The following is a 72,089-nucleotide window of genomic DNA, read 5'->3' as shown; positions in this document are numbered from 1 at the left end:
TTCCAGAATTTAAGGGGGAACTTGAAAATTATGTGAGTTGGAGGGAAGCAGCAGAAAACGCTATGAGTCAGTATATTCGAAAAAGTAAGCGATATTTCGCAGAACTATCAATATTAAGAAACAAGATAACAGGAAAAGCAAACGATGCTCTAACCCTCCACGGAACAGTCCTAAATTTTGATGCTATTTTAGCCAGGTTAGATTTTGTTTTTAGCGATAGAAGACCGCTACACGTTATCGAACAAGAACTAAGTATTCTTACACAAGGAAAACAAAGTGTAATGGAATATTATAACCAAGTTTACAGGAAACTAACATTACTGACTAACAAAACTATAATGACATATGGTCGTAATAAGCCAATCACTTCAGAAATTAATGATAGACATAGACAGAGTGCATTAAGAGTTTTCATAACTGGCCTTAACGGCCCAATATCATCGACTCTTTATTCCATGAATCCAACTGACTTGCCTAATGCAATGGCGTTTGTACAAGAGATGGAAAGTAACAACATGAGAGCAAAATTCGCTCACAATTTCATTGGAATGAGTTATAGAAAATATAACTCAAATTATACTACTAGCCCAGAACAAAATAATAATTATTTTAATCAAAAGACCACTAATTACAATAATTCAAACTATTAGAGATACAATCAAAGATCACCACAACAAGTTAAAAATAATCAATGGAATCAGAGTCAGAATAATAATAATCAGTGGGGACAAATAATAATTGGAAGTTTAATAGCCTGCTCCTGAACCCATGGAGATAGATGAATCAATCCAGTATCAAATTCGTCCTAATAATAATTTTAACAGGGGTAATAATAACAAACAAAATTATAATAATTATTATCCAAGAAATAATTATAATCAAAACTAAGCGCAAAAAACAAATATAAGCGCCACTCAAAACAAACTAATTGAATCACATCCACAGTTAAAGCGGGAACCAACTGGTTCAATTAATCAGCCTGCTCAAAATATTATGAGAGTAAATAACATAGAAGAGGATCATTTTTTAGATCAGAATCCGGAGTAGGATTACCTTACTTAATGAGAACTGACAAAAAAATCGAAAAGGAATTAAAAGTTTTATTTGACACAGGACCAACATCTTGTTACATAAAAAGGGGAATTTATCAAAATAAAAAAGAGCTCCCAATTTACAAAAGAGTTTCAACCATTAATGGGTTTACAATAATAAAATATTATCATTTATTAACGATATTTAACACAAGACAAGTATTTTATGAAATAGAAGGGTAAGAGTCCGACTTACTTATAGGTTTTAATCTTTTAAAAAAAATAGGCGCGGTAATTGATATTCAAAAACGGACCATCAATTATAACGGGAAAAAAGAAAAATTACTTTACGATGAGGATAATGCTTTAAACCAATTATCGCTAACAAATGGAAAAATTATCCTTCCATTAAAAGAATATATTATAAAAAAATACTTTGAAGAGCATAGTGAAAATAAAACAGATTCACAAATGGTGGAAAAAAGTTTATTTAGCTTGGGATCACAGAATCCTGAGCAAGCCGACGTAGAATTATCCGTCAACAAAAAATAGAATAGCTTGGGATCTAGAAATCCTGAACACGCCGACGTAGAAAAATCCGTCAACAAAAAATTATATAGTTTTGGAAAAAAAATTCCTGAACACACCGACGAAGAATTTCCCGTCAACAAAAAGTAAAAACGTTTGGGAACACAAAACCCTCAACGTGCCGACGTCGAACTATCCGTCAATAAAAAAGTAACAACTTTGGGATCAAAGGATTCCGAAAGAAATAAAATAAATAATATTAAAATGTTAAATTCAAATCAAGTAGAAAATTTGGAGAAAAGAATAATTGACATAATTGAAGAGGAACACTCTAAAATAAACCTACAAATTCCTTTTAGAACTGATATTCGGGGCGAAATTAATACAAATAACGACAGGGCCATTTATAGTAAACAATATCCCTATGCTTTATCAGTTTCAGATTTCGTTACCAATGAAATCAATAGAATGATAAATGAAAATATTATAAGGCCGAGTAGAAGTCCTTACAATTCACCAGTACTGGTGGTACCCAAAAAGGGTCAAAATGAAGACGGTAGCCCTAAACACAGACTTGTAATAGACTACAAAAAATTAAATGAGAACACAATACCGGATAGATACCCGATGCAAGACCCATCTGTTATATTAGCCAACTTAGGAAAGGCAAAATATTTTTCCACAATTGATTTGAAATCAGGATTCCATCAAATTCTTTTGAAAGACTCAGATATTGAAAAAACATCTTTTTCTATTAACAACGGAAAATTTGAATTTTTACGCATGCGTTTTGGGTTAACCAATGCGCCCAGAATTTTCCAGAGAGCAATGGATGATATTCTCAGAGAACAAGTAGGAAAAACATGCCACGTCTACATGGACGATATTATAATTTTTTCAAACACAATCGAGCAACATTTCTCGGATTTAACTCAAATAATAGGCATTTTACAAAGAGCAAATATGAAACTTTCTCTCGAAAAATCGAAATTTTTTTAATTAGAAACCTCCTTTCTTGGTTACATTGATTCTTTTAATGTAATCAAAACAGATCCTGAAAAAATTTCCACAATCTCAAGGTATCCGTTACCACAAAATATTAGAGAACTTCGAAGTTTTTTAGGCTTAACTGGCTATTACCGTAAATTTGTCCGTAATTATGCAAAAATTGCAAAACCACTTTCAAAATATTTAGGAGGGGAAAATGGAAATGTTTCTAAAAGAATATCTACAAAAGTTTTAATAAAATACAAGCTTTATACAAGCTTTTAACGAACTAAAAGAGAATCTAATAGCACAAGTTGAACTAGTTCAACCAGATTATAGTAAAAAATTCACTTTGACAACAGACGCATCAGACGTAGCTATTGGGGCGGTATTATCACAAGATAACAAATCAATTACTTTAATTTCTAAGACACTTAATAAAACCGAGCAACTTTATGCCACAAACAAAAAGGAACTGCTAGCAGTTCGGTATTATCACAGGATAACAAACCAATTACTTTCATTTCTAAGACACTTAATAAAACCGAGCAACTTTATGCCACAAACAAAAAGGAACTGCTAGCAGTAGTATGAGCCTTAAAAAATTTGAGAAATTATTCGTATGGAGTAGTTGGTATAGAAATCCAAACGGACCATCAATCTTTGTCTTTCACGATTTCGGACAAAAATCCCAACGTAGAAATGAAAAGATAGTATTCTTTCATAGAAAGCCCCAAAAACAATATATATAAACCCGGTACAAGAAATGTTGTAGCCGATGCATTATCTCGAATACAAATAAATAACATTACAAACAGTGATGTAGAACAAACAGAACAGTCAGACTCAGATCAAAACACACAGCATTCTGCTGACAGTAGTTTTGAAAATGTAATACAAGAGACCCGTAAGCCGTTAAATCAGTTTAAGCAACAACTGTTATTAACAACGGGGAGGTTTACAATACATGAGTCACTGGAAGTTTTTGGCAGGACACGACACATAATTGAATACGATACACCAGAAAATTTAATAACTATATTAAAAGAGTATATTCCACCAAACATTACGGTAGGAATTCATTGTACATTAGAGGACTTATATCACATTCAATTACCCTTAAAAAATAATTTCACTAACCCATTTCTTTTTACGAGAATCTTTCTTCAAGACATAGAAAACGATGAAGATAAAGCCATAATTATAGAAGAAACACACAGTCGAGCTCATAGGGGTCTAGATGAAAATTATAAACAAATCAGTAGGTTATATTATTGGCCAAACTTATTTAAAAAATTGAAAGAATATATAAAAAATTGTGTGATTTGTAATGAAAATAAATATAACAGGCACCCAATAAAAATTCCAATCGGGGAAGCCCCTATTTCAACTAAAGAAGGAGAAAATTTACATATGGGTATATACTACGCGCAAAACTTAACATTTATTACTTGTATAGACGCGTATTCAAAATACCTTGTTGTAAAAGAAATTCAAAATAAGTTAAACATTGAAATTAAGGTAATGGAACTACTTCAACAATTTCCCCAAGCAAAAGTAATTATGACCGATAACGAACCTAGTTTTACCTCGGCCCAATTTAAATCATTTGCACAAAGGTGTGGAATTACTTTGCATTACGCAGACCCAAGACACAGTACTTCTAACGGAAAAGTAGAAAGAGCACACTCGACATTAACAGAAATAGCTCGCTGCATAAAAGAGGAGTTTAATTTAACTAATTTTTCCGAAATAGTTATTAGAGCCGCTCAAAAATATAATCAGAGCATTCATTCCACTACAAACGAAAAACCATTTGATATCCTATATAATAAAATTGATCATGATAATATTCCCATTATCGTGAAGAATACACAAACTAGAATGTTAGAAACACATAATGAGAACAGAAAAGAAAAAGATTATCATGTAGGACAAGTTGTTTATGAAAAGAAACATGGGGAACGAAACAAACTTAAATCCAGATATAAAAAACAAGTTGTAAAGGAAAATTTGCCTAACAAAATAAAAATCATCAATAGAAATAGGATTATTCATAAAGATAATATTAAATTCTAATATAAACAAAAATATTTTATTTTCAGAAAAATGTTTTTTTCAGTACTTATACTCAACCTATTACTTTTAACAAGTTCTGAAATAATTGACTATACAAGTCACGAATATTTATTATTTAAGGACAATAAAGACGTATTGACGTACGATTCATACGCTGATTTATTTCACATAACTAATTTAAGTTTTTATGAAGAAATAATTAACACGGAAACCAGATCTTTCACCAAAACATCAAAAACAGACATAGAATGGAAATTTCAATGGACTTGGAACTCATTAAATTAACTTTATCAGAAATAATGCCAAAAAGACAAAAAAGAGGAATTAATGAAATAGGAACTTTATGGAAATGGATAGCAGGTACTCCTGATCATGATGATTTCATAACGGTTCAGAACAAAATAGACAGCCTAATTGAAAACAACAACAAGCAATTCACAATAAATTCAAAATTATTTAATGAAGTAAAATATCTTACTGAAAGTTTAAAAAATGTAGTTTTCAACGAGGAAACAATTTTACGAAAACATCGTTTGCGGTTACTCACATTTGACGTACAAAATTTATTAGATACTTATCTTAGCAAAAGCAAAAATTTTTAATACAAAAATTTTAAACGAGAATGAAATTAAAGAAACTTACAATCATGAAAAACAATCTGTAGTATTATCTGACCTAATGGACATATCAACTTTTAAAATTTTATTAAATAATGATTTACTTGTAGTTTACATAAAATATCCCAAGATTAACGGTAAATGTGACCTTTACAAAACAAGAGCTATAGCAAAATCCGATGGAAAATTATTAATAAATAATGAAGTTGCCAATTGCAAAAACAAATATTACCTAATGACCAATTTTAAGAAAGAAATGTTTAACAACTATTGTAAATAAAGTTTTGAAACTAATTGTTTTATTAAATTATTAAACGGCGAAAAAGCCAATTGCTCTAAAATAAGAGAAATTAATAATAAAATAGATATCTTACAGGATGGTGCCATTTTAATAACAGGAACAAATATAGTAGACAACACTCAATTAAAAGGTTCATATTTAATTTTGTTCAATGACTCAATTATCATTAATAACAGCACCTACATTAACAGCGAAAACAAAATATTAAACTATATAGCTAAGCATAAATTCATAAACTATGACATTTCAAATAATTCGGAGCTAACTCTTGACAATATAAACATTATCAATCCATTTGTAAAAATTAATAATACCAAAATATCAGTTTCCTTTATATTATTAATTTTTATCATTATATTTTTAATATTATAACTTTACATAATATATAGAAATTTTGTAACCAAAAAACAACGGCCAGAACTAGAAATCAGTACAAACCAAGAAAAAGTTTTAAAAAGAGAAAATACAAACCAAGATGAAATTTTAATTGAAGAAAACACAAACCACGAAGAAACTTTTAAAGAAAAAAATATAAACCAAGACCAATGTTTTTTTTCAAAACTAAGAGAACGCTTAAAAGAAATTCATAATGAATCGGGGCGATCCATTTTAGAAGGGGGAGAGTTAACCAACCCGTGAAACCGGGCCGCTTATGGAATTAATAAACAATTTTTTCAAAATTCAATTTAAACAATCTTCGCCTATGCCTTTGCATTTGCCTTTGTCTTTGCCCATGCCTTTGGCTTTGGGGTCCGCTCTTGATTTCCCTTCCAAATAAACAAACAAATCCTAAAGTAAACATAAGTTTCCACTCGAAGCCCAATCAATTGCGTTATAAGTTCAAACTATTGCGATCCAAGCCCAAACAAATTGCATCGGTCAGCATATTTGAATTTCACAATAGGATGCCATGATTTCATCCTAAGCTTATATTCTAAACAAAAGGAAAAGTTCGAGAAGCTCAAAGAAAAGAAAATAAAAAGGTTTAACACCAAGTTACAAAAAATAAAAATATATTTTTTTAACAATATTACTAGTGATAAATTTAATTTGCACAGGAATCGTGAAAAAAAGAAAGAGGCAAATTCAAATGTGACCAGATTATAGGTCTGTTCAAAATACTGAATTCAGTGTTGTGTTATGTTATTTTTGTTAATAGAATAAGGCTATTCAATAGAAGGGATGTACGCATAGGAATAAAAGGCCAGATAGTTTTTGTTATGTAGGAGAGCACATCCCAATAGAGGTAGATTCGATTGAAGAGGATAAGGAAGGCATTTTTATAATTGGTAGGAGATATTTAGACATAGCTTTAGACGTAGCTTTTTTAATGCCCCTGTATCCTCATTATCTCTAGGTACTTTTTTTAGCAAGTGGGAATATGGCACTCGATTTAGCAAGATTTAGTGTTAAGGAGATGGTTAGGAAAGCCTTAGCGATGCCATATATCGGCGAATTAGTGTTAGTACCTTTTTTGCATTTTTCGTTGAGCCTCCCTTTGTACATTTTATTTTGAATTTTTTTGGAGGTGATTACTCCGTAGACGTATTTTTCAATACGAATCGGGCATACCTTAAACGACGGCGTTTTAGATATCTTTAGAAGATTCGCCTGCCATAGTTCGATGACCAAAAAAAAAAAACTAATTGTATTGAAATTAAAGCAAAAAAAAAACTCATTTAAAACAATTGTATATTTAATATAGCATTTAGGAAGATGGCAAACCCTAATAAAATCCAAAAGCTAATATTCTCAGTGGATGGCAAGTAAACCAAATAAAATCGAATTAATTTAATTATTATATTAATACCCTTTGTATTTCTTAGAAGACGACTTTGTAACGGAAACCCCGCAAAACAGCTGCAATCCCTCACCAGGATCCCTAGCAATTGATCAGGTGGACGAGCTAAAGGTGCAGGTTCGTGACTTGGAGGGAAAACTGGACGCCAAAACGAAGACCCGTTGGGCAAATACCACCCAGTTGGGTGAATGCTCACGGCCATGCTGCAGGAAGCCCAAAGAATGCAGAAGTCCACGATTCGTTCCCGATCCCAAATGAAAAAGAGCTGGTGTCTTTGGAGCTTAAAATATGCTCGTCGTCCAAAACCGCCTATGTAAGTAAAATATTTTTTTTTCTACAGAAAAAATCCACAATCCTGAGGCGAAACAACATGCCGAAGGATATAAAAGGAGTTCAGCAAAGCCCATTCGTTGCGGGTTTAATATAGACGGCGTCAACGGACAAACGGCCCTGTAGGCCTTTCCAACGTTCTTTTCCGTGATAGCCGGTATTTATATTTGTATTTTACTCTAATATTATTGTTTACAGTCAGCATATCTGCGTTGGGGGGCCAGCAGCAGGCGGAAAAGTCTTTTGCGCACGACTAAGCCTGCGCCCAAAACAACTCAAAAAAAAAAAAAAAACAACAAATAAATGTTAATAATATTAATTTTAATAAAAGGTTTCCCCAGGAATTCCTCATGATTTTCCGTAGGATTTCTGAAGGGGATTTCATGTGGTTTTCCCCAGGAATTCCCGATGATTTTTCACAATTATAAACGAAGGAATTCCATAGGAATTTCCGGGGATTTTCACTTAGATTTTAAGACGATTTTCCCCAGGAATTCCTGGGGATTTTTTACTATTTAGATCAAGAATTCCTCGGGAATTTGCCTTCTGTTTCACGTAATATCTCTCGTACGAGAGATTCCGGGGATTTAAAAACCTCTGGCATCTTTATGTAATTTTAATGCTTTTGCGATGCCACATTTATAGCCGGATTCCATTGGCGCATTAAAACGCATTTAGCTTAATGCGCATTTATTAACACAGGAAACTTATAAGGCTAAATGCCGCATTACAAAAAAATACGATAATGAAATGCATACAAGACCAATAAGAGCACACGCAGCAAATTCTGGTCGCAGTACCACAATGCATTACTGCTGGAACTCTGGCAGGAAAATACTCTCACTTATACGGGGATCCTTGCTCTTTTTAGAAACTGTGGTGGTCTCCTTTGCAAACCCGTCAAACAACACCATCAGCTCCCCTTCCTTGTCGTCCAAGTGGACGATTTTTTGATTTGCGAAAATTCAAAATTATACAAACCCAGCTGTTCGTGCCACTCACATGTCGGAGTAGCATAAGCTAAAAAAAGTGCACTAATGCGGCAATGGAATCGGGCTATTATACTGTTCGCGTCATGCACTGCCGCCGCTCTGCATAAGATAAGGCCAATGCTGCCAGATTTTCATATTCCATATAAGATAGTTTCTGGATAAAAATAGACTTAAAATTAAAACTATATGTTGAAAAACGGGCTATTTTCGAAACATAGAAAACATACGAAAGAAGGAATAGGTTTTGAAATGACATTACTAATGATGTCAAAACTATGAATATTTATTGCTTGTTTATGTTAAATTAAATTATTTGTCAACCAATTCACATATATTTTTATCGTTGTTTGAATAATTGCCTAAGGCCAGTTAATACTAATTTCAAGGGCCACAAACGGGTTATTTTACACTAACCATTAACTTATTATAACTAACTGTTATTTTGATATTAACTTTATTAATAATTATTTAATAAATATCACTATGGACGGCAGTACATATATTGACGATGCGTACCAAGAGCTTGTGCATAGAAGACTACTATTATATAGCAGCAGAACTGAAAATCTGCTGTGATGGTCCGATCGTGACGAGTAATACACCAAAGGTATAGCTTAATGAATAAGAATTGCATACCAACCCTTTAAGAAAATTAATTGTTCGCGGAAAATGGAGCGGTGACATACTAAAAATGAATTACAGAAAATTTGCTTGGAACCGATGCCTCGCTCAAAAGTTTTTCAAAAAAAAACATTTTTTTTGGTATATTTAAAAACACAAAAGTTTTCTACATCGCTTCTCAATTTCAACAAAATGTTGGACTTGTTTTAGAGTTCTGGAATAATTTTTTTTGTGTTGGGCAGGACGTTACAAAAAAAAAATTTTTGTGTTATTGTTATTAACTAGCTTATTTATTTGACACAGCTATAACTTCTAAACTAGTTAAACTAGTTAAGCTACAGACATGTGCAATGTCATTAAAAAGGTATTGGTGATGAATTAAAACGTTTAATTCCCGATTTTGAGTGGACTGTATAATTTTTATCTTAACCAGACGGTTTCTGCGTGTCCGACATGTTTGGCTGTAGTCTTATCACTTAAAAATCTCAAGAGTGTGGCGCAGCACAAATGGTATATGACACTAAAAAATACCAAAACTTAAGTTGAATACAAATATATGAATTGAAAATAACGGCTGCAAAGCGTTCATCAACATCCCGGGCCGCGGTTTCAGAATTAGGCAATACTGCTAGCTTGGTGATAGGTCTAGTCATCTCTCCGGTGGATGTCTTAAGTTTCACGGCGCGTACAAATCCATCTGGTCCAGGATGAGCTTCTAACACACGGGCTAGTTGACAAGCTGCTGGAGGAAGATTTGAGTCCTTTACAAGCACGACGTTGTCTACTGAACGTCGTTCCTTGCTGTTCCACTTGTGACGTTGCTGTAGCGATGTTAAGTATTCCTGGTGCCAGCGTTTCCAAAATCCTTGATACATGGATTGCAAATGTTGCCAATAGTCCATGCGATTGATTGGCAAATGAGTTAGATCACCCTCTGGAACAGTTGTAAATGGGCGTTTAATAAGAAAGTGGGCTGGCGACAAGTATGTGAGGTCAGTGTTAGGTGTATAGCATAACGGTCTTGAGTTCACAACCGCACTTATCTGGGCGATTAGAGTTTGCATTTGCACAAAAGAACGTACCGCTGACTCCCATTTTCCGCCGCAGTGTGGCGAGTAGGGAGGTATGAAATTCCATTTTATGCCATCGGTGGCCAAAGTTTGCGCTACTGTGTTACGATGCTCCTGTGAAGATAAAAGTTGCTGCATTTCATCTAAAGCCCGCTTGGCACCAACAAAATTCGTCTCGTTGTCGCTAAAGATTTGAGAACATTTCCCACGCAGGAACATGAAACGACGAAGACATTCTATGAAGGTGTCTGTGCTGAGATCGGTGGACAGTTCTAAGTGAATGGCTGATGTTACGAGGCAGACAAACAGACATATGTAGCCCTTAGTTTTCGGTGGATTTCGCCCTCTTCTTTCCTTGAGAATAAATGGTCCAGCGTATGATGCAATTGTGCATCAGATTCCTTATGAGGTTGCGTGCACCAAAAACCCAATATTTTTGGCGGATAATGACAAAAAGTGCTGAAACTCAAGTGTGCAGATTTGACGCTTGTTCGTGTTCCAAAATCATTCAATGCTGTGCGATTTGGGAAGCAAAATTGGGTGTTTGACATCAGCTGGTAATTGTGAATTATCCAGTCGTCCACCGACTCGAAGAAGGCCATCCTTGCTAATGATTGGTGAAAGCTTGATGAGCTGGGAGCGGCACTGAAGTGGCTTGTTCTCCATCAATAGATTGTAGTCGTTTTTGAAGCATTTCTGAGCCTCTTGAAGGCAAAGAATGCGAGCAGCCTGCATCTCCTCAAAAATTAGCCCCTTGCAATTTGTCTGCGTGCCTGACTTAATAGCTTGATCCTTTGGATGAAGCGTAGGGAGTAAGCTACAATGCGAACCATTTTTGTCCAGAATGAGACCCGCTGAGCCAGTGCTTCGATCGGTGACAATAAGATGTCCTCCTGAGTAGTCAGTGCGGTGGTCTTCACCTCTTCTTTACCATGGTTTTCTGAAATAGAAGAACAGAACTTTTGGCAACTCAACTATACCTCGAGTTTTTCTTGATCTTGCAACCATGGAGGACCCATCCACCACAGGTCGAAATGAATGAGTTCTGCAGCCAGCATGCCTCGCGTGGCATGTAGTAGTAGTATTAACATTAGTAGTATTAACATGATGCCAGGCATTGCGAGGTATAGTATCGAGTATTTCTGTCGTTCGGTTTGCCACAAATGTTTCGAGCTTCGATGGTGGGTGTGAAAGCCATGCCAAAACGATGGTTGACACGCATGTATGACGATGTCCTTATGTTGTAGAGCATTTTGATTCAAGAAATGAGTCGACTAAGTAGCAGAGCTCCACACAGCTCGAGGCGCGGTAGTGATTGCTGCTTCAGCGGAGCAACTCTGGTTTTTCCTGCTATGAGTGACACAGAAACAGTACCATTCGCGCGTACTAATCTGCTGTAGACAACTGCCGAATACGCCTTGATAGAAGCATCCGAAAATCCGTGCAGTTCGATGTGATTTTCCTTGTTGTCAATAAATCTTGGCATACGTGGCTCTTGTAGTGCATTCAAGTCGTTACGGCATTTGTTTCACCATTCAGCGATTTTTGGAGGAAGTTCCGTATCCCAGCCGAGATAAAGAAGCCACAATTCTTGAAACAAAGTTTTGAATTGTACCACCACTGGCGATAGGACACCCAGCGGGTCAAAGATGCGTGCCACGTCAGACAGCACTTGTCGCTTAGAGTTTTTCAGATTTGATGAAAGGCAAACTTTGAATGAGAGCGTATCTTGCTTTGGATCCCAATGGATGCCAAGAACCTTCGCTGTTGAATGGAATCCTTTTCCTTCAGAAGTGAGCGTTGCTTTAGAAATGCGTGGCGAGAGACCCATTTTCCAAGCTTTATGCCTGCACATTTTATAAGTTTGATTAACTCATTTTGATTGCGAACAAGCTCTTCCTCTGTATATGCTCCAGGTAGTACGTCGTCCACATAAAACTCCTCCTTAACGACTTTCGCAGCAGTGGGAAATTCGTGTTGATGGTCGTGAGCTTACTGATCTAAAACTCTTACTGCCAAAAATGGTGCGCTAGACGTGCCGTATGTTACCGTGGACAGTTCATAGTGTTTGATAGGCGAACATTCATCATCTCTCCATACAATTCGCTGGTAGCTACAATGCTTGGCAGCCACCAAGATTTGTCTGTACATTTTGACGATATCTGCGGAGAAGACGAACTTAAACATTCTAAATCGGATACAAATTGTGAATAAGTTTCGCAGGATACTGGGACCAATGTGTAGCGCGTCATTCAAATAATTTCCGTTAGTATCCTTAAAAAAAACTACTATTAACTTTTGGATGATGTGCCACAGTTTCTTGTCAATGTCTTCTGGCGATAGTTCTCACATGTGACCTAAGTTGAGATACTCATGGATAAACTTTACATACTGTGAGCGCAAATTGGGATCTTGCATCTATTAGACGGCGTTCTACTCCCTTGAACTTGCGAGTACTCCCTGAAGAGTATCCGAAAACTGTTTATTGGGGTCTTTAAACGGAAGTTCGACGATGTAACGCCCCTTGGGGTCCCTTGTGTGTGTCTTCAAAAAGTGCTGTTCAACTTCATCGTTTTCTGGTTTGCGATGAAGTTCATGGTTGACATCCTCCAGCTCCCAAAAGCGTGGAAGTGATGCATCAATGTCAATAGCCATGTGAATAGTTGTTGTAGATGAAGAGCCTGTAGTCACGATCGAAGTAATGACCCATCCAAATATGGTCGAAATGGCGATGATCTTCTCCTGGCTGTCGAAAAGCTTTTTACCAGTGAACACGGTCCAAACGCAATCGCTGCCCAAGAGAATATCTACTGGTAGTCAGAATCTGCAAGCTCCAAGCCATCGAACGCCTTAAGTGCTGAGGCGTTGATATTGTGTCTTGCCAACGTGGAGGTAATTTTGCTGAGTACGTGGGCACGTACCTTCATTGTGCGTTCTGATATTCTTGACTGAATATCCAGTGCGCTGCAGCCTCTAGTTGTCTCAGCCTTGATCGAACAAATTCCCGAAACTAAAGTTCGGAGATGTATGACAGTTCCGAACCGAAAGTGCGTCTCTGCTCGACTGATAAGCCTATAAACTTTGGGCAGATAAAGATCTTGTGCTCCTTGGAGTTACATACCAAGGCATGTGACGATCGCTTGGCTTTTAACCAGTCTTCCAACTTGGAAGACTTTGTCAGGCTCACTTTTGCTGAGCTCAAATTCCTCGCAGCGGCGGTCTAAAAACTTGAGAAGATCGTCCACAGCCGGCGATTCCAGTTCACGGCTGCCCTCAATCCACTTGAGTCGAGTTTCAGCGCCAATCTTGGCCAGAATGAAAGTAATTACCCAGCAGTCCCTGTTTGTTTGCCCTGCTGCATCCAAGCCGCGTACAATCTCTGTAGCTCCGTTTGTTACTTTGCGCAGTATTGATACATCTGCTCTGGATGTCGAAGGTAAGTTTACAAAAGTATCTATCAGAGTGTTTACAATGTAACGTGGTCTGTAATAGCGCTCAATCAAGCAATTCCAAGCAAACTCGTAAGCTGCATCCGTAATTAACATATGACGTATCAAGTCAGCTGCTTCTCCGGTAATGTATGTCTCTAAACAGTGAAACTTTTGTATGGCTGTCAAATGCTGCTTGCTGTAAATCGTGCTCTCGAAGATGTTCTTGAATACTGGCCACTCCTTGTAGTCACCAGTAAATGACTTTATGTGTATTTTTTGCAACTCGTTTTGCATTACGTTTGCTGTCGAGTTTGCCCGCAAAAACGTAGTTTGTTGCTCAGCCGAACGTTCATTAAGCTCCTGTTGTTGTTGTAGAAAACGAACCAGATTTTCGTTTCCCAACCCTGATGCAATAGATGAGGCTTCATCAAGGTTGCCAGACTGTCTTCCGTTGTTGCTTTCCCCCTCGCTCTCCCTTGCTTGTTCGCAAGCCCGTTTTAGCGAGTGAAATAAGGTGTTTGCTTGCAAGTACTTGTCTTCGTAAAGCTCGTTGTCGATGGCTGGATCGACATACCCCTCCTCCTCGTCGAAAAGGGCCATTTTGTCGCTGAGTGTCTCAAATTCCTTCCAAACGGTATTAAGCCTATCCAATGACACTGTTATTTCGTCCAGTTCCCAGGTTGATCCCGCACGTGGATCTTGTGACGCCGTTAGCAAACGCGTGATGCTTGCCTTCGCACGGCTCCTTGCTGCCTTCAGTAGTTTAAATTGATCCATGTTAATCAATTACTTTATTTGGCGAAAAGGACCAAAGATATGGTGATGAATTAAAACGTTTAGTTGCCGAGTTTGAATGGACTGTATTATTTTGATTTTAACCAGACGGTTTCTGCGTGTCCGACATGTTTGGCTGTAGTCTTATCACTAAAAAATCTCAAGAGTGTGGCGCAGCACAAATGGTATATGACACTAAAAAATACCAAAACTTAAGTTGAATACATATATATGAATTCAAAATAACGGCTGCAAAGCGTTTATCAACAGGTATTGTCAAATGCTAATGCTAATAATTGGTCTAAATAAAACAATTTAAAAATGATTTAATTTTTATTTTTTGTTTACTTTTTGAATATTTTTAAAAATTGTTAAAGTTGATTTTAGTTTATTTTTCTGCTTGAAAGCTTTCGAAAGTTATTAGGCAACCAAAACGGCAACTTTTCTCAGTTTGTAAAAGTTAACGCTGCTTAGGCAAGAATTTCCTCCCAAATGTATCTACTTCCAATTTGGTGAGGGAAATTCTAAAAAAACAGTTCCAGTTAAGGGAAGAAACATTTTCATTAAATAAATAAATATTATTTTAATTCTGTCAGAAGGACACATTCCCGACCCTAACAGAATCATTAGTCGATCTGGCCATGTCCGATTGTTTGTCCACTTGTTTCTACGCAAACTGGCCCATCAATTTTAAACTATTAGTAGAAGTTGAAACGAGCCGAATCGGACGACTATATCATACAGCTCCCATTAAAACAATCAGGAAAACATATTAAATTTTAATTTATATTATTTGTTGTTGTTTTGAATATACTTACATACAAAGTAATGATTTATAATTTGGTTTCGGATTACGATTAAAATTTTATTTAAATCAGACCTCAATATCAAAAAGGTAATTGTAAAACATAAAAGCATAAAAGCATAAAAATCAAAATATTTGCAAGGGTAAATAAGCTTGGACTTGCCGAAGTTTGCTTCCTTTCTTATTAGTTAAGCGTTAAAGTTTTGTCAAACGTAGTTTTTTAAAACAAAATAAGTACTGAAGTTTTTTTTTTTGTTTGTTTTTGTAAAAACCATGGTCACAGTATTGGGGTTCAAACAAAAACTTCTGATATCAAACAAAAACACGTTTTAGCGAATAGTAATTATAAAATATCTGATATCAAATTTTGTGACGATAAATTAATAGCATTCGACTAAATAAACACACTTTTTAAATGTTCCCATTCTTATCGCGGAAAAAACCTGGATGAAGCGATCCGAATGTAAAAATTTAAAAAGTGTATTTATTTAGTCGAATACTTATTCATTTTTCGTCACAAAACTTCATAACACATGAAAAAAATGCAGGGGTTCCGCTTTAGGGGGCGGGTAGGGTTTTTTTCAAAATTTTGTATATTAGTTTCTGAATTAGCAGTGTTGAGAATATTCTGTACATTTTCAAGTCAATCCCAGCAAAACTAATGAAGTAGCAGCATTTCAAACGACAGGCCGTGCTACCAGATTGTTCACGTATTGAAAACTTTATATCGATTTTCCGAAAAACGTATTTGTTTCAGTTTGTGAACATCAGAATGGAATATCTTTTAAAACGATCCTTTTGAAAATTTGAACGTTAATTCTTCACATAAATCAGCAGTTTATCACTAAAGCTTTTTTTCAATTTTATTTTTTTTTTATCTAAGATCGCGCTGTTCACTTTAAAGTGCCAAAAAATAGAAAAAAACGAGGACGGAAGCTAGCTTCGGCAAGCCGAAGTTTTACTAACCTTGCAGACCTTGCCTAAATAGCTTATATACGCGAAATAACTTAAAGGTATAACATTTTAAGCGATTTCACCATATTGTTTCTATGGGAGCTTTAGGTTATAGACGTCCGATCGGCACGCGCTTTTACCCTGATTAAGGTATGCACAAAAAGTACGATTTGGGATGATTCATGTCAATAGCCTTTAATTTTTGAAATTTATATCCGATTGTTCCTGTGGAAGCTGTAGGATATAGACCTCCGATCGGGGCGCTTTTCTAACTGGATCTGCGTCCACTTGTTTTAGGACGACTGTGAAAAAGTTTCAGATCGCAAGCTTTTAAACTGAGCTCGCAAACAGACAGACGGACGGATGGCTATGTCGACTCTTTATTGATCCTTCACTGTTTTACAAACTTCTGACCAAAATTATAATATCCTCACTTTATTATAATTTCAGTCAGAAGTTTGCAACGCAGTGAAGGAGACATTTCCGACCTTATAAAGTTATATATTCTTGATCAGCATCACTAGGCGAGTCGGTCTAGCCATTTTCGTCTGTCCGTCCGTCTGTCCGTCCGTTTCAACGCAAACTAGTCTCTCAGTTTTAAAGCTATCTGCATAAAACTTTTAAAAAAGTTGTCTTTCTATTGCAGGTAGTACATAAGTCGGAACGAGCCGGATCGGACGACTATAGCATATAGCTTCCATTGAAACAATCGGAAAAATAAATAAAAACTAGAAGGGTAGCAAACTTCGGCAAACCGAAGTTCATATACCCTTGCAGCTATTGCAAAAATTAAATATTCTTGAAAACTTGCGTGTATGTTTAAAAGCATTGAAGCTGTGATGATTTGCAGCTCAATTATTTGAGTTCCTATGGCAGATATATGATATCATTTTCCGATTTTAATAAAATTAAAAGCGTAATTCTGAACTGTCAAATTATTAAAAATAATTTCGAAAAAAATTAAAAAAACAGCAATGTTATAATTTTTTCCCGATTGTTCCTATGGGAGCTATATGCTATGGTCGTCCGATCCGACTCGTTCCGACTATATACTACTTGCAATAAAAATATAACTTTTGGAAAAGTGTTATGCAGATAGCTATAAAACTGAGAGACTAGTTTGCGTAGAATCGGTCGGACAGACGGACAGATAGGCAGACGGAAAAAAATTAAAAATTATGGTCGTCCGATCCGACTCGTTCCGACTATATACTACTTGCAATAAAAATACAACTTTTGGGAAAGTGTTATGCAGATAGCTTTAAAACTGAGAGACTAGTTTGCGTAGAATCGGTCGGACAGACGGACGGACAGACGGTCAGATGGGCAGACGGACATGACTAGATCGACTCCCCTAGTGATGCTGATCAAGTATATATATACTTTATAGGGTGGGAAATGTCTCCTTCACTGCGTTGAAAACTTATGACTGAAATTATAATACCCTCTGCAGAGTCGATCTAGCCATGTCCGTCTGTCCGTCTGTCCGTCCGTCCGTCCGTCTGTCCGTCCGTCTGTCCGTCCGTTTCTACACAAACTAGTCTTTCAGTTTTAAAGCTATCTGCATGAAACTTTACCAAAAGTTGTTTTTCTATTACAGGTAGTATATAAGTCGGAACGAGCCGGATCGGACGACTATAGCATATAGCTCTCATAGGAACAATCGGAAAAATAAATAAAAAAAATTATAACTTTGCTGTTTTTCATTTTTTTTTTAGTTCTTCGACATATAATAATGGTTTATTATTTCATCAAAATCGGACGACTATATCATATAGCTCCCATTGGAACAATCGGGAAAAAATGAAAAAAAAAATTATAACTTAGCTGTTCTTTAATTTTTTTCTTAGTTCTTCGAAATATAGTATTGGTTAATTATTTCAGAATTACGGTTTAAATTTAATCAAAATCGGACGACTATATCATATAGCTTCCATAGAAACAATCGAAAAAAATAAACAAAAATTATAACTTAGCTGTTTGTAAATTTTTTTCTTAGTTCTTCGACATATAGTATTGGGTAATTATTTCAGAATTACGGTTAAAATTTCATCAAAATCGGACGACTATATCGCATAGCTCCCATAGAAATAATAAAAATATATAAGATAACTATCTAATATTTAAGCTGCAAATCATCGTAGCTTCAATGTTTTTCAACATACACGCAATTAAATCATAATTTTTATGTTTTCAAAAGTATTTAATTCTTGCAATAGCTGCAAGGGTATATGAACTTCGGCTTGCCGAAATTTGCTTTCTTTCTTGTTTAATTTTTTTTTAGTTCTTCGACATATAGTAATGGTTTAATATTTCAGAATTACGGTTTAAATTTTATTAAAATCAAACGACTATATCATATAGCACCCTTAGGAGCAATTGGAAAAATAAATTTAAAAAATTATAACTTTGCTGCTTTTTTAATTTTTTTTTAGATCTTCGACATATAGTAATGGTTTAATATTTCAGAATTACGGTTTAAATTTCATCAAAATCGGACAACTATATCATATAGCTCCCAGGGAAACAATAAAAATATATAAAAACAATTGTTTTTTTTTTAAATGTAACTTTTCTGTTTTTTCTTTTTTTTTTTTAATTCTTTTTGACTTGTTTATAATTTAAAATCGGAAGACGATATCATATAGTTGCCATGGGAACTATCGAATAATTAAGCTTCAAATCATCATATCTTCGAAGTTTTTAATTATATACGGAAGTAAGAGATAATTTTAATGTTTTCGAGAATATTTAATTTTTGCAATAGCTCCAAGGGTATATAAACTTCGGATTGCCGCAGCTACATTCTACAGTCGATCGATCCGGCTCGTTCCGACTTATATACTACCTGCAACAGGAAGATAGCTTTTGGGAAATTTTCACGCAGATAGCTTTAAAACTGAGAGATTAGTATGCGTACGGACGGGCAGACGGACATGGCTAGATCGACTCTCCTAGTGATGGTGACCAAATATATATATACTTTATAGGGTCGGAAATGTCTACTTTTCTGAGTTACAAAGGTTGCAAGGGTATAAATAAAGAATTTGTAGAAAATATTTGCTAAACTATAGAAATATTTTTTAAATTTTCTTAAATTTAATGTGTTTTTTTCTAAGCTGCCTCTTCCCAATTTTCTATATTTATAAGTAAAATCGCCATTGCTTTTAGAAAATATATACACTATTCTCTTCTAAAATTAAGAAAAACTCCTTTTAGTTTAAATATATTTTAGCAATCCTGGAAATCTACTTTTCTATAATATAGACATTTTTTTATAAACAGTCCATATTACTTATGGCTAGAAAAATCCCCTATAAATAGAAAAGAATTTTCTAAAATGTTAGCCTAGTGAGTTAATGTCTTGGAACATCAAACATTGGAAGTACAAATCCCCTACAAAGTATTTATATGTTTATGATTTTTATGGAAATGTTATGTTTTTATATTTATTTTTTACTGCGCTGCTTTTAAAGACTAGTAAGCAAAAGCTCTTTCATTGCATTTTCCTTTCATAACATTATAATTGATGATATTTTCTTGCATATCATTCCAATTACAGAAAGCGGGCTCAATAGGGTGGACAGAAAAAAAATTAATATAATATAAAATATAATAACAGATGTTAAAATAGGTACAAGCTAGCAATAGAAAGAAGACTTTTAAAAAAAAATTTCATTTTTATAGCTTTATAAATAAGAGACTAGTTTGCGTTGATACGAGCGGTTTTTAAATTCCCATAGCAGATTTATTTAAACAAAACAGATAAGCTGAAAACATATGGATTGATGGTTTAAATGATTTTTATTTGGCTTCTATGGTAAGACTTATGGTTAAACTATATGTAAGTATAAATCTCTCTGTGTTCACGTCGTGTTCACGGTAACACGTCGTTTTCATAACTTAATGACAGTTTCGTTTTGATAGCTCTTAAATCCCTGTCTGTTGGCGTAGGCGAAGCTATTATTTTTTCGTAATAATACATGTACATATCCGCTATTTTGTTACGGCTGCTCTCGCTAAACTAAATTCATCTCTAACTATTAATTTTGGGCAATAAATATTAGATACATATAAATACGTACATGCATATAATTTTAAGTAGATATATGCACTTTATGTAAATAAATAGTGATGTGATTGCTTAAAATAATAAGAATATATTAACAATAATTGTGTGTCTACGTAAGTCTATAACCCATACGAATCAAGTACATATTTACAAGTGAACGATAGATCTATAGAAACACCATGGGAGGCAAGAACCAACTGTGAGGTACTGGCAATGGCCTAGAAGCAACTACAAAAATACATAATTTACGCGAATTTCAACAGCTAGGCAGCTTATCAAACAACATTCTCTAGGCATAATACGTATGCATTCATCAAATCAATTCGGTATTGAGTGGAACGCTGATTCCCGATTTTATTCCTATCCAATGCGACTATTCAAGAGTTCTCAGTTTCGGAACTCCACCCGGATCGGACGTATAATGTGGAAGTTGAGTGCAGCGCCATGTTCGTTTCACACTACCATCCCGTTTCCGCTCTTCCTAAGCAGCCGTTAGTCCAGGTTGAGTGGCGGTGTATTATTTGGGCCGCCTAATATAAACGACGTAGGACTATGTACTGAGATGCTGTCGAGATCCAGAGCGCCGTCACCCTTCTCCAGCAAACCGCTTCCATCCTGCTTCATCATCATTCGTCGCCACTTGGCCCGTGCATTTTGAAACCATACCTACAGAGAAAAAAAATATCCAGTAAGCGACTTTCATCAGTTGGGATGGTTGGGTCAAAGAAGCTGAGTGCGGAGGGGATCACTCACCTGTAGTACTCTCTTTGGTAAACCTGTTTTCTGTGACAACTGCTTCAGATCCTTGGCGTCGGGGTTGTGATTAATGGCAAAGTAGGACTTCATGGTCCGCAGCTGGTGATGCTTAAACGATGTGCGCATTCGCTTGGTGCGCGACGAGGAGCTCAAGTGGGAGCCCCGTCCGAAGTCGACGTACTCAGTGTTGAGATCTGCAATCAATCCGAAGAGCCTTGTAGTTTTTCGATTTTTAAAGCGTCTTCCGAGTTTTATGAGGCAGGCACATAAAAGCTGATGTTGCTGCAGCTTCAATGGCGCCTGCTTGTGCTTCAGCGGTGGTTCCAGATCGACTGTGCTGTCATAAAGATCCCAACAGCATGTTGGCACTTTTATGACCGACAGCCTGATCGCGAAAATGCTGGGAATTTACAACGTACCTATGTTTGCGGTGAACGCCTCGATATCCTTGGGCTTGCGTTTGCGAGGCCTGCCCTTTTGGCGAGCCGGCTGCGGGAGTCCGGTGATGACATGGGACGCGGGCACGAAGATGCCCGTAGGAACAATGCTCCGACTAGGATCCGAGTGCGGGCTCGAGGATTCGTTGTGCGGCGAGCCGAATTGTGCGCTGTACGGGTAGCTGGCGCTCATGCTGGATGAGGCGGCGTCGCCCTCCCTCGCTATACTGTAATGGGTCCTGCGTGTGATCTTTAGTAGTGGCGAAGCCTGTACGGACTAGGAGCGGCTTACCTGCAGTATATGAGCGCGTCGATGATGCCGTATTGGTCGCCCTTTGTCAATGGCGAATGGCAAACGGTGCAGCAAAAGCAATTGACGTGAAAGACCAGGTTCCGGGCGCGCATTACGAGTTCGTTGGAGCTGATAGATGCCAGACAGCGGGAACAGCGGCGAGTACCAAAAAAACTGTGGACGATAACATTGATTGTCTTCTATTATTCAGGTCATATTACGATTTGCAAACCCTTAGTACCCGTAACCCAAAGCATATAATTATGTGTCGTGATATTGGAAAAATTGGGCCCAGGGACATGATGTGCTTTGTGCAGATCTCCCCTGCAGAATCAGTAATCATATGTTTGGCAGGAAGCTGCGCGCTACTGACTGTTTGCCTCCTCGACAATCATGAGCCACCGACAGGTCAGACTCATTTAAGTAGGCCCAATGGTTTGTCCATAAACGCCTACTCATCGTCATTTTCATAGTCATCCCATGACGATGAAGGTCTGAACATTCGTCTCAATACGGTTTCGATCCGTCTCCGGCTACTGTTTTTACTTTCGCAAAAGACAGATCAAAGATTACCAGCATCCGTCCGTAATCACTGGGGAGTCGCTGCTTTCGTGCCAGAAATGAGCCAGCAAGCCGTCAGATTGGTAGGAATACCGGGAGTGCTTTCATGGTCCCCGCAGATGCAGGGGTTTGGAGAAGTCAAACATCAAATGCACGAGACACGCGATTTCTTTGACATTAATCAAAATAATTGGCGCATTTCGCTTTAGCTTCAACGACGCTCAACAGACTCATTCTCACATTTTGAAGTGCTGGAGTGGATTCTGTGAGACATGAGCAGACAAATCAGGGAACAGCAAACACCAAGCCAATTTCAATTCTATACGAATTTATCATATTCATACGATGCGCATTTCAAAAAGCCATTTTCATCCCATTCCTATTGCCCCTCCTATCTCATATTCCTATTCCCGTTCCCCTTCCGACTCCCGTTGTGCATCTGTGTTTTCGTTTTGTTAAAAATTATTTGGGATGTGACACCGAGATTTTTGTCACATCCCCATGTCGCACATCTTGTCGCTACACGAGTCTTTGCGACTGTGCCTCCCGACCGATCTTTCACTCGGCTTCTGTCCCCAAAAACGCCCTTTCAAAGTGTGCATGTACCTTATGCTGCTGCGCGATACGTAAGCCTCATAAATAATATTAAACATGTATTCTGAGGACGGCGACGCGGTCGGAACTACCAACTCATAAAACTGCCCCAGACCCCAGTTTCGAGCCACTTCCACAGCCCTGACACGCCCCTTCCCCGATTCGGAGAGCTAGAGAGAGAGAGAGCGAGAAAAATGAATTATGATTATTGCCATGTAAAAGAGCAGGCGAAATGTCAAAGAGACAACGCCTAATATATGATTATGTTTTTGAGCTCTCGAAATCTGATACTTTCACACACATTTGGGACACTCTTGTTCTCGCTTCTCCAGAAAGTTTCACTTACAGCTTGTTTTTAATTCTATGCCTATGCCTTCGTTTGTGCCCCCAGCAACCCACTTAAAGCCAAAACTGATATGTAAATAGACTAACTTATTCCAAAATAATAAGATTCAAATTGATTAATTTAATGTAGGTAGCTTATAGATTTTAGACAGAGAAGTTGCAATTTTGAAAAAAAGTTTTGTTTTGAGAAAACTTATTTTTTTTTTTTAATTAATAAAAAAAATGTGAGTGTCAAATTATTCAGTGTAATTCATTTTGACACTACACCTAGTATCAGATTTTTGTCAAAGGATGACTACGCGGTCTTAAAATTTAATTTGACACTTAATAGGATAAATACGAACCAGCTGTAATTGTTAAGCTCACAACTTGATAACGTGCGCGCCTCCAACCAAATAGCGCAGGGCGTAGAGTGCCTGGCTAGTGTTCTGAAAAAGTGAGTTCGAATCCCACTGCGGAAAACGTATTTATATTTTCTTTTTTTTTGTATGCTGTACTAGATTGCCCGATCTCTTTGTTCCCGAATCCGCTAATCGAGAAGAAAATATCTTGAACTCGAGTATAAACGATCTTGAACTCGAGAAGAAATTAGTCTAAAACATGAAAAATTTAAAGAGATACAAATTGGGAGAGAAGTACCTCGCGGCGCGAGGTAAAGTTTTGTTTTTGATTGATTGAGAGTTAAAAAGTGGTGTGATTGATAAGATAACCGGTTGTTCGACCTATTGGTCGCATTTAATTTCTTGGAGGCCCAACGATACTTTCACAGTAAGTAAATTATATTTTATAAAATGAAAACTAAATATATAATTATTATTATTTACATATGTTTAGAAATAATTTTTTATATAATAATTATACCCTTGCAGAGGGTATTCTAATTTCAGTCAGAAGTTTGAAACGCAGTGAAGGAGACATCTACGACCCTATAAAGTATATATATTCTTGATCAGCATCACTAGGAGAGTCGATAAAGCCATGTCCGTCTGTCCGTCCGTTTCTACGCAATCTAATCTCGCAGTTTTAAAGTTATCTGCATGAAACTTTCCAAAAGTTGTCTTTCTATTGCAGGTAGTATATAAGTCGGATCGAGCCGGATCGGACGACTGTAGCATATGGCTCCCATAGGCACAATCGGAAAAATAAATAAAAAGAATTATAACTTTGGTGTTTTTTAATTTTTTTTTAGTTTTTCGAGATATAGTAATGGTTAAATATTTCAGAATTACGGTTTAAATTTCATCAAAATCGGACGACTATAACTTAAAGCTCCCATGGTAACAATAAAAATATGAAAAAAAAATTTTTTTTTTAATTTAACTTTTTTATTTTGTATTTTTTTTTAGAAATTCTTTATGACTAATAAATAATTTGACAGTTCAGAATTACGCTTTTAATTTCATTAAAATCGGAAAACGATATCATATAGCTGCCATAGGAACTATCAAATAAGCTTCACGTTGTTCGAATTTGCAAGACGTAAAAGAATAAGAATCAAATGATACAAATACATACATACATGGACTGCAGTATCGCCACTTGCGGTAAATTTCTATTTCACAGCTCGTGTTAATTCCTTCGTTTAACTTAAGCACGCGTTAAAAAGTAAATTTAAATATATACCTTTTTGTAGCAGAGCCACTCCTCAAATTTTTTCACATTTTTTATTTCTGACAAGTTAGTTTCGAATATAAAAATTTGTACACTGTTTAAATATTTTTTTCTAGGTGCCGGTGTTTATTTCGAGTGCCCTGAATTTGTCACTGCAGAGGAAATAAAACAGCCGATTCCGCCGTCGGAATAATAGTTCTTTTCCGCGAAAAGCTGTTCGCTTGGAGGAAAACGAAGGTAAGACATTATTAAAACCCTTTCCAAATTTCTTATTAACTTTCGCTGTTTATTAAAAATATAGTTTGCTCAAGAAATATCTCCACAATCATCGTCTCCAAAGCCGTTGCCACAAAAGCCACCGCCAGCAGTGTTACACCTCCCCTTCATATGTATGTTTTAAATATAGATAAGAAAACTATAAGGTTAATATACATTTAGCTATATAATTTCGAATTTAGATGTAGATAAAAAATTAAAATTAGAAAAGTTTTTGGGATCTGGCATTTTTACTGAAATAAATCGTTCTAAACAGTCGCAATTTTAGAACGGATTTACCGAAATCAGGAAGAAATTTTCTCAGATTGCTTTTTTATGACTGAATATTCTGGATTTGAGAATAAGTTTTCTTGGTTTTGAGAACGAATAGGTTCTTGAGTCTGTGATTTTGAGAACGTTTTACTCTCGAATCCGAGAAGACTTATTCGGAAATCGAGTATGTTCAGTCTTAAACAAGAAAGACAGCAAACTTCGGCAAGCCGAAGTTCATATACCCTTGCAGCTATCGCAAGAATTAAATATTTTTGAAAACATTAAAATTATGATTTACTTGCGTATATGTTTAAAAACATTGAAGCTATGACGATTTGCAGCTTAATTATTTGATTGTTCTATTATATATTTTTATTATTTGTATGGGAGCTATATGATATAGTCGTCCGATTTTGATGAAATTTTAACCATAATTCTGAAATATTTAACCATTGCTATATGTCGAAGAACTAAACAAAAAATTAAAAAACAGCAAAGTTATAATTTTTTTCAATTGTTTTTCCGATTGTTCCTATGGGAGCTATATGCTATAGTCGTCCGATTTTGATGAAATTTAAACCATAATTCTGAATTATTTAACCATTGCTATATGTCGAAGAACTAAACAAAAAATTAAAAAACAGCAAAGTTATAATTTTTTTCAATTATTTTTCCGATTGTTCCTATGGGAGCTATATGCTATAGTCGTCCGATCCGGCTCGTTCCGACTTATATACTACCTGCAATAGAAAGACAACTTTTGGGAAAGTTTCATGCAGCTAGCTTTAAAACTGAGAGACTAGTTTGCATATAAACGGACGGACAGACGGACAGACTGACAGACGGACAGACGGACAGACGGACAGACGGACAGACGGACAGACGGACATGGCTAGATCGACTCTACTAGTGATGCTGATCAAGAATATATATACTTTATAGGGTCGGAAACGTCTCCTTCACTGCGTTGCAAACTTCTGACTGAAATTATAATACCCTCTGCAAGGGTATAAAAAGAAGTCTTGATCTAAGAAAATGTCTTCTTGCTTTTAATAAATCCATTCTTGGCGTACTATTGAGCACGGTAATACTGAAATTGAGACTGTTGAGAACGGTTTTTTTTTGGTGTACGTTACCCAACTCCCGCTCCAATGGCACGAGAGCAACGACTTAACAAAAGTGTAATTTTTTTTACAGATAGATAGTAATTATTAAATCAAAAACATAAAAGAAAGCACAACCAACTTGCAATTATAAAACAAATGAATTTTTGTTATTCTTAAGAATATTTTGTTGGGGTCGTATTGACGTCGATAATATATTAATAGAAAATAGTCTCAACTGGACTCTAAAATTAACCCAAGTGTAAGACAATGGATAATGGCATATTGACACGCAAAAGTGCATATTGATAGTTTCGAAAATATCAATTTGCCACTGAAATATTAAAACCTTTTTACAACTCAATTGCGTCCCATTGACACCTAAACTGTGGCATGTTGTCACGAGTTTTTTTTTAATTAATTAAAATACACTAAAACAATTACTTTAAAAGAATATAATAGAAATTAAAAATTTTAATCGCCTTTAGGAAATTGATAGATTGAAGTTAAGATGAAATAAACACATAAATAATCCCAGTCTTTTCTACCTGTAAGACTAATCTAAATATAAAAAAATGCTTAGTACCAACATCATAATAACTGTTAAAAATTTTCTATTAAATCTTGCAAATGGAAAAAAATTAATTGACGCCAATTATCACAAGAACTATGTCGCCTAAATACAAAAACAGCCCCTTCGTAAATTCTTCAAAATCTGCGTACAAAAGTGATATGTTCAGGGCTCACATAGTTTATAAATAATTTAATATATAATGTACTCCTCAATGAGCGTAATTTGAAAGATTTCCTAGAAAATATGAAATTAAAACCAACTCATGTGATAAACAGAACAAGCATAGCTCAAGATGCTTAATTTAAAGACATGGAAACGCAAGCAATAGTAAATACGGGAGGTGGTATACCGCATTTAACCAATTTTATCTTGAAGCAACCAAATTTTTTTTATTGGAAATAATGGCATAAATCCAGGCTCATCAAATTCAGTTCCGTTTCAGAATTTAATGCGACAAAAACAATGAAAAATTTCATTTTTTCTAGGCCGAAAATGAAAAACACGGAAATCTTACAGCAAAGCAATTGTGTGCCCACTAAATAAACACGCAGAATTTAAAACCAGCTGGATGGTCCGATCAGAATCAGTGACATACCGATCGAAAGTCATCGTTTTAACAAACCTTCAAGAATATTAACTGCTTCGCGGAGAAAGTGCAGACTAAAAAAATTTCAACTGTTACCGCCAGTCTCACAAAATGTACCACGTTCTGAAAATTTTTGCATTTTTGCTGAATTTGGAAATTTACTCCAAAATTTATTATTTAATGTTTTGAGCAAGAGTACACATTTAATTGAAATCTTTTTTTTTGCAATCTGTATTAGAACAAATATGCATTCTATTTCTGCAATTAAATTTAGTTTCAAATTCACAGACCCACAGACCCCGATTTCCGTTAATAGGAAATATCTGACTATTGAGATATTTGTCAAATTTGTCCTCTAAAACTGAGGTTATTCATGGAGAATCTTACCATTCCATAAAGGCTTCTTGACTTATATCATTGGCTTACAAAATTAAATCGATGAAGAGATCATCCCTTGATTTTCCTGCGCAGATCGACTCCCTGATTTAAAAATGATACTCCAAATTTTTTGTATGGTACCATTTTTTTATAAAAGTGTAAATAACGTTTTTCACCTTATTGTTTCTATGGGAGCTATAGGATATAAACGTCCTATCGGCACGCCATGCAAGGCGTGCGAAATATCCTGAAAACATCAATTTAATTTTATTATTCCTATGGGAACAATTCTTGCAAGTTATATCCGATTGTTCCTATGGGAGCCCCGATTGGTGTGCTTTTTAAACTTGATCTGTGTACACATGTTTTCGGACGACTGTGAAAGTTTCAGATCGCTAACTTTTAAGCTGAGTTCCCAAACGGTATTGAAACAGAGAGACAGATGCACAGTAGGACGGACGGACAGACTGACATGGCTATATCGATTCCCTATTGATCCTGATCAAGAATATATAAACTTTATGGGGTCGGAAACGTCTCCTCACACTGCGTTACAAACTTCTGAGTAAAATTATAATACCATTTGCGAGGGTATACAAAGATTACCTATATGTAACCAATTTAATTTTGAAATGGCAGCTGTAGTATATAGTTGTTTGATTGGCAAGAACTTTTACCCTGAGCAAGGTATATATAAATAAATTAGATTTGCATAGTTTCATGTCAATAGCTTTTATACTGCAAAAATGTCATATAAAACAAGAAAGAAAGAAAACTTCGGCAACCGAAGTTCATATTCCCTTGCAGCTATTGCAAAAATTAAATATTTATAAAACAAGAAAGGTAGCAAACTTCGGCAAGCCGAAGTTCATATACCCTTGCAACTATTGCAAAAACTAAATATTCTTGAATACATTAAAATTATAATTTACTTGCGTGCTATGCACATATCAATAGCTTTTACACTGCGCGAAATATATTCAATTCATGCAAGCTATATCCGATTGTTCCTAAGGGAGTTATAGGATATAGACGTCCGATCGGGGCCTTTAAAAACCACTATTTGCTCTACCGGCCCCAATAGTTTCAATATTCAAAACAATTTCTTTTGCACTTTCACCCCCATTTCTCCTCAACCAATTGACTTTCTAAATGTATTAGTATGCACAAACTCTTATAGAAGCGATACCATTTGATTGCTTTATTATTTTTTAAAATCCTGATTCTCACTATTGCCTCTCGCAATTAAACAACATATTGGACTTGGAACATTTTTTGTTAGAAATTTTGGCTACTGATCCCAATGCTGCAGGTACTATAAAATCTTTTTCCAAAATATTTCAATAAATTTGTCTTCACCTTGACAACGTTTGATATCCCGCACTGGTTCTAATAACCACCCAAAATGTGGTGGGGGTCCACTTGCAAGGGTAAGTGTATTGGTCTCTGATTCGACAACGCGGACACCGGAATCTGACCGCACTAAGAAACAAGCACGGATTTGAAGTCAAGCACAAAATACTTGATTCAATAACGACTTTGTCTTGAACTATAATGAAATTGGTAGCTTAGTTCATGATAACGTGGTTTTCGACAGTGGAGCCTACCGAGAAATTGGCTCTAATTTTAAATTAGAAATATTGCCTTGGCAGTGGGCAGTCCCGTGTTGGAACCCACTTAGTCAAGTGGTGCCGCATATTTCCCCAATTATAAATTCCGTTAAAGACAACGTGTGCTTTCCATAGTTATCCCTTGCGTAAAAAATTACAACATTTTTGAAAATATTTTAAATGGAACTTGTTTAAAAAACAAACTTTTTTGTTTTCTTATTTATGTTGTTTTGAAACCATTTAAAGATTTCTTCAGTTTTGATTATTTTATGCTGATCTAAGACAAGTTAATTGTGACTCCTGTTGAACACAATGTCTTGACTCAAGAAAATGTTCTTGACTTAGACAAATTTTTTTCCATGAATTATAAGAATTTTTCGAATGGAAAAATTTAAGCCTCCGCTTTGATAATAAAAATAGATGAAATAAACCAGCAGCATTTTGACGCCTTTCACTCCATGGGCTAAAGGCACCAGCTGAAACTTTAAGTTTAAGACCCTGCTGAACAGTTGGCAAAGGGCTGGTTGAACTCTCTTCGGAGGGCGAAAAAGCTGAGCTGCGGTTCAGTTTGCAAAGCGACGTGTGGCCCGGCTGGATGCTGTGATAAAAGCGGGTTTGTATAGGACCACAGGCATGGGAGCGTAGGGCGGCCACGTTTTGTAACGTGAGAGCAGTTATAGCGCGTTGAGGGATTGCACGTCGAAATCTCAAGTACCACCCGCTGGGATCAGCTCTTCTTACACACATGTGTAAGTTCACCAGTAACAACAACAGCGGATTTCCCAGACGCCACGCTACCACCGGCAGCAGCGGCTTCCCTTCCCGTTCGCCAGATATCGTGAGACCGCTTTGAGCGCCGTAGTCCTGCCCCGAGTCCTAGCACCACTCTTACCCCAGCTGATGATGACGTCCCGTGGCGTTAATTCAATTCTAGACCCTCGCCCGTCGCCTGCCTTAACTTGTACAGTAATTATTTGCATTTCTAGTCTTGTGTGTTTGGTCTTGTTTTGACTACAAGGCTTTGAATTCATCTGATAATTTCACGGAAAAGATTTGTTGAAAATGTGTTTTTGTTTTTTACTTGTTTAATGCGGTGGAAAATTAGTTTGTATTGGTATCTGCTGGACTTGTGCCTACGACAAACACATACCTATGGCCGTGCCCTGCTGTGGAATGGTGTGGTCTCAGCAAAATGCCAATCAGCCGCCACAAAGCGGACAAGCCGACGTCATTAGCATTCGCATTTGCATTTCTAAGCGTTCTTTAATAGGACTCTTCCGGCTTCCAGGAAACGCAAGCCCATGCCCAGTGAAATTGTATATAATGTTGTAGTCAATTTGATTAGATAAGCACCCCATTGTTAGTTTTTGGCTGGTGGAACGGATCATATCCCCACCACCACCGCCCCCTTTTATCTTTTTTATGGAGTTCTTGCGTATAAATTCGGCGTAAAATCATTTTTTAAGATGGCCATTAAACATTTTAATTATCAGGCGGTCCCTATACTCATGTATGCTCTTGTTCCAAAAACCAAGTCAAAGAGTATCCAGGTGGCAGCGGTTAACCAAGACAAGGCGTTGTTCAGCCAAGCGAAAGACCTGCGTGATGCAGAAGCGGCGGTGATTGGGAAGTTCTACAGTGGGATCGGTTGAATCGCTCTTGGTCAAAACAAGTAAACGAATTTGAGGTTACTTAAAATGATTCAGGTAACCAAACCATTGCATTTATTGTAAAAAAAAAAGCGAAGTGGCCTTATAGCTTTAAAATATTATTATTGATTGTAAACGCTTTGTATTTCTCATCGGTATTGATCATTTAAACACATGGTAATATTCTGTTATTATACCCTTGCAGAGGGTATTATAATTTCAGTCAGAAGTTTGCAACGCAGTGAAGGAGACATTTCCGACCCTGTTAAGTGTATATATATTCTTGATCAGCATCACTAGGAGAGTCGAAAACGCTGTCACTGCCCCGTTGGTCGGCTTATCCCATTGTCGCTATTTTTTGAGTTTGTGTTGAAAGCGCGACACGAGCCAGCCGACAAGTGCCATAAAAATGAATACTGTGATTTTGCAAACATTTTTGTGTGCGTTGGATGCACGCTTTTTTGGAGCCACATTATTAAATCCAATTTCTGCTCAGCTCTGTGATGGGATTTTATTCTCATGCAAACTTTAGAGCCTAATGTTTTAAGCACTCGAAGGCGGTGACTAGAACATTAAAAGCCAACGTGAGGTTATATCGTTAAGCTGATGTGCCCTGTTGTTAATATCCAGTCTCTGTTTTAGTCAATTTTCAATTTCATCAGTAGCGGCGTTGTGAAGTCTTCATACACTCCATTTATTTAATGAATTCTTTGAGATTTTACTTACCTTTTGTTTGAGAGGTAAATAAATTATTTTATTGAAGAACCCACGACTTAAATTGGACCATAAATTCAGTGCTCGAGTCTTCTGCCCTTACTAGCCACAATTAAATGGATGCGCTTCGCTGACTTTTAAAACTGTAAATATTTTTTCCCAAACTTTTTTTTTTCCACTTGCCTACATATCTGCTCACCGTAGTCAACCCCAACTAAATCGGTTGAATGTTTTACGATGCGAAGACGGAGCTCGCCCCAGCGTTGATTAAGACATTTCATCGACCTCGAGGTCTGCACTTTGGCATGCCTTTCTGATAGCAGAGGAAATCCAGCCAGCAGAAAATCTCCCGGACTATAGTTTCTGACGTGCCACATAAAATATAAATTATGACACGGCATCTGTCCCAATCTGATGCTTGCTTAGCCGTCTTATCCGCTGTGCCATCAGCACAACATCATCGCTATAGATAAGCACTTGCTGCCTGGACTTTTCTGACACAAGCAGAGAGGAGCAGCGTCCATGTAGACATGAGACAAACCAGCCTTACTGGGTTTGGCATATGCAGGTGACAGCCAGAACTTTTCATGTATGCTCCTCACTCCTGCTGGCGTGCGGAAAAACGTGAATTGGCAAGTCAAACTGGTACACTGAACTGTATGTAAGCCTGAGGGAAACCACAACAAGCAGACAGTGGCACCACCAGCACTGCGGAACGGCATCAGCCCCAAGAGCAAACGGATATCTGTAATCCACCACAATCTAATTATTTACTTTGCGAGATTAGAGCTTAAGAGTTATTTCTACCTTTTGCAGCCGAATAAAAAAAAATAATTTAAATTTGTTTGGCAGAAATTTAAATATTTTTTGATCATTTCAGAAGACTTATACAAATTATTTTATATATAATTGAAAATTGTCCTAAAAATAAAATTGCCCTTAAATAAGGAGCAAATAAATACACTTTTTAAATGTTTTCATTTGGACCGCTTCATCCAGGTTCTTGCCCACACAGAAATTTTTCATCTCAGCGTGACGAATATCGAATACTTATTAATTTTTCGTCACAAAATTTGATATCAGATATTTAATATTTTGAAGGTGCGATCGTCAAGACTTTTTTATCTCGTTAAGAGGTGTTTTTTTCTTGATATCAGAAGTTTTTGTTTAAAATATAGTCAAAGTACCCCAAAAAAACTTTTACCTATACTTCAGTACTAATTTTGTTTTAACAAACTACGTTTGACAAGACTGTAAAGCTTAACTAACAAAAAAGGAAGCAAACTTCGACAAGTCCAAGCTTATATACTCTTGCAAATATTCCAATAAATAAAATATTTTAAAACAACAATATATTGATTTTTATGCTTTTATGTTTTACAATCAGCTATTTGATATCGTGGTTTGATTTAAATAAAATAAAAACCGTAACTCTGAAACAATAAATTATTTTGAAAAACAGCAAAATATAATTATAATTATATGTTTAAAACTGATGGGCTACTTTGCGTAGAAACGCGTTGACATGGTTGGATCGCCTGTCCTAATGCTGCTGTTAGGGTAGGGAACGTGTCTTCTGACTGAAATTAAATATCATTTGTAAGCATATAAAAATAAAGGAGCAAGTTATCTGAACAGCTTCGTTGTTTTTAAGATATTTGCTTACATCTTGCTTATTTTTTTGATAAGAATCGGATTTCAAATAGGTTTGCTTAAATTAAGATTAGTTTTAAATTAAAATTTTAAACAATAATTAATATTTTAAAATTATTTAATGAAAATGTTTTTTTCTTTAACCTGAAACCATTTTTTATATCATTTACCATTAATATATTACCAACCCACCAGAAACTCCACTTAAAAAAATGTTTAGTATGCCACTTTGACCACCCCTTCTCCTCAACCAATCAATTTTCCTAAATTCTTGGTATGCAATTCTTATTCATTTAGCGATATCTTTCGATGAACACATGAACATTTATTCCAGAATTTTAACAGTTTTCGAAACTGACAAACAGACACAGAAAAATGTCATTCATTTTAAGATATAACGAAAAGAAGTATGTATTTAATAAATACATTTTGAACGGAGCATAGGTTCTAAGCAAAATGGGTGCTATTCGACGCGTGTTTTTTACAAAATAAAATCTGCTTAAATAGTGGATATTCCACTATTTACCAACTCAAGAACTCCACTTTAAAATATTTTTATTATGTCACTTTCACCGCCCTTTCTCCAGAACCAATTAATTTTCCCAAAGTCTTGATATGTAATCCCAATTCTTTTAGCGATTCCTTCCGATTAGTGTATAACTCGATACGATCAGACTATCACAGCAGATTTTCAATTCTACGACTATATATACATGCTTTTGGTGCGCATCGTCACAACATGTACTGTCGCTTATAGTGATCTCTAAACCAGTAAAAAAATTTATCAAAAACTTTATCTTCTGCTATAAATATGATGACTATATATTATGCATGGATTACTACTACGTTTTTGCTTGTCCAAACAAAATTTTGTTATTAAAACAAACAAAAAACTTGCCCTAAGTCTAAATGCTCGTCCTAAAGCTAAGAACAAAACAACCTACTTTCTAAAAAAAATTTGCGTTAATAAAAAAAAAGAAACAGCCTATTTTCAAGATTTATGATCGTTTTTTAGAAACATCGCCATTAAAATCGACTTTGGACTTTTTTTTCCGATTTCCTTAGAGCGATTTCGGCGGAAATTTGTATGAGTAATTTTGTAACCCTAAAAATAAGAAATTTTCCCTGTTTTTGTCTTCAATGACAAGTATTTGATTTTAAAATTGCCAAGTCGCAACAGTAAACAAGTTTATCAAAATATTCGACAGCTTTATTTGTACATATTTGTTATATAATTGGATCATTTTTATAAAAGCCAAATGTTCTCCAAACTAAGTTTTGAAAAGTTAAAAAAATAGTGAAGTAAAAATGTTCATATCGGCAGTGGGATTTGAACTTAGAGCTTAGAAATCTTATCATACGCTTTTACTCCCAGGCCACAAGTTTTTATATTTCGACCAAGCAATAAAAAGAATCAGAGAAGGCAAATCGAACATTTCTATTTTTTAGGTAATATTTTTAATGTCTGGGATATATTTTTTTTTATTTCCATGCCCACTCTAACGCACAAAAATTGTGAAAGTAGTACTGTCACTCTGAGGCATGTTAGAACGTAGGTTTTGGTTCTGTCTGCGCCCCTCTGCCCGGGTTCAGCCACTGATCGGCCGCTATTCTGCTGCTGCTAGCAGATGAGAGAGAGAAAGAATAACAGAACTGTTAGCGGGGGATGTGGGTGCTGCTCTTAGACTCATAGAAAAAAAATTCCAAAATTTTGAAATTTCGCCTTTAAACCGTCCAGTCTTTGAGTCAATGACAAAAATTACTTGGTTCAAGAAAAATTTGTAATAAAAAATCGAAATCTTTTCTGATTGTAAACTTATAGGAAAAATACTTTCTTAAAAACAGGAAAAAGACTTTTTTTGTTCACTTTTCGGACGACAAAAATTTCTGAAATTTCTAAATTTGAGAAAACTTTCCTTGATTTAAAAACAATTACATTGTTTTTAAAAAAAATTTCTTGAAACTATACATTTTTTCTAGGGTTTACAAAAAATAAAGCTTTATGACTAATTTTTTAATTTTATTTTGAGTGTATACAGTTTCTCAACTTATAAAATTAGTTTTAATATAATAAATTAAAAGATAAAATAAAAGATACAAGCATAAACCAATATCAAAATAAATATTCCCCAGAAAACAATAAGGCTGGCGCCATCTGCCAAACTGCATTGAGCAGCACCCCACCCCCCGCTACAGCGACAGCATCATATTTAGAACATCGGTCGAGCCCGAACAATATAAATCCGCTGCCGGCACACACACATGGAGAAGAGCAAATTACCCTGCAGTCCCAGTCGGAAATAAACACATTCTAAAATGAGCTGTTTCACGCTTCTTTTGCATCTAAAAAATGATTCTGTCTCAGTGAAAGTTTCCATTACTTTTTACACAGGACGAGACAAAAAAGCAAGCATTTTTTTTCAAATCAGCTCTAATCGTTCTTAATGCGTTCCATTGGAAGGAAATTTTTAACTTCGGAAACGCTCGACTTCCCTTCGAACTGTGCCTTACGAAACAAGCAGTCTAGAACTGTTTCTAGGGTTTCTGGAACACATCTTTAGAATGAATCTTGATTCGTTCCACAAGAACATATTTAGAGTGGTTCCAAAAATAGCCTTACCCAAGAATGTTAAATATTTATTTTTTTTAATTTTAATTTATTTTTTATTTAATTTGATTTAATATACATTTTTTATTTGTATTATATTTTTCGTTATTTCGGCTCGTTTGATACTTCGGTCACCTTTGAAGTGAAAGCCAGCTTAAGGTTAATAATGTGGTCGGTAAACCGTCCATTCTTTGTGACTCTAAAAATATAAGAATTAGAAAACTATTGTGCTGTCAGTTAACGCAGTATTTGTAAATAAATGACGTTTTCATTTGTGATCAAAAAGTGTAAACAAGTAAATTAAATTCTCCAAAAAGGAATAATTCAATTTTGATAAGTATAAATGTAAAAACACTTACCATATAAAGCCTAATTTCTTGTCCCTTGTCCACCATAAACAGAGACTACTTATTTTGAGTTTACCCTAAAAAGAACTGTAAGAAAAAGAGAAAAAAGAGAGTACACTAATAAAATTATTTTTCCGAAATATAGAAAAAAATTCTTTTTTCTACATTTAAGAAAAAAATTTATAAAATATGGAAAATCATTTCTGAATTTTAGAAATTTTTTCTAAAAACATAATTTTTCGAAAATATTTCCTAAAATATAGGAATTTTTATTTTTTTGTGTCAAATTTAAGGTGTTTTTTCATAACTGCAGCTCTCTGATTTACACTTGCCTTTCTTAAAAAAATAAAAAACGCCCTTTAAGATTAGATAAATTTTTTCATATATAGAAATTAAATTTTCTAAAGAAAACAAATTTTTCTAAAAACAGTTCCTTTTAAAATTAGAAAAGAATTTTCCAAAATGTATAGCCTAGGGCGTAAATGCTTCGGAAGATCAAACAATGCGTAGCTATTTTGGTCCCGCGTTCAAATCCCCGACTGGCTGACTAACTATTTTTTTTTATGTTTTGTTTTCATAATTTCTAACTAAGCTGACTATAAAAGACTAGTTAAAGAAAGCATTTGCATTTCCTTTCATTGTAGTTCCAGAGAAATTTAAGACGGTTGCCGGTCGACACATATAACATACTTCCGATAATAGATTTAAAAATAGGAACAACCCCTCCTCGTCACTAAGGTACTTTTAAAAACTCATTTTTTATAAAATATAGAAAATTGTTTATACGTTTAATAAAAACAAAGGAAAAATCACAAAATCAAAGTCGATTTTTTCTGTTTAAGAAAAACAATTTTATGAGTGTACTCAAATCAAAGAAACAAGTTCATAAAACTTAAATTTAAAACAATTTTACATATTATAAAAACTTAAAGTACCTTATGTTTTGAAATTTATTGTTCTGCATTATAGATTAAAAACTGATATCTTTTTGCAGTGTATGGTTAATAAAACACAGTTTTTTTTTAGCAGCCTTTTACTGTTTAAAGCATGTGCATATCTTATATACATATGTTTTGAGTGTACACTACACAGGTATACTTCATATTTTGTTTTTGTCTTTTTTTAATTCGATTTTTCACATAAGTAAGAGTAAGTAATTATACAAAGGCACCATTTGCTCAGCACCAACTGCACTGCTCGCACCAGCCCTTAACAACGAGAGCGAGTAGTTCAGCTGCAGAAACTTACCGCGGGGCCAAATTACAAGTTCAAATCGAACCGTGAGGAACGGAATTTTTCGTCTCATATCCATGTGGCATAACTGGCAGAGCGGCATCAAGAGAGCGGCAGAGCAAATGGTGCCTCTTAATATTTCTTATAGCCGGATTTCATTGGCGCATTAAAACGCATTTAGCCTAATGCGCATGTATTCACACAGGGAATCCCATAAGACTAAAGGTTGCCATTGGCCCCGAACGTTTTTGAAAAAATACCGGAAAATACCGATGTTTAACGATATTTTGTTTGTGCCACCACTACAACAGCTGTTTTCTATATGCAAGGTTGGCTCAATTTTTGATTTCTTTATATAAAAATGACTGAAAACAATAGCGCACGCTGCAAATTCTGCTCGCAGTACCACAATGCATTACTGCTGGATTTTTTTACAGGAAAAACCTCCCACATATACGGGGATCTATGCCCTTTTAGGAAACTGTGGTGGTCGCTATTGCAAACCCGTCAAACAGCACCATCGGCTTCTCTTCCTTGCCGTCCAAGTTGGCAAATGTCTCGGTCGCATTATGGATGTCGTGCTGAGCGTTAAAGAGTTGAGTAAACTCACTCATATTCATTATTTTTAATAAATTTCTTCTGGATTTGCCAAAATTCAAAAGTAAACAAACCCAGATCAGCTGTTCGTGCCACTCACATGTTGGAGAAGCATTAGCTAAACGCTAATGCGCTAATGAAATCATGCGCATATAAAAAGTCCACTAATGCGGCATTGGAATCAGGCTATTACTCTATTATGTAAGTGGCGAGCATTGCAAAAGAAACGAAAAAGACCGCGGGCATTTAGCATGTTCCTTTTTGTTCTTTTCATTTGTTTTTTAAGAGTAACGTTTGTTCGGTTACTGCTTGCAGTCACTGAGGCTGAGAAAAATATAGCATTGGAAATTTTAAAAAAGTTCAGAACGAAAACACGCTTTGAAAGTTAAATATCAAATGTAGGTATTTTTTTTTTTTAAATATGTTATTATCTGAAATATTTTAACAAAATTGTTTACGAAAATAAAAAACTGTCGCCTAACACTTATAGCCTGATTCCAGTGCCGCATTAGTGGCATAGAGTAAGAAGTTCTAACCTATGATTGTGGTACTGCGTGTGTTTTTTTCAGTTATTTTTATACAAAATAGATTTTATATTCAAAAGAAATCAAATATTGCGCCATCCTTGCATAAAACCGAGCTGCTATGGTGTTGGCACTAACGAAATATCGTTAAAAATCAGTATTTTAGGGTATTTTTTTAAAAATGTTCGGGCGAATGATTTTTAATCGCATTTATTTATCGCATTTATTTTAAATGCGGCATATAGCCTTATGGGATTCCCTGTGTAAATAAATGCGCATTAGGCTAAAAACGTTTTCATGCGCCAATGGAATCAGGCAATTACTTAAAAATTGTTTTTATTTTTTTTTGTTCTATGAATAAAAAGAGCACATATATCTGCCGCTGGTGTAGTTAGAGAAAATATAAAAAGTTAGTTTCCTTTCTGTTTTTGAAACTACTTTCTGGGATTCTAAAATTCATCACTGGCCCAAATTAATTAGTATTTCTTCAGTATGACGACTGCGACGTCGACAGAGACGACTGCTATGCCGGCAGAACCGAAAGCTACGCCGTCAGAACCGACATCTCAGCCGACAATCGTAGCAAATGCAGAAAAAATCCACCCCACTCTCTCAATCTCTCTTTTTAAATGAGAGAGCGAAATTTGCTGATGATTTTAGGTGCTTTTTTATACCCTAGTAGAGGGTATTATAATTTCAGTCAGAAGTTTGCAACGCAGTGAAGGAGACATTTCCGACCCTATAAAGTATATATATTCTTGATCAGCATTACTAGCAGAGTCGATCTAGTCATGTCCGTCTGTCCGTCCGTCTATCCGTCCGTCTGTCAGTCTGTCCGTCTGTCCGTCCGTTTCTACGCAAACTAGTCTCTCAGTTTTAAAGCTATCTGCATGAAACTTTCCCAAAAGTTGTCTTTCTATTGCAGGTGGTATATAAGTCGGAACGAGCTGGATCAGACGACTATATCATATAGCTCCCATAGGAACATTTTAGATTTAGTTAATAGCTGCAAGGGTTTATGAACTTCGGCTTCCCAAAGTTTGCTTCCTTTCTTGTTGCTGCTGATTTACTGATGATTTGGTGATCATTTGACTAAGGGGCTGTCCTTATATTAAGTAATCCCGTTTTCGATGGTTTTGACCCCCTCCCCCCTGATCATCAAAAGTAATCATTCAATTAAATTTTTTAATATTATGTCCATCAAAATGCAAAGCACGTTGTTGGAGTCACGGTATATAACAAACAATATATAACAACAATTAATGCACATGCATAGCGAATTAAATCGAAAATATTAAATATATCGTACATACCTTTTAAGCATCCATGACATCGTTTTGATTTTTTTTTGTATCACCTGCTTTTCATTAATTTTTATTAATTCTTTTATATGTTTTTGAAACTATTTTTTTTTTTGCTGTGTTCCATATTGTTGTTGCTTTTTTTTGGCAATCTGACGGACTTTGGTCAGGACAGCGAAGCTTGTAGGATTTAAAAAACGCTTGAAATAGAGCACTTAGTCCTGATTCCAGTGTAAAACACACGAGCATATAAATCCCAGTGGAAATTGCTCAACATATTTTGGTGATTTACAAACTTTCATAACGAACAGCTGATTTTCGATATACAAATGGTAGAATTTGTAAATCGACATAAATATAGGGATGCATTCCGAACATATTCGCCGCAAAATATATTATTGAATGCTTTTAACATGCACATGATTACGTAATCATTGACCCCCTCCCCCTAGGTGATTACGTAATACATGGACAGCCCCTTAATAGAAAATTTCTATGATATGCCCATATTAAAATCATCACTATTTTGATTATGTTTTGTGATGAACCATAAGTAAAAAGCTACAGGGTACTTACACAATTTAAGTGCGAGCATTTATATTTCATCAGAATTAAATTTCATCAGAATCGGACATAGTCGTCATCATCATATAGCTCCCATAGAAATAATAAAAATATATATAAAATAACTATCAAATAATTGAGCTGCAAATCATCATAGGTTCAATGTTTAAAAACATATACGCAAGTAAATCATTATTTTAATATTTTCAAAAATGTTTAATTCTTGCAATAGCTGCAAGGGTATATGAACTTCGGCTTGCCGAAATTTGCTTTCTTTCTTGTTTTTAATAGTTTTTAAACTATTTTTATTAGCTATAGTCGTCATGCAACAGGAGGACAACTTTTGAAAAAGATTCAGGTATATATGAAACTTTAAAAGAGATTAGTTTGCGTAGAAACGGACGTACAGTCGGACGGACAGAGGGACAAACGAACATACGGACAGACGGACATGGCTAGACCTAAAACAGGAACACAAATTTTGAAAGAGTTACATGCGTATAGCTTTAAACCAGTTTTTTTTTTTTTTTTCTTTTTGTTCAAATTTTTAAAAATTATAAGAGTCGTTTTTTGTTTAACTTTTTACTTTAATAGCCCTTAATATTCCCCAACCTCTGGTATGTAACAAATTTGTCTACATGAATGTTTTCAAAAGTTATTAAGCAACGAAAACGGCAACTTTTCTCAGTTTGGAGAAGTTAACGCTGCTTAGGCAAACATTTCCTCCCAAAAGTATCCACCACCAATTTTTTCTGGATGTTGGGGTACTTTAACTATATTTCATACAAAAACTTCTGGTATCTAAGAAAAACAAATCTTAACGAGGTAAAAAAGTCGTGACGATCGCAATTTCAACATATAAAATATCTGATATCAAATTTTAATATCAAATAAGCATTCGACTTAATAAATACACTTCTTAAATGTTCCCACTCGGTGAAAAAAATGTCTGTGTTGGCAAAATACCTGGATGAAGCGGTCCAAATGGAAACATTATTCCTTATTTTGTTATTGTGAACTCAAAAAGGCAAAAATGTTCGTTAAAACCGGATTTAAAAATGATGTAGCCCACTTGGGAGCTATTAAGTTTATTTAAATTTAATTGTATTCGCTTGTCATAAGCTAGACATTTTATTTTTATTCCAAATAATAAGTTAATAATTAAGCAAAAAAAACACATCAGACAATTTGTCTATCAAGTAAAACAAATTTGGTTCCTTACCAAATAAAGCTATAAATATGTTACTGAAAAGGACTTATGAGTTTACCGACGTTAACTGTTAAAATGCTTTAAATTTGACTTGTGTTCATATCATTAGATGCGCCGAGGGGCGTTTTATCGAGTTTCTATTTTTTCCTCACTCCGAAAAATCTACTAAACTCACATTCAGTGCACATGACATAAGTTCGCCTACGCTATATGATATTGGCCCCGTCCCCACACTCGACCCGGGGGATGTCACATTTGACATCAGCAGTATAAATCAAGGGGAATGTGGGGACTACGCAGGGCGAGTCGCGGGTTCATTGTGATTGATAATACCCAGCAGCAGCAGCAAAAGTCATCGGAATGAAACGAAATGAAACATTACGGCGGAATGGATTCTGCATGACATGACAAGCCACCCCAGTCCCCCTAGCTCTCCAAAGCAAACCGCTACTGTCTGTTTGTGCAACTTGCAGCAGAGCGCGGCGGTCGCGCCGCTGGAATCTGGCGATCAATCCAGCACCCATACAGATAGAGCGACCCTAATCCAGGCGGACGCGCAGCCAGATTCAGACACTTGCTCACAAGGGCTGCAACTGCGACACCCAACCCGACGGTTGGTATTTTGAAATATGGAGCGGTCATAAATGTCACAAGAATCATTTGAGAGGAAATACGAGTGACGAGCGTGACTTGCATGGATTTATGGTGCTCGAGTCAAGGGTATCTGACTTGAATTAGGAACTTATGCGGTGCCACAGAACAGGTGTTTCTCTAGACCTCGTAGCTCTGAAAGAACGCAAACAAATTGGTGTCTCCCAACTGCAGAAGATTACCGTACACCTACAAAGGGGTGCTGAAATATCGGGTAATTATAACCCGTTTCTGTTGCATTTCGTACTGATCACTCTTGAAGCTCGCGTGTATGCTGCGACGCGTAAAATCGCATTTATGCAGCTTCCTCCAGCAGCGTTTTTAAAATGGGTGAGAGGAGAAGTAGGCTGGGAAATCCACCCAGGCGCAGACTATCAACGCTGACGGAGCTCCAAGTCCCAGCCCCCGACCCCAAGCAAGGCAGCTCGTGAACGGTGGAGGGGTGGAGGCGTAAGCAGGTGAGCGGGCGTTCTTGAGAATGCGGTGGAAGGCAAACAGCAGAACACACGCAGAGCCGCTCACCCAGCGGATAGGCGGATGAGCAGATGGGTAGACTGCTGGCGTCTTCGTTGCGGTCTGCTTCCACTTGCATTCGAATTTGCTATCGCGTTTGCACCCTCTCAGCCGGGGCACATTGGTCCGAAACAATGACGGGTTTTAGATCTTAGGGCAGCCGCGTTCATTAAAACATTACTCGCGTGTTTGGAAATCATTTTCTAGTCTATGTCTTGGAATGCAGTCGCGGTTTTATCTGATTCATCAGACTCATGCCCCAACCCCCTTTTCGGACTCGCTTCCCAGAAGCTCCCAGCCGGAGATTCAGCCACTGCTCCGTATAGTACAGTAATTTCCTCCAAAGGTTGGAACTTACGTCGGTTTTGTTTTGGCTTGGCGACTTACCTATAATAATCGTTTTTGCAATAAATGTTGCCGTCACGTGAGTAGCATGAGGATTCCCGTTCCAGCGGCTGCCGACAAGCGTAACACTGTAAACAACTGGCATGCCATCGTTTTTCCACAGCGGAGAGGTAGAAGCGATCCTAAGAAAAGACCAAAAATATTCTGTAAAGGACATATTCAAAACTATATTTTGAACTTTTTGAAATTAAACAATTTCGTAAGATTATTTAGCTTGTTACCATTACAAAATTTTAATAATTGTAAAATTATTTTGTGTCATTACGATTTAAAAACTGTATGTCAACAGTTGTACCATAACATATAAAAATATGACAAGAAAAATAAAACACACTTTTAATTAATTTAACAAAGCCGTAAATTAATAGAGTCTGAACAAAATCAATGTAAAGCAATATAAATACAATATTTGGCTATTGTCTTTTGTATACGGGATTTTGATTATTGTGAAATTTGTTTAACTTTGTTAATTTATTGAACTTTGTATAGAAGTAATAGTAAATATTATGACAAAAAGTAATTGTTATAAATTCCAAAACTTATATTGCCTGGTCTTTCCATCTAGCGAAATCTCAAGGAAAACAAGAAAGGTAGAAAAACCGGTTATTGCTAAAACTAAATATTCTTTAAAACGACTATATTTCGGTAAAATCGTTGTAATTATTTTATAGTTGTCCTGAAGACAGTTGCCGAAGAGCAACCGAAATATATTGACAAATAACCAAAATTGAAATAATTTTGTGATTTTTTCAACATCCTGACCTCGAGCCGGCTAACAATTAATAAACAATATTTCTGGAAAAATAAACTATTTTGCAAAAATAAAATAAATACAAAAAACAGCTGCTATGACTGATACCCCTCCTTTAGCCTAGTTTTAAACTTAAGCTTACAATGTGCAAATAAATACAAATACAGAACAATTAACTTATAATTTTATTTCATATATTCTTTAGATTGTTCTAATGGGAGTTATATGATATAGTCGTCCGGTTCGGATAGTATCGACCTGCAATATATAGACAATTTTTGGGAAAGTCTTATTTAGATATCTGTAAAAATGAGAGATCATTTTGTGCAGGCGGACGTACAGACGGGCATGGCTAGAGCGGCTACTTATAGGGTCGCAATGTCCCGCCACTGCGTTGCAAATTTATACTCAAATTTTGACCTGATAGGCAAGATTTTTAGCATGATCAGTGTGCACATAAAAAATACGATTTTAAGAGTTTCAAAAATCTATATTCTTTAGAGAAAAGTACTCAGATCAAAGTAGTCAGTTTTCCAGCTATGAGAGAGAGCGAGATGCAAATAAGTCTCGGACACTTGTCGTCACAGTCTTTTTCAGCCCGGTACTCAAATCCAAAATAGCGTTGCCAGAAATTAACTCTGGGTGAACGTTCGTCAGGCCTCAGCGAAAATAATGTAAGAAATGAATCTTTTAAAATTGGAGTTCGCACAGCAGATTATTTCTCGGATTCAAAAAATGGACGGAAACAATCAAAGAGTCCATAAAAATTGCATGCAATAAAAAAGTGTTGACGACAAATTATTCCCGATCCATTTTTATGGCACTTTTGCTTAGGGGCTTATGACAATACATTGTTTGCCTCATTCCTTGACTGATTCATTGAAGCTCAGAAAAAGATTGATATTTTTGTTGGTATTCAGTTTACGGTCTCACTTGCTTTTAACCGTAAGATGTAAACTTTTTTGTTGAAATGTCTTTATATCCTGAATTCTAAGGTTGAAAGTTCGGAGTTTTTACCTTAACAGCTAAAAATATTTCTTATATGTACATTGTTAGATTTTCTGGCTTCGAACTCAACATTGTTTTTATTTTTAATATGCTTTTAAAACTAATTTGGGGTTGCACCGCTTTTTATTTTGTAGCTACTACGAACAGTTTTTTATTAATTTTCAAAAGAAAAATTAGTCAGTTGTTCCGCTGCCTAGGCAAAAAAATATTTATTTTTTTGTTTTTCTTGGTTATCTACCCTATTTTTGTTGCAAAAAGATGTTAAAAAGTTTTTAAAAAACATTAAATTATCATCGTTTCTTTTTGTCGGCAACTCCAATGAATGAGCCAGATTTTAATTTTTATACCCTGAACCTTTCCCAATAGTTGTCGGAACGAGCCGAAAAACAGCGACTGTTGTTGCTTTCTGATTTTTGTCGTTTTTGTTTTTGCTTGCAGTTTTTATACCCTTGCAGAGGGTATTATAATTTCAGTCAGAAGTTTGCAACGCAGTGAAGGAGACGTTTCCGACCCTATAAAGTATATATATTCTTGATCAGCATCACTAGTAGAGTCGATCTAGCCAAGTCCGTCTGTCCGTCCGTTTATATGCAAACTAGTCTCTCAGTTTTAAAGCTATCTGCGTGACACTTTCCCAAAAGTTGTCTTTCTATTGCAGGTAGTATATATGTCGGAACGAGCCGGATCGGACGACTATAGCATATAGCTCCCATAGGAACAATCGGAAAAATAAATGAAAAAAAAATTATAACTTTGCTATTTTTTAATATTTTATTTAGTTCTGCGACATTTAGTAATGGTTAAATATTTCCGATTTACGGTTTACATTTCATCAAAATCGGACGACTATAGCATATAGCTCCCATAGGAACAATCGGAAAAATAAATGAACTTAACTTAACTTAAGTTAATTTTTTAATTTTTTGTTTAGTTCCTCGACATTTAGTAATGGTTACATATTTCCGATTTACGTTTTAAATATCATCAAAGTCGGACGACTATATCATATAGCTCCTTTAGGAATAATCGGAAAAATAAATGAAAAAAAATTATAACTTTTCTGTTTTTTAATTTTTTGTTTAGTTCTTCGACATATAGCAATGGTTAAATATTTCAGAATTATGGTTTAAATTTTATCAAAATCGGACGTCTATATCATATAGCTCCCATAGAAATAATAAAAATATATAAAATAACTATCAAATAATTGAGCTGCAAATCATCATAGCTTCAATGTTTTTAAACATATACGAAAGTAAATCATAATTTTAATGTTTTCAAAAATGTTTAACTTTTGCAATAGCTGCAAGGGTATATGAACTTCGGCTTGCCGAAGTTTGCTTTCTTTCTTGTTTGTTTTTTTATTGGTTTAATATATCAAAACTACGGTTTTTATTTCAATAAAGTCTATAGCACATAGCTCCCATGGAAACAACCGAAATATATAAAAAAAAGTTAAGATTAGCTATTTTTTTTAGAATTACGCTTTTAATTTTTTAATCTGGGAAAACGATAAAATATAGCTGACATAGGAATGATCGAATAATTGACCTAAAAATCGGCTTCAATGTTTTTAACCATACACGAAGTTTGAAAGATGTTTGTTTGCCAAAGGTTTGCCCTATGTATATATTCGAACGATATTTTTGTACCGAAGCCCGACTAGTATTTTTTACAAACAGGCAGCCATTATGTAAATTTTCTTCTTTCATTGCTGATTGGAATTGTCATATGTCCGTCTTGCTCGCACTTACGTAAAATCGCATAGTGTAAAAAGAAATTGTTGCAATGAATGAGTTCCAGGATATATATTTAAGTGCAAACATTTATAAAGATTCTAATTTCTAATTTTAATACATATACATAAAAAATATTAATAAAGCTTAGATTATAAAAAGTTTCCCGCTGACAAAACTGTTTTTCGATCTAAGTACTAGGCTAAGTAGTCAGAGAACCGCATGGTCAATATCACATATACCTGTGACCGGCCGCTTTTGGACCGGTGTTAATCAAGCTTAAGGGAAAGGTTCAAAATACTATAAAAACATCACTTAATCCAAAACTCAGCGGTGTTTACTTAAATTGTAATTCTTATTTTTCAAAATTTAACATTTTTTTTATATCTCTTAATTTTTGTTCAAATTTATGATTTAATTTTTGTTTACCTAGTTAAAAAGAAAAAAATCATGTATTGAGCCAAAGATTTTAGTTTCGTTTGCATAGTAATAAGATAAGTCAAACACACAGCACCTTCAAGTCCAAAAGTTTCTAGTATCAATTTTTGTGACAATTATTATTTATTTTACCAAAAAAATTTATTTTATTTTTAATAATATAGTTTCTAATTCGGCACGCTGATTTGGAATTGTTTGGTAACAAGGCTGATTCTATTGAAACTTTGTGACGATTACAAAATTTGGAGATGGCAAAGTAAGTAGCCCTTAAAAATTCATTTTTCACGATGTACAGCAAGTATCCGTTTAAGATCAAACCATTCATAGATGGTTGTTAATGATTCGCATGTACTGAAAGTATGCACACTGACTGCTATAAAATTTTTTTAGATTGGTCTTTTCTTTCCGATTATCAATATCGCGGCTATATAAAATAGTCTCCTTGCGCACACTCATCGTCACTACAGTGATATATAAAAAAAATTGTGAAATTAATCGCAATCAGCTTAAAAAAGTTGGAAAATTAATTACAAGCCGAATCAAAAAATGTAGTTCTATACCGAGTTGTTACAGTATTCTTCTTAAATTAACCAAGGAGAACTCATATTTTTAATACTACATTTAAATTTGGTGAGCAACACGTCTATCCGCTCACAATTCTTCAAGGAACTAATGCGAAAAGATCACACTTTACCTGTATTTGCCGCCCGCAGCCGGAGCAGTCGTCGAGGTTGCGCGTTATTTTGCTATCGTTGGTAGACTCAGGACTGCTGGGTGGTCCGTAAGGTTCAGTTTTGAATGATATGCCGGACGTTGTCTCGTCGCTGACCTCTGTGCAATCTGTGCGGCTGCGGCTGATTGAAAATTTTGCCGTGGAGTCCTCAAAGGTTGCGCGATCGGCTGTTTCAAAGCTGGAGGATTAAATATGCTTTGATTTTTCGGACTCAAGAAAAAAGGATGTCCTTACCTTCTAAATGACTCGATGCCGTATGCATTGCCAAATGGCTTTGTACTGTGATCACAAATATCTTGACACGAGGATGAGGAGCATGTGCGAAACAATGAGTGATTGTTAATTGCACCTGTAGCACTGCCACATTGTATGCTTCCTTGATGTGCTACAGGTGGTGTTGAACTTTTCTCCCTTGCACCGGGCCCAAGAAATCTTGCGCTCTGCTGCTACATGTTTCGATAAAATAAAAAAAGTATGCAGATTAAGGGATTAATAAAGAGTGGTAGAATTCATTGCATTGGCATGGCTTAGCTGTGAGATACTCACAGTTACTCTAAAATACTTAGTAATTTTTAAAATGGTGAGCTTAACTATAAATGATGCATTTTATTTTCGATGACAATGGCGGCGAAAACAAAGTCGAAGCCAAAGTTTATTGCAATTAAGAGACACAAGCGTTTTCGTTATTCCGAGAAAGCGCTGCGCGACATTTAAGAATCGCCAACATATGAGGGGCAGTCCCGGGCAAATCCATCCCAGCTAATCTCAAATCATCCTACCCCAACCCATCCTTGCGAGCTTTACGCTTTTCCAAGCCATTAAGTGAGCACAGAGGCATTTTTTTTTCAAGCAGAAGATTCAACTTGCTAAATCCAACGTCCTGCCCCACCTCACCTCTTTTCTCCCAACCTATCTTGTCCCACGAAACATCGATGCTCCAGTTTACTTATTTTTGATTAATGAGAGCAAAATAGATTGCAAAGGCGTGCCGTTTCATCCGAAAGCTGCCCCGTATGAGCTACACGGATGACAGGTTTTCCTTGTAAAACATACAAGTTTCCCTTATTCTCTAGACAATTTTTGCGAAACTTACAAAAAATGTGTTAATTGCGGCCTAGGAACACGTTGTTACCTTTAGGGGAACATTTAGCTATATTTGTACATTTAGATTTGAAGTTTCGCCATGCTTATTAGTAGTTTTAACCAAGTCATTGCATCAAAAAACGAAACGATCGCCAATCAATACACATCTGATAGGATTGTAATTTAAGTGATTCAATTTTTTGGAAAATCGATATAATTATAAAGCCTTTCAAAAGGAAGAATTGAAACAAGTTAGGAGAGCTTTTTCGGAAGACTTAAGGTGTTGCTACGACATTTCATGAAATAACATTTTCTTACTAAATATTTTGTATCCATGCAAAGCTGTAAAAAAAATACATTTTTAAGGGCCGACGAAAGTCGAAAATAATTCGTGGAGAATTTAAAAGCTATATTTGTAAAATTAGTACTTAAGTATTCTTGAAATATTTGCTAAAAATGGAAAAACTATAATCCCAATAATCTTGTTCTTATTACACAGGTACACAGCCAAAAAAATTACATGAAACAGTTGAACTTTTCCATAATAATTGGGTGCTTCTGAGTAAAAGTGTAAACACCGCTTTTCATGCCAATTTATTTATTATTTATCTGCAGTTCTGCTTAACCGATTTCGGTCGATAGTATATTTTACTAGAAATAGATCATTCTTCAAGTTTCCCATACATGTTATAGGGATAGGTTTTTTAATATAGATGCTAGAGCCCAAAAGAGGCAAGTAAATTGATAAAACTGAAGTTCGGAATACATAAATCAATTCTTAAATTATGAACTCCTATAAACCGAAAATAATTTTATCACTTTACCCTTAAGATAGTCCAAAATCACCGTTTTTGCCAACCAAGTTTGCTTGGATCCCATGATCCGTTCAAAAGTTTTTCAAAAATTACATTTTTTGTTATATTTAAAAAATACAAAAGTTTTCTACATTGTTTTCTAATATCTAATGTCAAATTTTGTGACGAAAAATGAATAAGCATCCGACTAAACAAATACACTTTTTAAATGTTCCCATTCGTCACGCTGAGATAAAAAATGCCTCAGTAGGCATTTGCCTGGATGAAGCGGTCCGAATGGAAACATTTAAAAAAGTATTTACTTATGAAATTAAAATTTTTTGGCAGTTGATGTAAAAGAATAAAAACTTTAGAAACTAGAGCACGATGAAATTGGGGATGTAAAAATTATACTATTCGCTGGCTATCAGGATTCCGGCTGTACCGGTGATCTGAACTAAAAAAATCAAAAGCATTTTAAAATGTAAGTCTGTGGCTATGAATTTGAATTAACGATTCTAAAAACGTTTTTTTTTTCTTTGCTGAACATGCCCTATAAATTTCGGTCAAGTCGTTTTTTAGATATAGCCGGATGAAAAAAATTGTTTCGAGAAAAACGCGTTTAAAAGCTTAAATGCCAATAAGGCCATGCACAACCTGCTGGAAAACTTTTTCTTCTTAGTGATATATCTTTTACGAATATGTGATCCACATAGTCTGAACAAAATAAATTTCGAGTTTTTGAAACCATTTCATGGGGTGACCCCGTTAAACGTGATTTTTCTTTGATTTGTATATCCTTGCTGGTGTTTTTTTTTTCTTAAAATGATGGAAAAATGTCTCAAAATAAATGAAAAATCGCCTTGGGTTTTATACCAATTACTACCTTATTTTTTTTAAATGAATAAAAAACAATGAATTCCTCAGTGAATGAGGCGAACAATGTATTACCCGTATAAGCTAAATATTTTGAAGGAAAGATCCAGTGGCTTAATTCCTTCAAGTGTACTATATGACATATCAAAGCAAATATATAGGTAGTTTTGTAAATTTTAAAATATATTAAGGCATTTACTGTGTTTAAACTCTTAACTCTATTAGATTTCGACTAAAATAAGAAAAATGTCGATTTACTGACTATTTCGATGTCACAGCTTATTTTGTGCAAGAACTTTAGGTGCCTTTTTTTTATTGTCCTTCATAAACAATTGTTTCATTTTTATCCTATTGTAAATACCTTCAAATAATTTATCTTGATTCCAATGTAATTTGGTCGCACTGGAAATTTCAGTTTTCATAAAATACGATAATGAGTAACAACTATAGAAGCGCGGGAATTAGTAGTTACTCGTTTTAAAAATGGAAAAATACAACGCAGTATTGTTGAAATGGTTAGCTATAGTCCAAGTACTGTTTGATACTTAATCCAACGCGTCGTTCGGAAAAATCGTGTACCAAATACATAAGGACCAAAATGCTTCCAACAACATTTTTAGCGAGCTTGAGGAGAGACAAGTTCTTTGAAAAATTAAAGTTAATCTCAAAACATCTCAAACCTTATAGATAAGCATAGAGGCGGAAGGTTCATGGTTTGGGCCTATACTTCGGCCGCCGGCGCGGTAAATTTGGTCTTCATCGAATGAACTATGGACAAAAACATGTAAAGCTTCTGAAGGAAAAATTGCTCCGTAGCGCCAAAAAACTAGGAAACGGCGTTTACCAGTTCAACGACCCAAAGCATAAATTGGGTTTGTGCAATCCTGGTTGTTCTGGAACTCACCTGATGAGGCCAACAGTCATTAAAACTCAATGCACATAATTGAGAATTAATAGGCAATTTTTATCAGTCGTTTTGCAAAAGCGCATTATCTAATAAAATTATCTAAAAAAAACCCGTTTGGAAGAAAGGACCAAAATTTACAAAGTTATAAGATGAGATCAAACAGAGCGCAGGCTATACTAAATATTAAGTTTTAATATACCTTGTATTTTTAATCCTCTTTAATTGTAACAAAATACAAAGTTTTCTTTTATAAAAAATATATTTTTGTCCATAGGTAGGCAACTCATATACTATTTTATGCAAAAAACTGCTGAAGCACTATATATACATTTTTTACCTAAATCATGTCCCCACAAAAAAAAATAAAATCTATATTATTTTTACGTAAAAAAACACATATTAACTTATAAGAGCGTTAAGTCGTTCGCTACAAATACAAAGCTCACGAATAAACGTTTTATTATCACTAGGTTATAAGATTAATTTTCATTTTGATCACTTACTTCAGAACTGTAACAACAAATACTTCGTTCTTAACAGATACAATATCTTCGGAACGTTTGCGAACTTTTTTTTTCCGATTTGGCAATATACTATTTTACTCTTACGTCAAATCTTAAAACTTTATGACAAAAGAAAATTGAATACTCAGTGAAACCCAGATTAAATGCACTTGCAATAAGTGAAATATTTACGAATCAAAAAAGAACACCTCTTAACGAGGTAAAAAATCGTGAGAATTTTGTGACGAAAAAATGAATAAACATTCGACTAAATAAATATACTTTTTAAATGTTTCCATTCTGACCGCTTCAGCCAGTAAGAAAGAAAGCAAACTTCGGCAAGCCGGAGTTTATATACCCTATTGCAAAAATTTAAAAAGCATTCTTTTAAACATCTATATTTTGAATTATACACTTATAGAAATGTTCACTATAAGACCCAGAAAAATCGCCATTGAATTTCGGCTACAGAATAGCAACCTTCATTTGAAGAAAATATATTTCTTAAATAAATGGTGATTTTTTTCTTAAAAATCATATACTGCGCGAAATATCCTTAAAAACATCAAATTTAAACCGGTTTGACCTTGTTGTTCCTTTGGGAGCTATAGGATATAGACGTCCGATCGGTACACGCTTTCACCCTGAACAAGGATTTTTTTATTTTTTATTAATATTTCTCTATGGAACTTAAAGACAATCTCGGCAATAAATGTTTTTTCTCGAATCTGGAAGCTTGCAGAGGGTACAAACCCTTGCAGAGGGTATTATATGTGAATGAGACATTTCCACCCTATAAAGTATATATATTCCTGATCAGCATGTGTATGAGAGTCGATCTAGCAATTACCCTCTGTCCGTCCGTTTCTACGCAAATCTCAGTTTTAAAACTATCTGCATGAAACTTTCCCTATGGTTGTCTTTCTATTGCAGGTAGTGCTTCAGTCGTAATTGTAAATTTTGCAAAAATAAAAATTTTCATTTTTTCGTTTGTAACAATTGGCCTCGTCCAAAATCTATAAATCCACATTTGCAATAAAATTGCTTAAATATATTACAGGTAGGTGACCTGAGAAAAAGGATGTAGAACAACACCATCTAGATTCGCAAACTATTCTAAAGCTCTGTAAATTGTTTTCTACTTTTGTCGCGTCACGCGTTTTTGTTAATTTCAAAGAACTTACTGGATATGTTAAAATAATTTTTTACCATTTGCTTGGATGATATAAAGCTATTCAAAAAAAAAATATATATACCAAAATCAATTTTTGTATACATTTTTTTCTAGACTAGGAACTATAATTTCAGTCAAACGTTTGTAAAGCAGTGAAGGAGACATTTTATATTCTTCAACATTACTAGGAAATTCTATCTTTCCACGTCCGTCCGTCCGCCCGTCCTTTTCTACGCAAACTAGTCTCTTAGTCTTAAAGCTATCTGCATGAAACTTGTCCAAAAAATTATTTTTCTGTTGCAGGAACTGTATAAACCGAAACAAGCCGGATCAAACTACTGAATCAAAGAACTCCATAGAAGCAATCGGAGAAACTATGAAAAAAATGATACATAACTATTTTTCAATTGATTTGATAAGTATTGATGGTTTAATGTTTCAAAAAATTCTTCTAACCAGCAGTACTCCAAAAATCGCTGTCTATGGGTGGGTATGTTCGCTCCAGTCAATCAGCAATCAGAAGAATGAATTTAATCAAAGTCATGAATTATCCTTAATGGCGTTTTCTCGAGGATATCAATGCGGATTCATATCAATTTATTTTTAGGAAAAAAATAGTTTGGTATGATTTTGATATGAAAAAATTTATAAATAAAAATTAATGAGCCAATAACTAACTGGTATTACTGTTTATTCTCAGTGTATACATAAATATATGTTTTAATAGATATTTTAAGCCTATGATAAAATTACCACACCAAGCACTGGTACCTACACCACAGAACATAAAACAGACAAAAATTAAATGACAGATCAGATAGAAATTCGAACCGTTAAGCCTTAGTTATTGTTGATTCTTGAAAGCAAAAAGAAATGATGCAGAACTAGGCAAGCCGAAGTTAATTTACCTTTGCAGTTATTGTAAAAATAAAATATTCTTTAAAATACTATATAATATAGTTTCCGATTTAAATAAAACTAAAACCGTTATGTTGAAATGTAGTATTACTATATCTCAAAGAATAAAAAAGGCAAGGTAAAATTATGAAATTTTTGTTTCCGATTGATCCTCTGGGAGCTATACGGTATAGTCGTCCGACACGGAAATAGAAAGACAACTTTTGGAAAAATGTATGCTTATTGTTTTAAAACTGATGGACTTGTTTGCGTAGGAACACGAACGGAAAGATGGACAAAGTTAGATCCTATTGATGATGATCGAGAATATATAAATTTTACAGGGTCAAAGCGTCTCCTTTACTTCAAGGATGGACATCTAGAAAAGCCCCTCACACAAAATTGCTTTCGTAAGCCTAGTACTTAGATCGACGAAACCCTTACGCCAGCTATGAGAGAGGGCGAGAGACAAATAACCGGCGTACACTTTTCGTCAGTGCCATTTTTCACCCCGGTACTCAGATCGACGAAAATAATACCAGATAATTGCAAAGCGTTGCAAGATTTCTCTGGGTGAACGTAAGCCAAGCCCCGGCGTAAAGAATATAAAATATAATTTTTGAGGTTGGAGTTGGCAGAGTATAGTATTTGTCGGATCAAAAAATGGACGGAAACTTAGGAAATTGTACTACAATAATACAATGTTGACTACAAGTATACCCGGTCCATTTTTATGAAATTGATTTCTATTGAATTGAATTGAATTGAATTGAATTGTTTTCCGTTTGTCAACAAGCTCAGCTGACTTAAAGTATGACCGTAAGACCAAAACTTCGGTCACACTAGGAAGAATAAACTTGTTACGCTGGCGTAACTGCTTGGCTATCTAGGCTTTACGAAAAAATATTAAAGCAAGCAAATATTAAAGCAAGATCATACAAATTTGATCACAGATAACTGAAAACGATTTATCGTTATCTGTTCTGATGAGTCAAAACTAAGCCCCTTTCAAACGGATGGAAGTTCAGAAGGAAAGCTCAAAAGACATAATTTAATACAAGCCGAAAAACCGGTAATATATAAAGTCTTTTGGGTATGCTTTACATGGTGGCACGTCGGTCTTCTACAAATAATATATGGTGCAAGCAAAAAGCGGACTTTTGAATAACTTGCAATATCAAATTGATATGCCTAATAATGTAGGATCAATTTCGTAATGGAAAAATACATGATTGATGACCAATTTTGTTATCTTTTTTCTCTGCGTCGTACTTTCTATTCCCACACTGAGATTTGCCATCACGTAGACAGTCATCATTATTATCTAATATATATAAAATTGTTAAGTTCATAGTATTCTATGCGGTAGAAACAGAATCTGATCTTATAAATCTATCAAAAACTACCAACAAAGTGGGAAACACTGAAAAATTCTAGGAATCGCTTTTAAACCGGAGGCGTTTTCTTATCGGCTGACTGTATAGCCAGTTGGAATGGGCTAGCTTACAGTCTGACATTGATAACTCCGAGTAACCCGGTCTCGGGTCGAGATTAATCACAAAGGGCAGCGTTAGGATTACTTGCGGCGGAATGCTGCATAAAAAAGTCAAGCCTATCGGTGGTAGCCGTGGAATAATTGGAGTCCGGCGAGAACTTACCCAATGCATCACAGGGCGCTCCTCGGTGCAGACGCCCATGTGCGTCTTTTGGAATGACACGAGGTCTATTTCCAAGGATGATGTCCGTCGGTTGTGGGATGTTTGTCGTTGTTTTGGCTGTGTGCTTTGTTCTGCGAGTGTTGCGCCTTCTTGAAAGGCTGTGGTGCTACGTTGGTTCTAGGTAATCCTGTGGGCGTGGGCTTGCCTCGTTAAAGGACAATAGACACTGATCGTGTTTGGTTCGTCGTTGGAGCCTATTTGGCCTGGTGAGAATATGTAGATATGTCACTTGTCGTTGTCTCACAGATTGGCACCGTTGGATGCCTAATCTCAATGCATAACTAACTACTTTACTGGCGCTTATATATTTCTCTTTTGATGCAGCATCAAGGTATTTTAAGGAACTTAGGAGTCACACACAAGTAAGCACGAGGCATTCACTGAAACACTTGATTCTAGACCAGGTAGAATGATTAGATCGATTAGGGTCCGTTTCTGGGCCCCGACCGCACAGACGGAGAGCCGATCACGGGACGGTGACAACGAGCGGTCAGCGGGCAGGGTTTAAAGTAAATTTATGACATTAATTTACGAGACAGCGCGAGAATGGCACACCAGATCCTAATTGAGTGGTAAAGGTCGGCTTTTGTCGGGTTCTTCCTGCGACTGTCGCCGATGCTTACTACTGATACGGCAATAGAGAGGCGGATGCGGTTTCGTCTTTACTGCAGCGTTGTGTTGTTTATGGACAAGAGATTACCGATCCCGATCGACCTTCTGTTTTTGGCCGCTTCTTCCGCTCCCCTTTTTCTCGACTGCTCCAGCCGTCGATTAGTAGCTCAGGTCGGCAGCTGTAGCCCGTTTTAGGCTCTATTCTCGCAAACCGAAAACTCAGGCAGGCTCTTACGCAAAATCCCGACCGCGACAGCTCTGCTGATGGTGTTTTTCTTCCGTGTAGAATAGAAACAGACGCACATTCGAAACTCGATAACCGTTTACAGTCCGCAACCGATCTGATCAGAGGCGCGAGGACAACCAGTCGGCGCAGCTGAGAAACTGCGAGTGTTTTGCCGCACTCCGAGCGCAGTGTCAGAAGCTGAAAAACTCAAAAACGCCCCGTACACCGTGTAGATGTGTGCGTGTTGTGCGCGCGCCGGTGTGAGTTTGGGCGAGAGTGCGGTGCTGCGCGACTGTTGCTGGACTGCTCGCGCACACGCTCGGCGTCAGCACTCCACTGGTGGCAAATGGCGGCGCTCTCAGCTGATTGCACCAATAGCTCGCACCCGCTCTAACGCACGGCAAGCGGCCGGAGAGGGCGTGGTGTTTTGTCACCGCTCTCACCCCAGCCTGCTTGCCAACCTACGCGCCCCGCCCACCCTTGCAGAGGGCTGCTGGTCGGCTGGCAAACATGAATAATGCAGCGGCAGCACTCAGGAGAACCAGAAGCAGAGCGGCAGAAGTCATCTGGATGGAGATGGACAGCGACTGGGAGCTGTATGCGGAGCCCATGACAGGAATTTCGACTCACAAAGGATGTACGCTGGTCTAAACACGCACAGACGAATCCACACTTACATTCTCAGAGGAGTCGCCGCTTGGCGCTGCTACTTCTTCAGCTCTGCTTGTTAATACTGTTGCTGTTACGTCCGCCGCCGCTTCTGGTCGCTTTCCCCAGCCCCTGCTAGAGTTCAAGAAGGCAAAAAGTTTGAGAACATCAGGTCTTATTTTTTTAGGTTTGTTGAGCACGTTTGCTTATTTTGCGTATTTAATTTTAGTCTTGGCATTAAAGTTGTGTGTATTTTTACACACTCAAGGAAATGTTTTTCTACGTTTCAAAATTTTTAAATACATAAAAAAAAAATTTAATGTTGGGTTTTATTACAGTTAGTATTAAAGTAGAGAATTAATTAAATATTTAATATCATAACCAATATACTTTGTAGTTTCATTTTTATACCGAAGAGTCTAAATTTTAAGTTAAGGACCTATTTAAGCCCCATACTTTTTATTTTGACACTTTCCTGGTATCTTGTTGAAATCATTTTCATAGTTTAAAATTGTAAAATTTAGTGTGTATGACAATTTTTTTTTGTAAGTACGCCAAAAATTTATGGATTGCACCATAAATTACAAAAATTATTTTATAAAATTTAGTGTGTATGACAATTTTTTTTTGTGAGTACGCCAAAAATTTATGGATTGCACCATAAATTACAAAAATTATTTTATAAAATAAGGCTAATTTTCTAACAATAGGGGTAATATTATTCGTTGGCGCCTATATTAAATTTAAAGACGAATCGCCATGGATTTGTTCACACAACAACAACACAAACTAACAAGACAATTATTTTCTCAATTTAACTACGAATTTGCCCTTAATTGTAGAACAAAAAGTCATCCAAAAATTTATTGAAGTAAAAAAAATCGACTGAAGGCTTATCAAATTGGTAGCCCGACTTGTATACTACCTGCAATAGAAAGAAAACTTTTGGAAAATTTTCATACAGATAGCTTTAAAACTGAGAGACTAGATTGCGTAGAAACGGACGGATATATATATATATATATATATATATCAGCATCACTAGGAGAGTCGATCTAGCCATGTCCGTCTGTCCGTCCGTTTCTACGCAAACTAGTCTCTCAAGTCGGAAAATCCGTGGTCTAGCGGTCTGAGATGTCCGGACCAGGAAGCCAACACCCAAGGTATTGAGGTTCCGAATTCACTTCGAGTTTTATGATTCTTTTGTTTTTGTTTTAGGTTGTTTTTATTTTTATTTTATTAATGCTTATATATGTAACTCCTTATCATTTACTAAAAAATAACCAAAATAGTTTGCGGCTTTTGCTTACCTACAAGTTAGAGCGTGCGTGGACGAGTGGTTAAGGCTTACATCTAGAGCGCGAAAGGTCCAGTGTTCAATTCTCAGTCGAGGCATGTGCTTTTCATAAAAATATTTCGTAAATAAAATGATTTAATTTAAAACGTTAGTTAATAATATAACAATTAATTATGAAATATTATGTTTATAAAGAATCAATTATAGCTCTACAAGAGGACAAAAAAGACCGACCCTCGTTTTCAAATTTAAATTCTATACATGTAATACAAACAACGAAATTGAAAGAAAATGTTTGTTACATTTTTGGCCGATTTATTTTGGTAGATTCCCAAAAATACTTGAAACAAGACAGGAAGCAAACTTCGGCAAGCCGAAGTTCATATACCCTTGCAGCTATTGCAAGAATTAAATATTTTTGAAAACATTAAAATTATGATTTACTTGCGTATATGTCTAAAAACATTGAAGCTGTGATGATTTGCAGCTCAATTATTATATAGTTATTTTATATATTTTTATTATTTCTATGGAAGCTTTATGATATAGTCGTCCGATTTTGATGAAATTTAAACCGTAATTCTGAAAATTTTAACCATTACTTTATGTCGAAGAACTGATAGAAAAATTTAAAAACAGCAGTTATAATTTTTTTTGTATTTGTTTTGCGATTGTTTCTATGGGAGCTATATGATATAGTCGTCCGATTTGAATGAAATTTAAGCCGTAATTCTGAAATAGTTAACTATTACTATATGTCGAAGAACTGAAAAAAAAAATTAAAAAACAGCAAAGTTATAATTCTTTTTCATTTATTTTTTCGATTGTTCCTATGGGAGCTATACGCCATAGTCGTCCGATCCGGCTCGTTCCGACTTATATACTACCTGCCATAGAAAGACAACTTCTGAAAAAAAGTTTCATGCAGATAGCTTTAAAACTGAGAGACTAGCTCGCGTAGAAACGGACGGACAGACGGACAGACAGATGGACATGGCTAGATCGATTCGCCTAGTGATGCTGATCAAGAATATATATACTTTATATGGGTCGGAGATGTCTCCTTCACTGCGTTTCAAACTTCTGACTGAAATTATAATACCCTCTGCAAGGGTATAAAAATCACTTATGCACTCAATTTGAGTTTTTTCTTTCTTGAAAATTTTTACTCAAACTGAGTAAATTGAACGCATACTGAAATTTTGTATCTTGCATTTCTTTTGAGTACGAATATTCTCAGATTGAGTGCTATATACTTGATTAAATTTCTCTGTGTGAAAAAAACAAAATTTGAAATTTTTTTTTCGAATTTATCCAATGTCCAGTACATCCCTACAAATCCTTAACTTTTCCAAAAAATTTTTTTACTAGTAATTTGCCGTTTATTGTAATAAAAACGTCGACGCTGACAAACCTCTGCTTACGTCGACGCACAAGGCGCAAAATTCCCTCGAAATCTCAAGAAAAAAAAAAGTTTTATACAGTGGCTGGTTTCAAATTATATTTTTGGGGGTTTTAAATTAATTGTTTAATTATATAGGTAGTTATTTAATATCCATATAGTCGCGATTTTGAGCCGTAATTAGCACCAAATTAGCACGAAATTGTGAAATATAAATCATCCCGATCGAAGCAATGCGGGATGGGGCTCGACTGACCTATAGAAAAGGGTTAATAATTCAGAAGTTTGCTTATAATTTCTTTCAAATTGGAAAACGATATCATATAGCTGCCAAGGCACGATCAAAAAATTTAGCTGAAAATCATCATAGCTTCAATATTTTTAAACATAAGCGCAAACAATTCCAAATTTAGATGTTTTAAAGATAACTACATTTTTGCAATAGCCAAAAAAAAAATCGAGCTTGATTTAAAAAAAAACAAGAAAGGAAGCAAACTTCGGCAAGCCGAAGTTCATATACCCTTGCAGCTATTGCAAAAATTAAATATTTTTTAAAACATTAAAATTATGATTTACTTGCGTATATGTCTAAAAGCATTGAAGCTATGATGATTTGCAGCTCAATTATTATATAGTTATTTTATATATTTTTATTATTTCTATGGGAGCTATATGATATACTCGTCCGATTTTGATGAAATTTAAACCGTAATTCAGAAATATTTAACCATTACTATATGTCGAAGAACTAAAAGAAAAATTTAAAAACAGCAAAGTTATAATTTTTTTTGTATTTGCGTTGCAAACTTCTGACTGAAATTATAATACCCTCTGCAAGGGTATAAAAATTAAAGTTAAATTAAATTAAACTCGCCATTGATTCATGAAACTCGCCGATGAATTTCAGCCAACAGCATTTACCAGCTACACTGCGAAAAAAATATATATAAAAATTAACCATTTCTTGTTCATTGAATTTTCTAAAATAAAATGCGGATTCGTCCTAAATTTAAAAAGATAATTCGACATAATTTTAAGAAAACTACGCACTTCACTATGGTCCAGATTCTGTTGTTGTTTTGGCATAAAGTCGATTTTTCTATGTTAATATATCGTTGTTTTCTTATTTTAATCTTAAAGAAAATTCATCATTCATTATAAAAATTTGTTTTAAAAACTTTAAAAGCGCCACCAAGTCTTTTTGATATTTTTTAAAATAAAGCTTGCGATCAGCTGATTTCCGAATAGAAATTTGCGACAAAATATTTAGTTGCTTCATGTTGTTTCACAAAATTTAACTAAATTATAGAAAGTAATCTTCAATGTATGCACTATTTAATGTATATTGTTATTTTATGTGTATTTCTAAGGATTTCGTATTGTGTAGTATCCAATTTATGAGTGTTTTTTAGAAAACTAGCATGCGTCCTCCGTGTTTCGTGGAATATAACTAATAAGCTGTTCATGCTGAAAGCATCTAATTGGTCCAGATTGTACTTGTGAGTGTTGTCTTTAACTACAAAGCAAAAACTCATCAGTGAGTTCAGTCACAGCGAACTTTTCGAAATATGGCGCAGCAACAATTGAAAAACTCAATATGTATCGCAGTGGATATACACCAAAATTAATAAAAACACTGTTGATAAAAAAATGATGGCACCGAGTTACCACGTAGATTTTTTTTAAATTTATAATAACCATCTAATTGACAATTTTTTTTTAAACTAATACACCATACTTGTATTTTTTGTAGCTTGTATGGGGGTGGTGGGAAGGCGTGGACAAACTGGAAAACATTTTTTTTCGAAATTCCACTTTAGTCTCCCAAACATTTGTGCAAAATTTCAGAATTTTAGGTTTATTTTTAGAGTTTATGCCAAAAATTTTGGAGCATAGTGCACTGCAAGGGTAATAAAATAAAGAAAAAATCGTCTTATCTTAGATAAAAACATGATTCTTCTTCAAACTCACCATTTAGACTTTTAATGTCAAATTTTCCTAAAAACTATAGTTTTTAAAAATTAAAATCAAAATTAATCAAGTATATTGCACCTGAGAATATTCGTACTCAAAAAAATCCAAGACCAAAAATTGTCACCTTGAGTCCATTTTACTCAGTTTGAGTACAAATTTTCAAGAATGAAAAAACTCAAAATGAGGATCTACTAAAATAAATCGGCCAAAAATGTAACTAACCTTTTCTTTCCACATTATTGTTTGTATATGTATAGAAATTTAATTTGAAGGGCTAAATTGATACTTTATGAACTTAATAATTTATAATTAAATTTTATATTATATTATATTAATAACATTGAAGCTATGATGATTTGCAGCTCAATTATTAGATAGTTATTTTATATATTTTTATTATTTCAATTTGAACTATATGATGTAGTCGTCCGATTTTGATGAAATCTAAACCGTAATTCTTAAATCTTTAACCAATACTATATGTCGAAGAACTAAAAATAAAAATTAAAAAACAGGAAAATTAATATTTTTTTTTGTATTTTTTTTTCGATTGTTCCTATGGGAGCTATATGATATAGTCCTCCGATTTTAATGAAACTTAAACCGTAATTCTGAAATATTTAGCCATTACTATATGTCGAAGAACTAAAAGAAAATTTAAAAAACAGCAAAGTTATAATTTTTTTTTATTTATTTTTTCGATGCTATAGTCGTCCGATCCGGCTCATTCCGACTTATATACTACTAGCAATAGAAAGACAACTTTTTAGTTTCATGCAGATAGCTTTAAATCTGAGAGACTAGTTTGCGTAGAAACGGACGGACAGACGGACATGGCTGGATCGACTCGCCTTGTGATGCTGATCAAAAATATAAACTTTACTGGGTTGGAAATGTCTCCCTCACTGCGTTACAAACTTATAACTGAAATTATAATACCCTCTGCAAGGGTATAAATAATGTAACTTCTCTCTTTTTCACATATTTCTTACGGTTTAATTTCATCAAAATCGGACGACTATATCATATAGCTCCCAAAGGAACAATCGGAAAAATAAATAAAAAAAAATTATAACTTTGCTGTTTTTCATTTTTTTTTTTTAGTTCTTCGACATATAGTAATGGTTAAATATTTCAGAATTACGTTTTAAATTTAACCAAAATCGGACGACTATATCATATAGCTCCCATATGAACAATCGGAATAAAAATAAAAAAAAAAATTATAACCTAGCTGTTTTTAAATTTTTTTCTTAGTTCTTCGACATATTGTATTGGTTAATTATTTCAGAATTACGGTTTAAATTTCATCAAAATCGGACGACTATATCATATAGCTCCCATAGGAACAATCGGAAAAGAAAGGAAAAAAAAATTATAACATAGCTTCCAAAGAAATAATAAAAATATATAACATAACTATATAATAATTGAGCTGCAAGTCATCATAGCTTCAATGTTTTTAGACATAAACGCAAGTAAGTCATAATTTGAATGTTTTAAAAAGTATCTAATTCTTGCAATAGCTGCAAGGGTATATGAAGTTTCCTTCCTTTCTTGTTTTTTTTTTTCATTTAACTTTTGTAATAGTCCGATTGTTTTCATGGGAGCTATATGATGTAAACGTCCGATTTAAGCCAAATTAAAACCCCATTTCTGGAACAACTATAAAAAAGTAAATAAAAAAACAAAATTAAAATTTATTTTTTATTATTTTTTAAAAGAACATCAACATCTATTAACCAAAACTCATAGAAAAAATCCAGAATTTGGGGGTCAAATCAAGAACGAACGCTGTCAAAGGTAGGGTAAATTCGATATTTTTTTAGTCAAGTACGAATTATTCAATCCCGAAGTTCTACATTTCAGAATGTACGTCATCAGTCCAAGTACTTAAAAGTGCTTGAAGAAAGTGCGAAAGATATTGGTTTGACTACGAAAAATTCTTTGTGCAAGTATAAAAGTTTCTTAGTTTAAGACGTGGGCAAAAACAATGCTTTTTGTCTCTCTCTTTTTATACCCTTGCAGAGTGTATTATAATTTCAGTCAGAAGTTTGCAACGCAGTGAAGGAGACATTTCCGACCCCATAAATCAGCATCCCTAGCAGAGTCGATCTGGCCATGTCCGTCTGTCCGTCCGTTTCTACGCAAACTAGTCTCTCAGTTTTAAAGCTATCTGCATGAAACTTTCCCAAAAGTAGTATATAAGTCGGAATGAGCCGGATCGAACGATAATAGCATATAGCTCCCATAGGAACAATAAGAAAAATAAATAAAAAAAAATTATAACTTAGTTGTTTTTTAAGTTTTTTCTTAGTTCTTCGACATATAGTATTGGTTAATTATTTCAGAATTACGTTTTAAATTTCATCAAAATCGGACGACTATATCACATAGCTCCCATAGAAATACTAAAAATATATAAAATAACAATCTAATATTTGAGCTGCAAATCATCATAGCTTCAATGTTTGTCAACATATACGCAATTAAATCATAATTTTAATGTTTTCGAAAGTATTTAATTCTTGCAATAGCTGCAAGGGTATATGAACTTTGGCTTGCCGAAGTTTGCTTTCTTTCTTGTTTTTATTTTCTCTTAAATTCCATATGAAATTAGAATGACAGGAAACATGTTAAACTGATAGGTAAAGGAAGGAAAGATAAAAGCAAACTTATTTTGTTCACTGCAAATCGACCCAACCGGGATTGGAAATGAGGTCTTTGAATTCGTAGACGCATAAGCCAGTTGCGCCACACTGGCATCACAATATACTATGAACTAATACGGGTATGACATTACATTGTTCGCCTCATTCATTGTCGAATTAATTAAAGCTCAGAGACAGAGACAACTATATGGATACTGCTTGAGGTTTTTTTCGTTATAAAATCACGATCACACTGCCTTTTTAACGTTAAATTCAAACTTTATGGTTTTGTTTATTATATTGTGTTTATCCCGCTAATTTTAACATTTAAAGGTTCTCAGTTGTTAGCTATTAATGGTATTAAATATTTCGTATATTTCGCTTTTTCATTTCGTTTTGTCGTCAACTCCAATAAATGAGCAAAATTGTACTTTTTAAATACAATTTTGCTCATTGATGTATCGGCCCCGGTGGTATTTCATCGAATGGTATTTTTATACCAAAACGCGGAGCATATTTTTTACTGTCGGGTATCGGTTCTGACAATTTTGCTCACTCATTGCTCATTGAAATGGTCATAGGTTATTTTGCTCGCACTTACGTAAAATCGTATACTTAAAACAAAAAATGAGCAATGAATGATGCCAACAATGTAGTGTCACAAGTTTTTAATAGAGTTTACTGTTTCTAATAATTCTGGTATTATTAACAACCACTTTATGCAGGGTTAATGCGAAAAATATCGTTTTCTCTGTGTATTAAAAAAAAAACATTTTAAAATATTATTATCAAGTAGGATCCGTACTTATTCTGTACACGTTCGTCCTAAACATTTTAGGAATTATTCGGCCGATTTTCAAGAACGTCCGTACTAAAATTATTCGTTCTACTTTTTTCTGGGTGTAATATTAAGTGTTAATTATTTTATACTATTTTGAAACAATTTGTTAGCGCAACGCAAATAATATACTTTAACTTTAACCCGAGCCCAGTCAATGTAAACAACTTTTTTAGCTACATTTAATTAATTTTTTTTTTAAATTTAAACTTAAATTAATGGACCAGGAAAAAATTAACTAAATTAGAAACAAATATTTTGCCTTTGGGTAACGTAAATTTACAAATATTTAATTTTTAAATTTTTTTTTTAAATCGATTAAGTTTAAAGTTACATTTTTGATGCCTTAGTTGAGAATGGAGCTGTGAACCAAAAAGTGAAGAAGATATGTAAAGCTTTCAATCGTCGCTCTTCGCGATGACTCCATACCTTATTAGTTACGAAGTTCGACTACTAACCCAGAGGTCGCGCGTGTTCTAGTCCGGCGTCCATGTCAAAAAGGCTTTTTTTCAAAACAGGAAGTTTTATTAATTTGTGTACTTATTTCTCTAATCCATTTAAAACGTAAATTTTTATGAGCGTAGCATAAGTTGCTATTTATACAACCAAAAAAGAAAATTGACAATATGCCCCTATTTAGGTGTCAATCTGACAATATTGAGGGGTATAAAGTTTTTTATATGAAAAGATTATTAAATTGACACCTATTGTAGTGACCGATTGTTAATTTCGAAAATACAAATATGGACTTCTGCGTGTCAATATGCCATTATCCATTGTCTTAAACTTGGTTTCATTTTAGGGTCAACTTGAAACTATTTAGTATTAATATGGTATTGACGTGAGTAATTTCTAGGATCATTTTCGGGTCAAATTGGTACATCCATTAATTAATCAATATGACCCCAAAAAAAAATTCTTAAATATGAAAAACATTTGTTAATAATTGCAAGTTGGTTGTGTTTTCTTTTGTGCCTTAGTCACTTAAACTCAAGTTAATTGATTTACTTTTAATTCAATTTATCTGAAAAAACGTACATTTTTGTTTAGTCGTCGCCGAGAATAGAACAGCAAAGTTATATATATATATTTTTTTTCGATTGTTCCTATGGGAGCTATATGATGTAATCGTCCGATTTTGATGAAGTTTAAACCGTAATTCTGAAATATTTAGCCATTACTATATGTCGAAGAACTAAGAAAACAAGAAAGAAAGCAAACTTCGGCAAGCCGAAGTTCATATACCCTTGCAGCTATCGCAAGAATTATATATTTTTGAAAACATTAAAATTATGATTTACTTGCGAATATGTTTAAAAACATTGAAGCTATGACGATTTGCAGCTTAATTATTTGATTGTTCTTTTATATATTTTTATTATTTGTATGGGAGCTATATGATATAGTCGTCCGATTTTGATGAAATTTAAATCATAATTCTGAAATATTTAACCATTGCTGTATGTCGAAGAACTAAAAAAAAAATTAAAAAACAGCAAAGTTATAATTTTTTTCAATTATTTTTCCGATTGTTCCTATGGGAGCTATATGCTATAGTCGTCCGATTTTGATGAAATTTTAACCATAATTCTGAAATATTTAACCATTGCAGTATGTCGAAGAACTAAACAAAAAATTAAAAAACAGCAATGTTACAATTTTTTTTCAATTATTTTTCCGATTGTTCCTATGGGAGCTATATGCTATAGTCGTCCGATTTTGATGAAATTTTAACCATAATTCTGAAATACTTAACCATTGCTTTATGTCGAAGAACAAAACAAAAAATTAAAAAACAGCAAAGTTATAATTTTTTTTCAATTATTTTTCCGATTGTTCCTATGGGAGCTATATGCTATAGTCGTCCGATCCGGCTCGTTCCGACTTATATACTACCTGCAATAGAAAGACAACTTTTGGGAAAGTTTCATGCAGATAGCTTTGAAACTGAGAGACTAGTTTGCATATAAACGGACGGACAGACGGACAGACGGACAGACTGACAGACGGACAGACGGACAGACGGACGGACAGACGGACATGGCTAGATCGACTCTACTAGTGATGCTGATCAAGAATATATATACTTTATAGGGTCGGAAACGTCTCCTTCACTGCGTTGCAAACTTCTGACTGAAATTATAATACCCTCTGCAAGGGTATAAAAATTAAAAAACAGCAAAGCTATAATTTTTTTTTATTTTTTTTCGATTGTTCCTATGGGAGCTATGGACTATAGCATACTATAGTCGTCTGATCCGGCTCGTTCGTTATATACTAATGCACGAATTTCGAATAACTACCTGCAATAGTAAGACACCTTATGGGAAAGTTTCATGCAGATAGCTTTAAAACTGAGAGACTAGTTTGCGTAGAAACGGACGAACAGACGGACGGGCAGACGCTGATCAAGAATATATATACTTTATAGGGTCGGAAATGTCTCCTTCACTGCGTTGCAAATTTCTGACTGAAATTATAATACCCCGTGCAAGGGTATAATAATGGGTTCTAGTCCTGTACACATTAAAAACAAGAAAAGAAGATAACTTCAACAAGACAAAGTTTATAAGCCCTTGCAGCTTTTGCAAAAAAAAATCAATATTTATTCGAATATGTTTAAAAACATTGAAGCTATTGTGATTTACAGCTCAATTTTTCAATCGTTTTTTTATAACTCCGATTGTTTCCATGTGTGCTATGTGATATATTCGTGCGACTTTAACGTATATATTATTTAAAAAAGAAACAAAAAATTTAAAAACAGCAAAGTTAAAAATTTCTTCTTTACTTTTTTTGCAAGAAGCAAAAATAGTTGTCCAAACAACCTAGTTCTTGCTTATATTTTACTTGCAATAGAACGATTACTTGTATGAAAATTTCCTCCTGATAGATTTAAAACTAAGAGACTAGTTTGAGTAGAAACGGCAAGGCGGCTAGATAGACTCTTCTAATGTTTCTGATAAAGAATATATATACTTTGTAAAGTCTGAAATGTCTCCTTCACTGCGTTTGAAACTTTTGACTGAATTATAAAAAAACAAAAACTTCTGATATCAAACAAAAACATCTTTTGACGAGGTAAAATTAACGTGACGATCGCACCTTCAACTCCAAAAACTTCTGATATTTAATTTTGTGACGACTAGTTTTTATTTTACCAAAAAAATTTAAGTTTTATTCAATTTGTTTTTTAATCGGCACGCTGCACAGTGGTTCCGCCCATAAGCCAAAATTCAATAAGCACGATCATAAAATTTGTTGATTCCATGCACAAAATTTGACTTAAAAATGTCCAGTCCTTTTACTTTCAAACAAACTTTCCAACACTAGAATTAAAAGCGTGAACACATGTTTATTTCCGAAGAACAGCTGTTCTTTGCTGAATTACCCGGAGACATTTGCCCTCCACGCTGAAATTCAACCAGAACTGGCTCAAGAGACCTAGCCAAACCTGAGCCCCCACCAATTTACATTTGTTAGAAGAGCTCGAATGCCCTGGTCAACAACATTTTTGCGCTGGTCGGGAACGGAAATTTTCATGTTGTTCCGCTTACTAAAGGGAATACTCACGAAACCTAACTTCAGACCAAATCTGAAGAACATATCCGAGTTGCGTCCAAATACCATGAGGAAGCTAAGAAAAATTAATAAACGTACCAACTAAAAAGCAGCAAGGGATTGCAGGTTGTTTTAAAAGGAATTGAGACCCTAATGAAGTTATTGATGCCCTTAAAGAAAACGCTTTTTCTGTCAAGAACGTTAGTAACATCATTAACAAAAAAAAAAGCCGCAACCACTATTCAAGGTAGAGCTGGAGCCAGACAGCAGAGTTTAAAAAAATTAAAAAGTGCATCCTATCTATAAACTGCAATACCTATTGCACCGAAGAAATAATTTTATGTGGAAGAGTCACATAAAAGGAACGGCACAGTGCAATGCACAAACTATCAGGAGTATGGACACACCAGGACATAGTGTACACTCTGATCAGTCTGTGTAGGTTGTGGAGACTTTCACAATTCCGCAAACAGCCCTGCCAGCAAGGAAGACCCCCAAAAGAAGAAATGTGGAAACTGCGGAGGAAATCACACGGCTAACTACAAGGGCTGTGTGGTCTACAAGGAGTTCAAAAACCGCATGCGACGAGTGACAACCACGAGCCATCAAATTCCTCAAAACGTGTACACCTACTCAAAAACGACTTCGACTTTTTTCGGCACGGCAGTAAGATACACATTTGGTCAGCTTAATAGCCAGAGGGGCTAATGGAAACCTTTCTATAGCCGTCGTATACTTCCCGACTCGATTTACAATCGCTAAAGGACAATTCATGGATTTTTACAACTTACTTTACAACTTACTATAGTTGCAGGAGACTATATGCTAAATATACGCACTGGGGATCACGACTCGTGAGTCCCAAAGGAAAGCAATTGTATAATGCAATCATCAAACTGAGCAACAAATTGGACTATGTTTCCCCTGGTAGCCCCACATACTAGCCAGCAGACCCCAGAAAAGTCCCTGACTTAATAGATTTTTCGGTGACATAACAATTCACGCAACATAATAAGCGCCAAAGCGCTTTCGGAACTTTCATTTGACCATTCGCCAGTGAAAATAACTCTTCTTCAAAGCCCAAACCACCCCCACAGGCTGACATCGCACAGAACCAACTAGTTAAAATATAAAAAGTATGTAGTTATCACATTAAACTAACCCCGCAGCAAACCAACCAGGAAGGACGTACAAACCAACCATTTCAAAACTAATCTACAAATTGAACAGCTTATACTGGAAAAGAGGCGACTCCGACGTGCTTGGCAAACCAACAGATCGCTATCCTTCAAACGTCTCAAGGAAGCCACACGCATACTAAACCGAGCCCTGAAGAAAGAAGCTGAAAGCGCACAACTACGGTACATCGCAAACCAATAAAAAATATCTTCTGTGGAGGGCTCACCCAAACCTGAGCTCTCCAATCGAAACAGTCACTCCGATAAGAAATTCATCAGGGAGCTGGGCCACCAGCGACGAAGATAGAGCTCAAATTTTTGCTTCACAACCCCAAAGAGTCTTCCAGCCGAACTCTGCCGATTTATGTTACCAAATCTGAAACTAATTCCATACCAAGACTGTTTTAGCAAAAGGAGATCGCGAAAAGCATCGGGGAACTGAAACCGAAAAAGGCTCCGGGCGGTGTCCTTATAACCCCAAAACTAATAATTGAACTTACAAACTCTGCCATCGAGTTTATTTATAAAACTTTAAATTGGATACGTCTCGGCTACTATCCCAGAAAATAGAAAAAATCTAATATCATAATGACACCGAAACCCGGAAAAGACCACACAATTCCGTCATCCTACAGACCAATTAGTTTATTATCGTGTCGGTCTAAATTGTTGGAAAAATGCCTTTCAACACGCATATGGTAATATCTGGGAGCACACAATGTCATCATCAATTTGGCTTCCGTCAGTCGAACAAGTTAACAGAATAAATTCGCACAGCCGTCGAAATGCAGATCAATATTCCTGGATGTATCTCAAGCTTTCGATCGAGTCTGGCTCGATGGCCTCATGTATAAAATCAAAACACTCTTGCCTACATACACTCATAAGCTACTTGAGTCGTATTTTTACAACAGAGTTTTCGCAGTAAGGTTCAACACAGCATCTGACGACTGATATTATCGATGCTGGAGTCCCGAAAGGAAACGCACTTGGACCTACTCTGCTCGTCCTATAAACAGCGGATATTCCTAGGGGCGAGCAGCTAACAATATATACGTTCGCTGACGACACTGCATTCTTAAGTCGCTCTAGATTCCCAAGCCGAGCAACAACACAACTAGCCAATCACCTCATTTAAGTAGAGAGGTGGCTATCTGACTGACGTATTAATATAAATGAACAAAAATGTATACACGCAGATTCCCCAAGTCAACGAAGTAACATATTTTGGCGTTCACCAAACTAAGACGACAAACCTGGAGAAGACACATCGAATGCAAGAAACTACATTTAAAACTAAAAGCCAGCAGTATCTGATGGATCTTAAACGCTCGATCGCCCCTGCGT

At 35.2% G+C, this 72,089-nt stretch overlaps 1 protein-coding gene across 2 annotated transcripts; it reads right to left on the bottom strand.

The window, feature by feature from the left end:
* Window positions 1–20,106: 20,106 nt before the first annotated feature.
* Window positions 20,107–57,364, bottom strand: LOC108146741 (protein apterous). 2 transcript variants are annotated; one of them, XM_041709981.1, is made up of 8 exons: window positions 56,296–57,364; window positions 48,638–48,849; window positions 48,365–48,581; window positions 43,720–43,859; window positions 21,879–22,052; window positions 21,569–21,825; window positions 21,147–21,343; window positions 20,107–21,059 (listed from the first exon to the last, which is right to left on the bottom strand). In XM_041709981.1, exons 1-8 carry the CDS (start codon window positions 56,332–56,334, stop codon window positions 20,886–20,888), a joined length of 1,410 nt encoding a protein of 469 aa, XP_041565915.1. In that variant the 5' UTR covers window positions 56,335–57,364; the 3' UTR covers window positions 20,107–20,885. The 2 variants fall into 2 exon arrangements, with proteins under 2 accessions (XP_041565915.1, XP_041565916.1); XM_041709982.1 differs by lacking the exon at window positions 56,296–57,364 and having other exon boundaries at window positions 48,365–48,570; window positions 48,638–48,781.
* Between the last annotated feature and the right edge of the window lie 14,725 nt (window positions 57,365–72,089).

The sequence above is a fragment of the Drosophila elegans genome, unplaced genomic scaffold (genome assembly GCF_018152505.1).
Source record: "Drosophila elegans isolate 14027-0461.03 unplaced genomic scaffold, ASM1815250v1 contig_536, whole genome shotgun sequence".
Taxonomy (NCBI): domain Eukaryota; kingdom Metazoa; phylum Arthropoda; class Insecta; order Diptera; family Drosophilidae; genus Drosophila; species Drosophila elegans.
This window is presented reverse-complemented; position numbering and strand designations above follow the sequence as displayed.

Bases quoted from the DNA above. Each gene is read 5' to 3' on its own strand.
- LOC108146741 (XM_041709981.1), bottom strand. From the start codon at position 56,334: ATGGGCGTCTGCACCGAGGAGCGCCCTGTGATGCATTGG. The intron at 48,850-56,295 runs GTAAGTTCTCGC...CGAAACATGTAG, and splicing joins AGCGCCCTGTGATGCATTGG to CAGCAGAGCGCAAGATTTCT. The intron at 21,826-21,878 runs GTAAGCCGCTCC...GATCACACGCAG, and splicing joins GACGCGCTCATATACTGCAG to GACCCATTACAGTATAGCGA.